Genomic DNA, 69,513 nt, shown 5'->3' with positions numbered 1-69,513 from the left:
TGTGATGCGGTTTGGTTACGAAAGGGTGTCTGCGGCCGATTGGGTTTGATAAGGGACTCTGGCTTATGTGTGAAATTTGGTCTTTGATGTTGGAGGTTTTGAGGAATTGGTTGTGAAATTGTTGTATTGTTTGCAGGCTTATGCGTTGTGAATGGGCTTTGTGTATTTGTGCCTACTGTTATTCTAATTGCAGGTTTCGTGTTTGATGAATATTGGTGTTGTGAATTTGTGAAGGTGTTGAATTTTGCAGGTTTAATTTTGGCTGTGGAATTTTTGGCTGTGCGTTGAATTTTTTGGCTTTTAATTGGTGAATCTCGGCCCCCTTCCTGTGTTGTGATGCTGGTTTTTTTTATAGTGCTAGGATTTGATTTTAGGGTTTGTTAAAAGAGGTAGAAAAATCTGCACTGGATTGGGATGAGACTGGAAAACGCGCATGAGTTGATGAACACGTTCTGGCATTGTAACAGCTTGCATTTGGACGTGAACTTGTACTTTTCTTTTTGGATATTATTTGGACAAAAAATAAAAATAAAAAATATATACAATAAAAGATAAAGACTAATAACTAAATAATAATGATAGTAAAAAGGATAAAGACTAATAACTAAATAAAATATAATGATTAAAATAAAAAAATATACAATAAATATGTTTTTTTAACAAAAGAAACAAAATTAAAGTTAATAAAAAGATGGAAATTAAAATTAAAATAAAAAAGATAAAAAATAGAGAGAAGAGGGCCCGACTTGGAACAAAAATGAGGTATTTTAAAATATCTCTCTGCCGAATATTTATTGAAAATTAGAGATCGATCAGGATCGAACGGCGTATGAATGTAGGGTCTAACGACACGTGTCAGTGGTATCTTAGGTCAAAAATTGGGGTATGACGACTCCGATATCAATAACGGTACCACATGCATATAGAGTCGTGTCTTGAGCATTGCATGCATATGAGTCTATTTGGGAGTCGTGTATTTGATTATGTGAATCTATGTGAAGGTGTGTACATGGCTATGAGTGTCCATGTGATGATTGGTGTTTTGATGATGATGATGAAGTGTGAATGATATATATATATATATATATATATATATATATATATATATATATATATTCGACTTGGTGATATAGTGACGATGTGATTACTTGTTATATCTTGTGTTGATGATTTGAGAATTAATATGTTTGTTGATTGAATAAGAATGCATGTAATTATAACATTTTAAGAAATGAATATGTATTTCCATATGTGATGTTTTAATTCTTAAATGCTATGCTTGAGTTCGTATAATCTTTATGTTGAATGTATATCTTACCCTCAAGTGGTTGTTTGGTCGCCTACATCCTCGTGGTGTAGACGTGCATATTGAGGATGCTTGATCGGCATGAGTTTCCGTGGACGACTTTATGCCTATCCTCCTTTTTCATGCTTTTGCTTTTGGAGTCCTAATCGAAGTGTGGTGATTAGGTGCGAGGATTTATTTTAATTTGTCTTGAATTAATGTTTTGAGGAACCATTGAGTTCTCATAGATGATGTATTTTGAGATGTTGAGATGATGACTTTATGTTGTTTTATGTTATGATTCCGCTGCGGCTATTTTATGATTATGATGATTTATGACTTTTTTGGATTAATGATGAAGTAACATCTTAATTCTTTGTGATTATCTGTTCATTTATTCATTAAATATTGTATTGGGGTTTTAGAGTGTTACATTTCTTTCGGTCGGACGTAAACTTTCGCTGATTTGTCTTTGATAACCGACAATTTTGTAGGTTATCACGTTGCACTTATCCCCATAATCTATAGGAAATTGAGTGATTTCATGGTCTAAAACATCTACTCAATGAAGGGGTTTATGAGTTTAAAAAGTTTTTAATGTTATTTAATCATTTTGAACTAGTAATGTTTATTTTGGATGTTTGATAGAACAAGGTGAGGATTTCCACTGGAGATCTAGGAAGTTACAACATGGAGTATGAAGATGCATCGTTGAAGATATAGAAAGATGTATCGCACTAGATTGCAAACCAGGGTTGTACAATAGTATGAACTCATGAGACCCTTCTTACCATTGCTTAATGAGTAAGTTTTATGAGTTGGCGCCAATGATTTGTAGAATAGGAAATAAATGATATACTTGGTACTGAATGGATAAAATAAGGATAACTCATAATGGAAATGGCCAAAGAGTATAACTTATAGTGGTTGGCCTTGTATTATAAAAGGACAACCACTTGTTAGAGTCAAATGTCTTGAATTTTACATTATAAATTAATCGGCCAAGTTCCAGCTAGGGTTAGTAGCTGCTAGAGTTCTCACTCCATCTAATATTATCCATATATGAGCATGGGTGCTAGTTCTTAGTGATTTAGAGTTACAATTACTTGGGTGATACTTCAAGCTTACCTGTTTCTTTGCTGGAGTGTAATTTGTTCATAACCCTATTTTATCTATCAATTTAGTTTTTTCGTGTTTTCATTTATGTTCCATTTCATCTTCATCTTCGTGGTTAATCTCATCATGAGCTAAACCCTTATTGTGGTTTAGACATGACGAGGTTATGATATTCTTCGCTTAAAATCTATAAAGCTATAATTTAGTGCTTCTTTCAAACAAATTATTTTAACTCAAAATCTGTGATAGTAAAACTTGATCACTTTTATTTTTAAAGATATAGTTCCTTGGGACCGAAAGGGTGTGAAAATGGAAAATGTTTGTTTGATACGAGTTACATCTCTAAGCAGCTGAAGGTGATCAGAACAAGACTGATTGCTTGAACTTAAACCAGATCTTGGAAGAGCCTAGAGATGCCCCAAGATCTGTCTAGGAGTCTTGTCACATGCCACAACTCAGCCTATCCTAAGATGGAGAGCTACTGATGACCAACCTAGTAATGTTTCATGTTAAGTACTGTGATTGTACCTGGAAAGGTGTGTCTTCACATGCTTAACATGATGGCTAAGTCAGAAGGCCCTAAAGGCCACCAGGTTGTGACAAATCCCTAGAAAGCTATAACTATATATATTATAGTGAAGCTCTATCATAACTAATTTATTGTTTAAACCACATTTTTACTTTTGAGCACTTCTAACTCTTTTTAATTGTTTTCCTAAATACTTTTCTTTATTTCATTTCAAACAAGTTATTTACTGGAAAGCTACAGGAAGCTATAGCGCCACACTCCTTGTGTGATCGATATCTTTTTATATTATATCTTAGATAGTTTATACTTGCACTTAGTCATTCCACCCATAAATACTTACAGTGTTTTGGGAGACACCAGTCTTCCATATGTTGCAAGAGTGCCACTTAGTGTAATGATGGCAATTCGATTTTGAATCGTTTGAGGAATCAATTTAGGGGAAACTTCGAATAGTTGGATAGTGATGGTTGGTTTCTTTATAATTTCTACCATTAAATCATTCCCCTTGGGTTTCCTTCTCTCTCTCTCTCTCTCTCTCTCTCTCTCTCTCTCTCTCTCTCCCCTTTCTTTTCTATTTAAAGGGGGTTCCCCCATTCATTCTTCTCTTTTACACACAATTTGTTTTTTGTAGTTACTTTTTCAATTTTTTTTTGTTCCCATACTACATTCCTTGCACCAATGCTCCATGTTCCTTAGATCTTCAACTGTTTCTAAGAGGTATGGTCATCCCTAGTGTGTATACTAGTCTCGTGTTTGGTTGCCTTGCGTTATAATTGTTGTAAATATTATGCGTGATTTGAGGTTATTTTAGTTAGGGGATTTTATGAGTTTCATGAAGTGGTGTGGACTTTTAGGGGAGAGTTATAGTTGGCATTTTCAAACTGTTGTAGGAGTAGAGTACGGTTTCTCCCAAGGGTCCTTATAGATGGTAATGGTCTTGTTGATATTGATTGGGCCCAACGTGCCATGGGTGGGTTACGTTTGTTATTTTCTTTTGGCCACATGCACCTGTCTAGCTTGTTCTCTAATCCTAGGCAAGGTAGGCTCCAAATGGTTAGGGAATTTGTCTACCTAGAGGGTGGGTCCCTGGTGCTAGTGGTTCCCGAAAGAGATATCCTTACATAAGTGACCAGTACCTAAAAGTTGACAAGAAATCCTATATGGCTTTTAGTCAACTTTTATACCCCTTTTAGAGTAAATTAATCAATTTATGTGTATTTTAGTTGAGTTTTGTAAAGAAATCGTTCAAAAGTTAGAAAAAAACATAAGAAGAGAAAAGACTTGAAACCATGGAAATCCACCCAAACCAGAGAACTCTATAGTTGTGCTATGCTTTTTATAAGTTTATCACCGATGATACTTAGGGAATAATCGTTTTAGATGTTTTGGGGAGAAGAAATTAAGCAAGTAATGAAGAAACTAAGGAATCAACTATTGCCAATCTCGCATTGCCCGCATCACGAGTACAGAGTGACAGGCCAAATGAGCCAATTCTATTATACTCACATCACGAGCAACAGTCTCGCATCGCGAGTCAACTTTTTCTAAAATTTAGGGAAACACGTGCCTATAATATTGGACCACTAGGTTAGTGGAAAAACATATTTTGACGAGAATACAAAGGCAGAAACACGATTTTGGATGGATTGGAGTTATTGGAGCCATTCAGTATCCAATGAATCATCAATCAGTGATCATTTTCTCATATTTTCTTATTCATTTCTATTTGTATATGTTTAGAAACTAACAGTAACTAATCTTCTATAGGTTAGGTCATAAAAGAGTAACTTCCTTCCAAGCACCGACAGCCACCTTCTAATCAGGTACGATCAGTGGCGCCGTCTGTGGGAATAACAAACTCTCCCTGCTTTTTACATACGACTATCGTACGAATGTATAACGGGAATACATGATTTACATTAAGCCTATATTCACATTAAATGACATAATAACATGGATTTTATGAGATACGACTATCGTATGACATGACATATATGCCTTTGTATCTCCGAGACATTTGAGTAGAACTCCCTCTGAAGTCTTTTTGAACAATTCGTTCCCCACAATTACGTAACTCAAAGCTCTATACTTTATTTGAGCCAAGTTGTACCATCAGGATTCTCTAAATAATTAACTATGGGCTTTCGCCAATCATCATCAGTTAAATTGTTAATAACCAAAATTTCGACAAAATTCATACCTTGTAAATGTCTGTGAGATGTCTCTATGCCCCCAAATTTTGGTATTAACAATTTCTTAAGATGATATTCTTTCGAACTACACTTATTCCTGATCTCGACTGGCTCCTGCTCTTGATCTTTCGAAACTTTGTACCCAGAAGCCATCTGAGCAAGGTCATTCGCTTCGTGATTCTCCATGCGGGGAATGTGTCGAATCTCGACATGAGTGAAACGTTTGAGTAATACGTTTGCTGTAGTGTAATACATGAGCAAACTTTCTTTAGCACATTTATACTCCTTTGTTAATTGTTTCAGCACTAACTCTGAATCTCCTTTTATTTCGACGTATTTTTCCCCCAGCTCGAGTACAATCTCTAAACCAGTGATTAAGGCCTCATATTCAGCCCCGTTATTCGAACAAAACTGATTAAGTCAAAATTTGTACTTAGTTGTATTATTTTTAGGCCAAACAATTACAATTCCGATCCTGGTGCCCTTTTATGGCTGGATCCATCGAATACAACTTCCAAGATTGGTTTTCGATGCTCCCTGGCAAAGGATCTTCCACTGAGTGATCAGCAATGAAGTCAGCAATAATTTGGCCTTTAACGGATTTCAAAGACTGATATGTCAAGGAATATTCCGAGAGTGCTAAGGCCCACTTACCAACTCTGCTATGCAAAATAGGTTTTGATAACATATGTTTAATTATATCGAAATGAGAGTAAACATAAACATCAAAAGGCTTTATATAATGCTTAAGTTTAGTACATGAGAAATATAAACAAAGACACAACTTTTCACTAGGATGATATCTTGTTTCAGCATCGTTTAACACCCTACTAAGATAATAAATGGCTCTTTCTACGCCATTTTCATCCTCTTGTGCTAACATACTCCCTATAGTACAGTCAGACACTGCTATATACAACTTCATTCTTCTATCTTTTAGAAGAGGTGAAAGTATAGGAGGATTCGTCAAATATGATTTGATTTCATCGAAAGCCTTCTGGTGTTCTGGTTCCCAATTGAACCTGTCTTCCTTCTTCAGACGAAGCAATGGCGCAAACGCTTATGTTTTGCCACTTAGGTTTGATATGAACCATATGAGAAAGTTGATTTTGCCTAACAAAGACTGCAACTCTTTCTTGGTTGAAGGAGCTTTGGTCTCCATTATTGCCTTGGTTTTGTTTTGATTAATTTCGATTCCCTTTTTGTGGACAACAAAACCTAAAAAATCACCTGCACAAACACCAAATGCACATTTTAATGGATTCATTTTTAATCCATATTGCCTCATCCTTTCGATTGACCGGCGTAAGTGATCTAAGTGTTTATCTTCTGAAGATGATTTTACTACAATATCATCGATGTAAACCTGCATAAAATCTTCTATGAAGTCATGAAACATTGAACTCATTGCTCTTTGGTTTGTAGCACCAACATTTTTTAAACCAAAAGGCATCAAAAGCTATTCATAAAAACCTAATGCCCCTGGGTATCGAAATGCGGTTTTGGAGATATCCTCCTCAACAATAAAAATTTGGTTGTAGCCTGAATAACCATTAAGCATACTTAGATATTCAAACCCCGCTGCTGAGTCTACTAGCATTTTTGCCACTGGCATAAGATACTCATCCTTATGAGTAGCGAGATTTAAATCTCTAAAGTTAATACAAACTCTTATAGTTCCATTTTTTTAACGGGAACTACATTTGCTAACCAATCTACATACCTGGCAGTTCTGATGAAACCACATTTCAAGAGTCTTTCGATCTCTTCTTTAATCTTTGGCAAGATTTGTGGCGCAAATCTTCTAGGAATCTGCTTCACTGGCTTCTTGTCTGGTCGAATTGGTAACTTCAATTCCACCACCTTTCGGCTTAAACCGGACATTTCATTGTAATCCCAAGCGTAACAATCTTTGTATTCCTTCAAAAGCTCCACAATTTGATCTTTGAACTCTTTGGGAATTTTGGCGCTAACATAAGTTGGTCTCTTGATGGCGCAATCTCCTAAATCAACTTCTTCGAGAGGATCTTGTGCCCTCATTTTAGTAGTAGAGCACATAAGATCTTCTTCAAAACCCAAAGGTCCATCATCATATATACAATCCAACTTTTGGTCCTTGATGAGGTCATCAGTAGTATCTTCTACCATAGTTTCGATCACCTCTTTCTGCAAAACTTCGGCCTCTTTGGCCGTGTCAAATTTATTCTCAGCCACATAGGCCGTAATTTTATCCCAAAAAATGGGCTTAGTCATGGATCACTTTTCGATATCCCACCCAGTTGGTGAGATTGCATAGTCAACAGATCCTGGAGTGAGGTCGTCAGTCACCTTCTTGTATGCTGAAGCTCTTGTCCTGAGCACATTTTCCTTCCTTAAGGGAGTTTCTTTATGATTCATAACTATGAAATCATGATCAACAAGTTCTCTTTCCCAAACAAAGCCAGATCCTGGTTGTAGTTTCATGAAATACATTTCGTCCTCTGCAATTGTATACTTGGGGCCAAGTGAAATAACTGGAGGGATAGTTACAAGCTGTTTGTCGATGGGACTACCTAATAGCACATTGAAGTCTGCCCTAGATGGGACTACCATGAACATGGTTGTTCTGCTTACACTTCCCACTATCAAATCCACCTCGACATCACCAAGGGAGTTGCTAGTCGTTCATTCATAGTTAGTGAGGACTACATTATGTGGCTTCAAATCGGAGTCGACGAGTCCAATTTTCCCTAAAAGGGACTGGGGTAGCAAATTGACAGTAGCACCACCATCCACCATCACTTTGTTAACTCCCACGGCATTTATCTTGGCTTGGATAAACAGGGGTTTGAGATGATGTGTCATCTAAACATCAGGTCTTTCGAATACTGCATGTTGATCCTCGACACAACCATTGTTCATAACATAGTAGCACAATGGCTTATGAGCAGCCATTTCCTCAGTGAAATCGCTTTCCACTTCATTAACCTCTGACGGAACATCATATTTGACAGGGAGCACTGATACAACATAGCATACTATGTCGAGACTAGGGTTAGATTCAGAAAAATTTGAAGTCATTTCTTCATCTTCCTTTGGAAGATCTTTCTTCAGAGTTTGCAAAGGGGGAATATCCTTTCAGTGGCTGGCCTTTTGACCATTTCAAAAAAAATTTCTTGTTTTTCTTTTCCTTTGTCAACATTAGTGATGTCTTTCAAGGCACTTGCCTTTTTTGGCGTTGATATCTACGCCATTGTGTTTTTGTCATAGGGTGCTTCCCTTTGTAATTATTGTTGTAGGCATAACAGTTAGAATTCGATGCCTCTTTCTGTTGGGATGTTGTGGCCACTCTTTTTAGCCATTTCGTTAGTGGGGTGGAATAGCCCGATTTCTTGCCTCCAGAAAAGACCCAGGTGTCTGTGGGAGTCTTTGAAGAGGGGCTGAAAATCCTCCTATGGTTCTTGCCTGGATTTTGCTCTAAGGATTTCATCTTATGTGGAACACCTCGGTTGTTGAAACCGAATTTTGGACGGTTGTCAACCCATCCTCCTTTGCGCTTAGTTTGTGGTCGAAATCCTTCGATAGATTTTGCGGCTTCTTTGTCGAAAACTGCATTGCACCTTGGGCAAAGCATGTCATTGGTGTTGGAGATCTTGCATCTATTGAGAAAATCATTCAAGTCTTCTTCAGCCTTATGGTATGCCACCTTCATCTTTTCAGCAAATTGGTCTTCAGTAACCATAACATTTTCAGATTGATGCTCCTCAGTAACCATCTCAACATCAGTTTACAGATTTTCTTTCGGCGTCGGTGCTAAGAGAGGAGGTTCGTTTTCGAATTCCTCTGAGATGTCTACTATGTTTATGGCAATTACATCGGTGTACATAGAGTCAGCTTTCTTTAAGGGGTCTGCATCTACTTGCATTGGCTGTTTGGTCTTGTCTCCAAATTTCAGCCTTCCCTCATCGAGAGCTTTCTGCACAGAATCCCTAAAATGAGTACAACGAGATAAGTTATGACCTAAAAACCCATGGAATTTACAAAATCCTCTCTTTTTCCTTTGTTCTAAGGGAGGCAGTTTCATATTCTTTGGCACTAAAATTATGCCATCAGTGACCAAGAGGTCGAAAATTTCCTCACATTTAGAAACATAAAAGGTGTATGTTTTAGGAGGGTATTTGTCATTTTTAGGTTCCTCAGGGTTCTTTTCGTTCGATGGCCTTAATAATTAACATGCATAAGGCGGCCCATCTTTTAATTATGCTAGATTAATCTCACTATCTTCGACACTATCTGAGCCCTAATCGAATTCTGGGTCAATGTCTCCTGTGTCTACATAGGCAATTTTCTCCCGTTTAGGGAACTTGTTTGTCCGAGCTTTCTCAGCCTTCAAAAGCTCCACAATTCGATCTTTGAACTCTTTGGGAATTTTGGAGCTAACATAAGTTGGTCTCTTGACGGCGCCATCTCCCAAATCTACTTCTTCGAGAGGATCTTATGCCCTCATTTTAGTAGTAGAGCCCATAAGATCTTCTTCAAAACCCAAAGGTCCATCACCATATATACAATCCAACTTTTGGTCCTTGACGAGGTCATCAATAGTATCTTCCACCATAGTTTCGATCACCTCTTTCTGCAAAACTTCGGCCTCTTTGGCCGTGTTAAATTTATTCTCGGCCACATAGGCCGTAATTTTATCCCAAAAATTGGGCTTAGTCGTGGATCACTTTTCAATATCGCACCCAGTTGGTAAGATTGCATACTCAACAGATCCTGGAGTCAGGTCGTCATTCACCTTCTTGTATGCTGAAGCTCTTGTCCTGAGCACATTTTCCTCCCTTAAGGGAGTTTCTTTATGATTCACAACTATGAAATCATGATCAACAAGTTCTCTTTCCCAAACAAAGCCAGATCCTGGTTGTAGTTTCATGGAATACATTTCGTCCTCTGCAATTGTATACTTGGGGCCAAGAGAAATAACTGGAGGGATAGTTACAAGCTGTTTGTCGAAATTTTTCTTGGTAATCTTATTCACCTCAGCCAGGAAGTAACTTTGATCAGCTTCGATGTTCTCCACCAAACCATCTTCTCTCCATATAGCAATTCTTTGATGCAAAGTAGAAGGTACTGCCCCCACGCCATGGATCCATTCCCTACCTAATAGCATATTGAAGTTCGCCCTAGATGGGACTACCATGAACATGGTTGTTTTGCTTACACTTCCCACTATCAAATCCACCTCGACAGCACCAAGGGAGTTGCTAGTCATTCATTCATAGTTAGTGAGGACTACATTATGTGGCTTCAAATCGTAGTCGACGAGTCCAATTTTCCCTAAAAAGGACTGGGGTAGCAAATTGACAGTAACACCACCATCCACCAGCACTTTGTTAACTCCCACGCCATTTATCTTGGCTTGGATAAACAGGGGTTTGAGATGATGTGTCATCGAAACATCAGGTCTTTCGAATACTGCATGTTGATCCTTGACACAACCATTGTTCATAACATAGTAGCAGAATGGCTTGTGAGCAGCCATTTCCTCAGTGAAATCGCTCTCCACTTCATTAACCTCTGACGAGACGTCATATTCGACAGGGAGCACTGATACAACATTGCATACTATGTCGAGACTAGTGTCAGATTCGGAAAAATTTGAAGTCATTTCTGCTTCTTCTTTTGGAAGATCTTTCTTCAGAGTTTGCAAAGGGGGAAATATCCTTTCAGTGGCTGGCCTTTTGACCATTTTGAAAACAATCTCCTGTTTTACTTTTCCTTTGTCAACATTAGTGATGTCTTTCAAGGCACTTGCCTTTTTCTGGCTTTGATATCTACGCTATTGTGTTTTTGCCATAAGGTTCTTCCCCGTGTAATTGTTGTTGTGGGCATAACAGTTAGAATTCGATGCCTCCTTCTGTTGGGATGTTGTGGCCACTCTTTTTACCCATTTCGTTGCTGGGGTGGAATAGCCCAATTTCTTGGCCCCAGAAAAGACCCAGGTGTATGTGGGAGTCTTTGAAGAGGGGTTGAAAGTCCTCCTATGGTTCTTGCCTGGATTTTTCTCTGAGGATTTCATATTGTATGGAACACCTCGTTTGTTGAAACCGAATTTTGGACGGTTGTCAATCCATCCTCCTTTGCGCTTAGTTTGTGGTCGAAATCCTTTGACAGATTTTGCGGCTTCTTTGTCGAAAACTGCACTGCACCTTGGGCAAAGCATAACATTGGTGTTGGAGATCTTGCATCTATTGAGAAAATCAATCAAGTCTTCTTCAGCCTTAGGGTATGCCACCTTCATCTTTTCAGAAAATTGGTCTTCAGTAACCATTGCATTTTCAGATTGATGGTCCTCAGTAACCATCTCAACATCAGTTTGCAGATTTTCTTTCGGCGTCTCCCAACGTAAAAATTTCATAACAATTATCAGAGTTTTTCATCACAAAACGGAATGTCACATTTCTTAAAAATCATAAATGAATAAATAATAATTTATCCTTCAAAAATTCAATCAACAAAGTACTTAATATCTTGCAGCGGAATTATTCAACATCCAAAAATAGTCTTTGGCACATAAGGTCTCATCATAAAAGTCTCATAAATAGTCTAAAACATCGTAATCAGTTCAATCCAACAACTTCATTAAAAATCTCATAAAACAATACGTAAGGAATAGAAAACAATGTCAAAACTCCCATCCCGTTACGTATCAGAGCACCTAAAGACACATTTGTGAGAAGTCCACTCACGACCACGCCTAATCTTGATTACCTGCAAGTTACCCATACGAAGAGCAACATTTTCAAGCAGAAGGGGTGAGATTTCTCAAACAATAATATTAAGTATATAAATCATCATTTACATTTAACAACACAAACTTCATATAATTCAACAATTATATTCAAATACATAGTTAACATCAACTCATCTTAGCAATATATCATGATATAACAGTCACAATCATCGTCACATAACATCATACAAATATTTCATCATTAGATTACTTCGTTAAAACATCACAACTTAACAACTTGACTCGACAATGCATCTAGACTCGACTATGCAACTCTTAACGTCTTAAACCGTCTTGAATCATCATGATAATGCAAATGCATGTGGTACCAATCTAGGGCATAAGCCCTCGTCGCTTATGAGCATAAATATACTCCTAGGGCATAAGCCCTCGTCGCTATTGAGCAAAAGCTCCTAGGGCATGAGCCCTCGTCTCTGGTTGAGCAAAAGCTCCAGGGCATGAGCCCTCATCTTTAAATGAGTATGCATGGACTCAACATCTTACGTCTTAGAACTTCATGAACATCTTATAACTCCTTGACTTAGACCGACACTTACATCTTAAATAAGACTCAGCAGTATCTGCAGCATATAAATAATTCATCTCATATCAGCATCATAGTACAACAGCATCAAATGATAATCAACAACATCTTAAACATCACATCATCATAAGCATCATAATTAACACATATAGTGCATAAATAACAAGATCACATCTTTATATAACCCATCTTTAAATCACACATCTTCAAATAGCACATCTTTATATAACCCATATTTAAATCACACATCTTCAAATATCACATCTTTATATGACACATCTTTAAATAACACATCCTTAAATAACACATCTGTATTCATCATCAAATAATTCCTCATTACCCAAAAATTGGATAGTAAATAATAATAAATCTTTATCACTATTATTATAAAATTAAGAGAAATCACACATTAATAATTGATATAACAAATCATATGATGCATATTAACTACCGAAGCAAAATCAAAATATCCTTTTTAAATTTCATTGATTTCTAGCACGTGTAATTATCGGTGTCAATCAATTTAAGGTATTATTAGAGAGGGATACAACAACATATTTAGTTATATGGCTAGTCCTAATATACACCTTATACTGTCAAAAGAAAACAAACTTTGACTAGCAACTTTGTTTGCTACATGCCAGAATTGCTAACAACTCTAAATTGTGATTGAAACGAAGGCCTGGCAGTACACTCCCACTCTATCTATCATTATTAAATATTTAGATGACATATTCTGTTATTCTAAAACCAAAATAGCTACGTATTCTCGTTAGTGAGAGGTCTCTATGAGGCTAATAAATTTTAAACTCAAGCTATTGGAAACGATACTAATAACACGGCTACAAGGATTCACAATTGAAAGATTTTCAGCAAAACATTATATTTGACAGAACAATTAAGCTATCACGTAATTTAATTCTTAATACGATACACCAAAATCAGAAATTTGAAAGATTTGCGGTTATTTACTTTTACTCATATATATTCAAAACACGGCATAATCACAACAACAAATTAGAGCACACATTTAATATGAACCTATTAAAAGATCATGAAAAACAATGGAAAACAAAACCCTTCACTATCCACATGTTCATACAACCCTTACGGTGAATAGATACTCCCCCTTACAAACTCATCCTAAAGCATGTTAGATGCAATCTAATGATTCACAGACCTAATATTAGTGAAAGATAGTCTCACCCTTACCTTATAACAGATGAAATCGGCAGCCTCCAGAGTTCTCTCTTCTTCTCTTGTCTTTTCTCCCTTTTTCTCCTTGTTCTCTTCTTTTCCAAAAAGCGGTTTAACGTAAAACTCTTTCTAACCTAAGCTTTCGTATTTATAATACTAATCACTCTTCCTAAATCTATTTAGGTCCAATAACTTATTCTTCTTTCTATTCTAACCTCCAATTCTACTTACACTAATAATTCTCATATTCTAATAAATAATAGAATAATGTCACATAATAAAATACTAACACCTCATATATATATATAAATAAATCACATAAATAGATTCTAACTTAATAAAAATAATTAAATAAAAGTGGGTGTTACACTAAGAGAGGAGGTTCGTTGTCGAATTCTTCTGAGATGTCTACCATGTTTATGGCAATTACATTGGTGTACATAGAGTCAGCTTTCTTCAAGGGGTCTGCATCTACTTGCATTGGTTGTTTGGTCTTGTCTCCAAATTTCAGCTTTCCCTCATCGAGAGCTTTCTGTACAGAATCCCTGAAACGAGTACAACGAGATAAGTTATGACCTAAAAACCCATGGAATTTACAAAATCCTCTCTTTTTTCTTTGTTCTAAGGGAGGAAGATTCATATTCTTTGGCACTAAAATTATGCTGTAACGCCCACTTTTTAATATCTATTAATTAATTGATTTATTGCATTTTAGTAGAATATTATATGATTTATTATATATATATATATATATATATATATATATATTTGATGGAATATATATTAATAAATGATATTATAAGTATTAATATCATTATTATGTGGGGGAGGAGTATTATTATTAGAAATAAATAATTATTAGCGAGAGAGTAGAGAAAGGGTTAAAAGTCAGTTAGAGAGAAAGAAAATTAGAACGCGTACAATTGGGAAAAGAGGAGAAGTCAGAGAGAACCCTAAGAACGAAGAACGCGGCTGTTGGATTTCAGAAAAATAATCTAAGGTAAGGGTGAGACTAACTCTCATTATTAACAGGTTTGATTCATAGAAAGTGGTCAATTGTTGTAGGTTTAAGGATTTGGGAATTAGGTATAGAATCATTAAAAATGGAAGATTCTAAGTGAACTTTGTGTAAATTGATGTAGAAAGATATTAATTAGTCGTAGCAAACGTTTAGATGTTGATTCTTGATGATTTAGAGGCTTGGGTAACGAAATTGGATGACTGAGATGTGAGAACAGAGGCATGCGACACAGTTCTGTCATCGCTCGCCTCGCGAGTAATCAAGCTCGCCTCACGAGCAAATGCTTCCCGCTCGCCACTGCGAGTAACCGATCTCGCCTTGCAAGTAACCTTTTAGCTCGCCGCTGCGAGCAATGTTGTGCGCCTCGCCAGTTCCCCTGATGAGCTCGCCATTGCGAGTAGTGTAGCTCGCCTCGCGAGCTAGTGCAGTACAGACCTGCTGTTTCGCAAATTCTTGCAATTTTGACTTGTTTCTATGATGGGGTAGGTTCTGTTGTATAAATGAAAGATGTTGTTGATTTAATTGTTGTTCCAGTAAGTGTTGTTTTGATATGATGAATTATTGTGAACATTTGTTAATGAATTTGACATTAAAGATGAAGTTGTTGCATTAGAGTTGTGTCGTTGCATAGTCAGAGATGGGGGCTTAATGCCTGACAAGTCCTTTATGACCTTAGAGATGGGGGCTTAATGCCCTGGTGGTACCACATGCATATTGAAGATGTCTAAGATGTTGTCGTTTAAGATGAGAAGTTGTTGTTGCATTGTAGAGTTATCATAACATAATATAAATGATGATTGCTGAGATGTTGTTGCTGTTTTGATGATGTTGTTGCTGTTCTGAAATTAAAAGATGATGTAATTGATGTTATATAAAAAATGAATATATATGTTGTTGATGTTTATTATGTTGATTGGTTACTTTAACCTCATTAAATGATGTTAAGAGATGATACTAATGCTAAATATATGTTGTTGATTATTCTTTATGAATTATTTACTTGTTATTAATGAATGTGAAATCTCACCCCTTCTACTTGAAAATGTTGCTCTTTGTATGAGTAACTTGCAGGTAACGGAGAATAGTGCAGTTGTGAATGATCTCCGTCGTGTCGTCTAGGATGCTCTGATACGTAACGGGATGGGGATTGTCTGATGCATTGTTTTCCTTGTTACGTATTTCTTTTTAATAATGTTGAAGTATTTTATGAAGACTATTTAAGATGTTAAATTGTGGCCTTTTAGTGCCAAGGATTTTATGAGATGATGTAAACTAAATTCCGCTGCATTTGATTATTGAATTTTATAAAGACAGATTGCTTTAATAAGTAGTATTTTCTATTACTATGATTGTTGGAATTGATGTATTGATGAATGTGATGCTCCGTTTATGATGATAAACTCTGATAATTTTTATGAAATTTTTAAGTTGGGAAAACGGGGTGTTACATATGCCATCAGTGACCAAGAGGTCGAAAATTTCCTCACATTTAGAAACATCAAAGGTGTATGTTTTAGGAGGGCATTTGTCATTTTTAGGTTCCTCAGGGTTCTTTCCGTTCGATGGCCTTAATAATTTACACGCATAAGGCGGCCCATCTTTTAATTCTGCTAGATTAATCTCACTATCTTCGACACTATCTGAGCCCTAATCGAATTATGGGTCACTGTCTCTTGTGTCTACATAGGCAACTTTCTCCCGTTTAGGGAACTTGTTTGTCCGAGCTTTCTCAGCCTTAAGTCTTTCGACTTGCCGGACCTTGTCTGCTAATTGTGCCATATCTCTAAGATATTGAGTATCCAGTTTCTTTCGAACGGAATAATCAAGGCCACCAGCGGCCATTTTGACTAATTCATGTTCTGGCACCGAAGTGAAACATCTAGCCTTAAGAAGACGGAATCTGTTCAGATAATCGTCAATTGACTCGTGCGTCTTTCGTCGAACGCTGGCTAGTTCCTTTAAACTAAATTTAGATTGACCCATGTAGAATTGTTCATGGAAAGCTTTTTCCAATTAGTTCCAACTAAAGATAGAATGTGGAAGCAATGTTGTAAACCAAGTGAAGGCATTTTTTGTCAAAGAACTTGGAAAATATTTCAATTTCAAATTTTCATTATTTGCCATCTCACCGGCCTCCATAAGATACTGAGCAATGTGTTCAACTGTCGATTCATTAGTTTCCCCAGCGAATTTCGTAAATTTGGGGACTTTCCAATTCCTCGGCAAATCAGTTTTTAATACGTATTCAGATAAAGCCGACATAAAATTGGGCCTATGTAATCCCATATTGAAACCATTTTGGGCTAACAAAGCCTCGACAACATTAACTATGTTATTATGGCCCTCGTAGTTGTTTCGACGGGCTTGCATGACCACTTGGTTCGCATCTTGGTGCCTATTTACCACTATTGGTATACTTTCTGGCTCTTCTGGAGCCTGTTGTTGTACCCTTGGTGGTTGTGTTTGATTTTTAGGCACTTGGTTATTTTGGCTAACTGCAGGGTTCTCTACTGACCCAACATTTTGATTTCGAGTCACCGGTGTATTTCGTGCTGCAGAAGCGCCAAAGAAATCGGCTATTCGCTCCATCTGGGCGGACATCGCTTGGTAACTGTTATTCATATCTCGAATTAACGGATTAATTACTGCACCCATCTGTTGTGTCACCAGATTAACCATTTCATGATTAGCCTCGTCTATCTGTTGCCTTAAAGCGACTAGGGAGGCATTAGTTAGTGACTGTTGGGGCGTTGCGAAAGGAACGGTCACCCCAGGTGTAAACAATTGGGGTATTGATACGTTTAAACTTTCCGAAAATGCAAATGGGTTAGTGTGTAGGCCTTGTATCAAGGAGGTTGGCATGCCATATTGCATATTTTGACAGCCTGTGCCAAGATTAAAAATCATTGGCTCGATGTATTTGAAATGGCCTGCAAAGTCTGTACGGCCAATGTAACCGCTGGAACGGCCTGAGTAGTTTGGGTGGACATAGTTGATCCCACTCGAGCGGCCTTAGTAGTTTGTGCGGCCATCGTCGATCCCACCGATTTTATCACGGTCTCTATGACACTAGTTTGGATCGATTGTGTACAACTTGATGATACGGGTGGGTTGGTTGCTGTCCCTAACGAACTGGCGGCATTCGACGCCGCTGTGCTCGAAACGGGAGGAGGACGCGTCATCTCAGGAAGTTGCTTTTTATTCCTTAATCGCATGCACAACGCAAACCAACAATGTTAATTGAACAAATTTCACGAGGAAACTTTAACAAAAAGCACAAAAGGGTCCCACTGGGCGTGCCAATTTGTTTACACTGATTTTTGGTAAACAACTGCTGGTTTGAAAATAGTTACTTGCGAGATCAACTAGTAAATCTTAAGGACATATTGTGTTTTGTTGTTTCCAAGAAAGTTATTATTGTTCTTTGAAGAAGTAAATAAACAAAAGTAAATGAAGCAATCGAATTCAACCCAGTTGAACTCAATCGAACCTTGTTAAGTAAAGTAAAATGAATTACTCAAAAGAAACAAGTAAAAAATGTAAAAACATTTAAGAAAATGAATTTAAATTGCATTGATTGAATGTAAATTGGTACACAAATTCATACATTGCAACTTGTGACTCGTTTCTCGCTTCCATACGGATAATTTGAGTGTAAGTTTTTTGTATGATTGAATTGTGACCCCTTTTCCTCGGGAAAAACTACTATTTATACAAATAGAAATAACTACCTATATTCAAATTCAAACCTATAGTTGCAGTAAACTAACATGCCTTATCCGTTCGATTTGAATTTCGAACGTGCCTTGGAAATATCCATTGTTTGACCTTTTCCGGAATAAAAACTGCCCTTCAATAGCTTTTTGTCCGTCGAACTGAAACACCTGCTTCTAGCAAGTTTAAATTCGATAAAAATAGGAGAACAATCTTTACTTCTCTCGATCACAAAGTCAACTTACTTTGACTGCATTTATTGATAGCCTTTTAAAAATATAGGCTAACAGGTACACCCCCCATTCGGTCCAACGCTCACCGGAAGTACAAACTACCACCGTGAACCACCACATTCAACCAAGCACCGGCAACCACCTTTTGATCAGGTACGATCACTTATTAAGAAACCTAAAACATAATAATTTGAAGTATAATTTTTTATGTTTTCTTTGAAATAAATTTTATAGGAAGATGTAAAAACAATTTTCATTGACTATTATTTATGGAGAAAATGAAAAGAGAGAAAATTGAATGTAATTTACATTTAATTTTATTGAAAAAAACAAAATTAAATAGGTTAAAAATTTGTCTTTTTTACCTGCATTTTACGACAAAAAAGCAAGTTTTTTTTTCGTTTTTGCATTTTGACAAAAAAGCAAAATTAAATAGTTTCTTTTTTACTTAGAAATTATTACATCATTTTACAAGTTTTTTCACTTTTATTTACAACTCAACCAAATTCGAATCTCACCTTACGTAACCGCGTTTCACAAACTTTTATCTTCGCCGGAGAAACACTCAGAACCCACCACCACCGTCTCCATCGTTACCATGGAAGTAGGAGGAGGCGGAGGAACGCTCTCAGAAGTACACCAAAGCGCGAAGAAGCTGCTACTTCGTTGTCGCGACGGCCTCGAGCGTCTCGAGCGCCTCGAACATTCCACCTCCACCTCCGCCGCCGTTGCCGGTGTCGATTCGGAGCTTTCCTTCTCCGTGAAGAGAGATATCAACCAGATTCAATCCCTCTGCGTTGAGATGGATCGTCTTTGGCGTTCCGTTGCAGCCAAACCTCAACGTGATCTTTGGAAAAGGTGAACAAATTGAAATTGCGTTGATTCTGATTTTGTTGAATTTGTTGCTGTGAATCATGTTTTATAGTTTGTTTCTGTGATTGATTCCATTGAGTTTCTGAATTGTGCTTGTTGAATGTGAAAGAATGTTGATAGGTTTCGATTTTGAAATGAACTTAGGATTGAATCTCGAATTCGTATAGAAGGTATGCGTAGTTCTGTTATAACGTCGAATTGAGTCCATTCACACTGTTTGGAAGATGAAATGAAAAATGTAGGGGATAGTTGGTTGGTTTATTGGTGATTTGCAATTTAGCGGAGAATTCGAACGGTTTTAGTGTGTTATACGAGAAATTAGGTGCATCTTAAACTTGATTAATTTTATTGAGGAAATATAGTGGTAAATGTCTGTCTTGTCCATAACCATTTAGTCCAGGGTTCGACGATCCTGGTAAATGTCTATCTTGTCCATAACCATTTAGTCCAGGGTTCGACGATCCTGGTTAGGAGATATCAACCCCTTAAATGGATCTCAATTACATGGAGGGATCGGTGTCTGCAGTTGCGCACGGAGGATACCTTTGGTTTTAAAAACAATGCGTGTCTTGTCATGTGAGGGGGGGGGGGGGGGGGGGGGGGGGGGTTTGTTTTGGGTTCTCTTTTTGCAATGTTTCTTTGTTGCTTGGGTTCTCTTTTATTGATTCTTATTTTTTGGTTTTTTTCATCGATAGTTGAGATTCCATATTATTCTCTTAAATTAAAGACTCATTTTAAAGGAATAAAATCTGAAAAAATTTAACACACTGATTGATAGTGTTAACAAAGAAGGGTGGTACATATGCACTGAGAGGAACATATTTAGAGCTGTATATGAATCTTAAATAGCATGAGCAAGGACAAGTACCATTGGTGAATGGGAATCCATTAGTTTGTCAATTGATTCAGTTATGTGGTAGCAAGAGAGATTTGTCGGTTGTCAATGTTAAGATAAGTATGAACCGAGTAAAATGTGTGCATGGTTTTGGTTTCTCAGTATCTGTCACTGCTTCTTCATTCTGTTCCAACCTTGTTCATAAATTCAATAGCAAGACTCTACGTAGTTTTGGTTTTCTTCTTGTCGCAAACCAACTATCTCCTTTCCTTTAAATAAATAATAATATATGATGAAACAATAACATGTAATAATTTCATGGCTTTATGAACTTGTTTACTTCTATTGAACAAAACATCTATTTGGCTTATCTAATTATTATAAATTTATTTGTTCATGTTTCACTTATATTATATATATGCTCTCTGATTTGTTATATTTGTACTTAAAGACGGGGAGTTATGTTTTCTTGAGCAGAAAGGTGGAACAAATAGCTGAAGAGGCTGAATCACTGAAAGAAAGTCTGGATAAATATAACTCGAGGAGTCAGAAACGGAGTAGAGAAGCTAAGGAGAGAGCAGAATTGCTGGGACGAATGGTATGTCATTGCTATCTGCTCTATTTGATGGCTTGCTGTGTATTTTCCCTCTCAACTTGCTAACAACCTTGTTTGCAATTCTAGAATGGGGATTCATCTCACATTTTGCGAATTTTCGATGACGACGCACAAGCAATGCATTCAGTTCGTAATTCTTCAAAGGAGCTGGAAAATGCTAATGCACTTGGGGAGGCTATTCTTTCTTCAATCCATGGTCAAAGGGAACGCTTGAAGGTATTTTTTCTGTTGCTTTCTTTTGTTGACTCATAATATACTCAATAGCCAGATGTTACAACAAACTCTGAGGCTAAAATTTAGGATTTATCTCTAAGAAGAACAAAACAGTTTTAAATACACTTTTTGCTATTGGTCTATTTATTTTATGGAAAGTCAACTTATCTAGTCGTGTCGTAATAGAATACCTTTTACAGAGAATGAACAAATATTAATGAACAAACCGCAATTATCCGCAACCTGCATTATGCCCATCAGTGTACTCTTGTTAAATATCAATTCGGTAGCATAGCAGAATTTCAACAAAACTGGTTTTAACAGTTCAAAATTTAAATGTTTGAAATATTTGGGCCTGTTTACTTTGTGAAAACATTTTTTGTTTTCATTTTCTAGAATGCGTATTCATTTTAGCTTGTTAATAAGAAAATGAGATAATATGCTAGCTAGGAATGATGCATTTCCAAAAATAATGAAAATAGTTATTTTGACATTTTCACTGTTTCTAGAAATGCAAGAGAGTTGTTACTTCAAGAGTCTCATTTCTCTTTGTTAACATACAAAATTAACACAATTTAAGAAACGAAAACATTTTAATGTTTTCACAAAGTAAACGTACCTTTTAATTTTTGTTTCCCTGTTTCTCCTGCACACTTTTAAATCCATCCATTGTTCCAATTGTTGACCTATTAAACATTTAAATCTATTGTCTCTTTTCCAAGAGTTGAAGAAACCCTGGCTACTTGTATTAAGGGATAATTAATATAATCCTAATCAGGTCATTGCACCGAACAATCCATTTTAGGAAACATTGTAGTGTATTCCAAGGAATTACATCATTTCCTTCATTTGTTGTGCATTTACATTTGCATAATTGTATCAAGCTATGTTTGATGCTTTTAGTTGTAGTTTTTATTCTTTGATTGAAAACAGCGTAATTTACTTAAAATGAAAGAGACGATTGCTGTGAAGAGGAACAAAGCAATTTTAGGAACCTGTTTCAAAGTTGATTATCGGTTACTCTCACGGTGTGATTCACCAATATTTTTCATACTGTTTTGAAGCGTGTTTAGACCAGTGGTAATAGTTAAGCATTGTTCATCCATTCATACTGTTTTTGAAAACATTTTTTTCGGGTTATCTTTGTGCAGAGTGCACACCGAAAGGCTTTGGACGTTCTCAATACAGTGGGCATATCAAACAGAGTTCTGAGACTAATTGAGAGACGAAATCGAGTTGATCAATGGATCAAATATGCAGGAATGCTATTGACTGTTGTTTTCTTGCTTACCTTTGTTATGTGGAGACGTTGACCAGTCAGGTGTTGGAACAAATAAATCATCCAATTAAAATTTGCCAAATGTGTCTTGAAAAATTCTTGAAGCTATTTTTCTTGAGAAGTAGCATTTTCCTTGTTAGAATTATTATTATGGAAGGATAATGCTGTTTATAGCGAATCTTTTATTCGCGAAAGCTTCCCGAGTTGAAAACACAACTTATTTTATTTTGGTAACCGACGTGTATGGCAAGTGGGGCACTATTTTTTTTGTTACCAAAGCAAACATGTATTCGTGAATCATTGGTTGGATTTTTCTCGGCGTGATATAGCATTGTCCATTATGGAATGACGGAATACTTACTATGGGCGATTTCAAATTAATATTTAGAAAAATGCCATTCAGAGTAACTATTCAGAGCTCTGTTGCACTTGATTAATCCTCCTTTGTTCTTCAAAATGAGTCGTAATTTTCAAATTGTTCCAAAGGTGTATAAATTGAATTAATTAAATTCAATTTTTTTCGTTCTGACTTGGAATAACCATTAACTCGAAGCCGATCTACAAGATATAAGTGATGGGTGATTTTTTTTTTTTTTTGGTTCATTTCATATATAGAAGTTCATTTATTTATTTTTTGATAAAAACACTCGGATATTAACGAAAATGGGGTCAAGGCACAAGAGAACCCAAATCAACAAAATACAGAAAAATCTAGGAAATGTGGGGATTTCTTTTTTGATGAAGTTAAAGGAGTCCACCCGAATTGGCGTCAAAGAGAATTGAACCTAAGACATTAAGGAAGAGCACAGATTTCTTAAATCCACGCCTTTTCAGAGTTAAAGATTGCATGCTTTGCTAGTTTATAATTCATACAATATCCACTACTGGCTTGTTTTGAACCACGTTAGAGATATCCCAGACTCACATTTACTTAGAAATTTTAATTTCTAGCATCAGAGTTTGTTTGGATGGGGGAATGTTTTGAGGGAATGTAATGTTACAAGAGAATTCAAATATTTTGAGGTGAATTCCATTGTTTTTGGATAATAATTTCAAGAATTTTCAAAATGATGGGAATTTATGAAGCATTTTGTTCAAGTTAAATTTAGAGAATTTCAAATGACACCTAAAAGGTAAGAATTTCAAAATTCTTCATTGTTATAATCCTTCAAATTTTGCAGTTTGGTCCTCAATTTTTTCAAAATTTTCAATTTGACCCCAGTAAATTTCCAAAAAATTATAAATTGACCCCTCAACTTTTTCAAAAAATATAATTTGACCCATCAAAATTTTTGATATTTACAAATTGACCCCTAATTTCAATTTTCATATTTGGTCCAAAAAAAATAAAAATTTATAAAAGTTCCCCAAAAATGATGACATTGAAATGAAATGAATTTAATTGAATCATTTAAATTGTCTAGAATTTTAAATTCTTTAAAATTTTCCAATTATCTAATTCAAACACACTCTTAGGAAATTTATGTCAATTGTACACTAAGACGTGAGAAACCAAGATGTAACGTGCATCCAAAGGTTTACGTAATGCGAAGAAAGAAAGACATCTAAAATCAATTTCTATTTTCTGACAATCTTGAATAACCTGTAAGATGTTTCTTACGACACGTTCTTCTACAAACCAAAGACAATATCAAGCTCAAGAATACAGTCAACACAACAAATTTGTGCTGCAAAACAAAGACCCGAAATTGTACGACATCCCCTCATCTGCTTATATTTTCTGGTACAATCTTGGAGCACGTTATAACCGCAACATCGTACAAACCCACAAAGGATATTTCATACAAACTCTTGTCTCATTCTGAAGCTCCAACATCCCTTTACAACAAATGCTTTCTTGGGATTACTAAATCATAAGTATTCAGAGTAATGGTTACATGATCAAGAGGAAAAATGCAGAACAATTGTGAAGATCAAGCAAAGTCTAAGGTCGTCCGACTACTAATGGCTATATAGTTTAGGGTTTATAGCTGAATGCAAAAGGATTTAGTGTCCAACTCAACCATATTAAAAGGAGGAAACCATATGCGGGTATCAATTTCAATATGAAAAAATGCTTTCATGATATGGTTATACGGAACATCCATGAGAAGAGCAAACGAAAAACGCAATTTCAAACAATCATTTAATATGTAGAAAAAACCATGAACTTCAGATATAGAAATTCAATGAAAATCCTTAGTTGATACTCATTAGATTTTGATGTAAATAAGAACAGTTGTAGCTGATACTCAATCTGATACAAACACAATGTTTTGATCCTCCCATTTGAGGCAAACAAACATTTCTTTAAAGGTTGTTTGGAGGGACAATACTCATACTAGAAAGGTCGTTGAAGAATACTCATTTCAGAGAGGCAAGTGTGTCAGACCAAAATTAGTTAATAGAACAAATCCCTTAAAGTTTGATGACAACAAAGCAATGTACGAAACATGTTTCATAACAATTATGATTCTCTAAATATGTGTTTAAGTATGCTGAATGTAACACCCCGTTTTTCCAACGTAAAAATTTCATAATTAAGAATCAGAGTAATTCAACTTTAAACGGAATGCTACACTTCTTAAAAATTCATAAACTGAATAAATAACAATTTATTCTTCAAAATCATTTAACATAAGTAATTCAAAACTTCGCAGCGGAATTAGTTCATTCAACATAAAAAGTCTTTGCCACACAGGCCTCATCAGAAAATCTCATAAGTCTTAGTTCAATATTTATTCATAAAAGTTCATAAACAATACGTAAGGAATAGAAGTAAAGTCAAGTCTCATCCCGTTACGTATCAGAGCACCTAGACACACATGTGAGGAGTCCACTCACGACGCCTCTAATCTTGATTACCTGCAAGTTACCCATACGAAGAGCAACATTTCCAAGCAGAGGGGTGAGATTTCTCAAACAATAATATAAAGCATATAAATCATGTAAAGTACATTCAACAACTTAAACATCCTATAATTCATTAATCATATCTAGCAACTTAAACTTCCTTAACTAGTATCATTATTCTTCCTACATTAGTCATATACTTCATATTATATCATCATATAAATATCATCACATATCTACAAATATTAGTCATAAACATTATCATATATCCTTTTAATCATAGCATCTTAATCATAGACATAAACATCATCATATAACATCAAGTACTAATCATAACCATCTCATAACATTATATATCAACCATAAACATAATCACAAACAATCCATCTTAAATATAATCACGAGGAATCATCATACATCATCATTAGTAAACGTATAACATCTTATCATATTCACATATCAGCATATCATAAATCACATAGCATCTTATCATAACAACTTCATATTCAACCATCATAAACAAATCATAATCAACATCATCATCAATCCTAAACAACATCATCGTCAAACATGAACAACATCATCGTCAAACATCATCATCAAAATCAAACATCATCATCAGACATGAACAACATCATCGTCAAACATCATCATCATAATCAAACATCATCATCAAACCTAAACAACATTCTTAATCAAACTCATCATTCACTTCATATTCAATCTTAAACAACTTCATAGTCGACTCGACACTTGACTTGACAATGCGACTCAACTTGACGATGCAACTCTTAACAACTTAACTCATCGTAAACTTCTTGATATGCAAATGCATGTGGTACCATTCAGGGCATCAAGCCCCCAGCATATATGAGCGTAAATAGGCTCTTCAACAAGTGATCATAAAGCTGCCGGGCCTCAAGCCCCCAACGTAGTTTGAGCATTAAGCTGCCGGGGCCTCAAGCCCCCAACGTAGTTTGAGCATTAAGCTGCCGGGCCTCAAGCCCCCATCTTTAATGAGTATGCAATGAACTCAATCTTCCTACAACTTGACAACTTAAACAACATCATGAACATCTATGACATCCTAACATCTTGACATCTTGACAACATAACATCTTAACAACTTGATGACTTCATAACGACTCGACGACTTAACAACTCTTATCATCTTAACGTCTTAACATCTTAACATCTTGACAACATATGGATCACATAAATAATTCATGTCATATCATAATATAACAATATCAAATGATAATAAACAACATCTTAAAACATCATATTCATCAATCATAAACAACTTCATATAACATCGTATTTAAACATCGACAATAATTCACTAAGTATCTTTGTAAAAACATAATAAATTATCCACAACATATTTTCATGTCAAACCAAAGCTACTGGAAAGATATCACAAATATCAACAACTTTCATGTTTACAACAAAGATCAATTCAAAACAGAAACATATGAACAAAACGCAAAAACATGAAACAGAGAATGCTGTCACCTACAATTTTGCTAAGACCTCCCTGTAGTATTTTCATCATAACTCACAGACCAAACATCATTTTCACGTCAAACCAAAGCCACTAGAAAGCTAACAAAATTATCTAAAACTTTCATGTTTACGCCTAAGACCAATTCTGTACCGATCAATACCAGTTTTCATTTTAAATTCGGAAAAGTTGTGCTGAAAGTCCATAAAAATTTACTGTGACCTACGTGCAGTAATTTGACCATAACTCAAGTTCGATATATTGTTTTGACGTGAGACCAACGACATTAGAAAGCTAACATCCATACCTACAACTTTCGTGTTTACACCTAAGACCAATTCCGCACCGATCAATACCAGTTTTAATATCAAAATTCGGGCAGAATGCAAATTTTCTTCAAGTTTCACCTAATCTCATGGTGCTAACCTCAAAACTACTTCCAATAATCATCCTATGGATTATCTAAGGTCTGTACACAATTTCTACATCAATACAACAAGTTTTCATCATCTAATCATCAAATCTCTCTCAAAACCCTAATTCTCAAATTCTCACAAACTCTCCCCAACTTGTTAGATGTAATCTAATGATTTAACAACTTAATATTAATGCAAGATAGTCTCACCCTCACCTTAGATTAATTCCTAAATCAGCGGCAGCGTTCTTCTTTCCTAAGGTTTTCTCCTCTTCTCTTGACTTTTCTCTCCTCTTCTCTTCTTTCTTGTTCTCCTCTTTTCCAAAAAGCGGTTTCCGGTAAACTCTTTCTAACCTAAGCTTCTCTATTTATAACACTAAAATATTCTTCCCAAATCTATTTAGGCCCAACAACTTATTCTTCTTTCTATTCTAACCCCCAAATCCACTCACACTAATAATCCTCATATTCTAATAAATAATATTTCTCTACTAAATATATAATAATATACCAAATAACAAATATATTTCCAAATAAAATAACAAATATATTTCTTCACCAAATAACATATATATTTCTACACAAAATAACAAATATATTTCTACACCAAATAAAATATATATTATGCTAGTAAATACCAACATATAACATAACAAAATATCACTCAACATAATATATTAACTAAATTATAAAAAGACATCTAATCTCAATAAATCATATATCCCTCATATAAATCATATAAATACATAAATATATTCTAAAACTAAGTAAAATAATTAAATAAAAAGGAGGGCGTTACATTGAAAATTGTAAGTATAGGTGAAGTACTGCTTCTGCACCAAGTCAAAGCTCTACACTACCGGTCAAAGCTACGGACTTGTATTGCATGCTACATTAAATATTTGGAAGCTCTGGACATTGATGAGTTAAGTGTCATAGATAAAGGCAAAGCTCTGCACCAATATTAAGGTCAATTGTGGAAGTCAAGATTGATGTACAATCCTCTGTAGTGAGATCCTTTGTACCAAGTATCTGACTCGAGTAATTCATCATTGATGTATGCCACAACTAGATCTCAAAGAAGGAAAGTTTATTATGACTTATGCTAGGGAATAAAACTCCTTTAAGATAATCATTGATGAAATTTAATAACTGAAGCGATGACCTCTAAGTCTCCAAGATGTCTCAGCATTCATCTAGGCATTGAAAGACAAGGATTTCTTCATCAACAATCATATACTTCATCTTTATTTAAAGGACCAAGTTTGACTGAAGAAGATTACGACACTCAAGCATACTCACGTTTATATAAAAGTCTAACTTGTTCATATATACTACTGTAATTACATACATACTTGTTTATATTATATACTTCGTCTGAAAAAGAAAAATAAACATATGTAAGAGATACACTAAGTGTACTGAGCTTCATATCTGTTTACCACTCCAAAAGTTTATGTAAACACTATCTTTTTGTAAACAACTTGTTGTTGTATATCTCTAGAATTAGATTAGGAAGTCCCCTAGGTTGAGGAAAGGAAATATAGGACAAGGTTGTCTAAGTACTGCTGTTGTAATTAGGATTTGATTATAGTGGAAAAATCCTCCGGAAGTGTAAGAGGACTATAAGTTATCCCGGATTGTAGGGTGAACCAAGATAAATTTTTTGTGTTGTCTCTATCCCTTATCTATTTACTTTTTGTTGTTATTTGTATTTTCGAAAGAGTTGCAAAAACATCGAACACAATTCAAACCCATTTTTGTGTGTTTTTCTCACCTTCAAGGTGAACGATACTCAATATGGAGAGGTAGTTGAAGAATACTCATCCTTGAGAATGGCAAGTAAAGTTGAACCAAACACACGTAATATTACAAGACTAGTAGTATGAAAAAAAATTGAAAAAATTGGGGGGGACCACGGCCACCCCTGGCCCCCTTGTGCATCCGCCACTAACACACTCCAGGAAACTCTATCAAATAACAAAAGATAAATTTTTAACTTAAATATTTAGGTTATCATTAGAATAATTAAGGGCTAGAAATCTAAGTCTATCGGTTCTAAAACACCCTCTTTATTGTAGCTGGATTTAGTGTAGTACATATGATTTAGCTTGAAGTTTCCTTAGTCTTGTTGCTTGGTTGTAGTGGCATATTTTGAGATTTGAGATTGGAAACTCTTGGTTGTTTTTCTTGTTATATAAGATCAAAATTGTCTATTTATTTTTAATGAATTTTATTGCTTAATTTTGGCCATCGAGATAGCTTATGATTTTAATATTTGAAAAGAGATTTACTCTAAGACAATTTTTTGGCTTGTAAATCTTCATATTTGTCACATGGCAATTCAAGACTAGGTAACATAATTGCAGTGAGCAAACAAAGAAAACGAGGTCCTCGTGAGCTTAGCTCAGTTGTAAGAACAATGCCTAATATACAAGGTATGAGGTACGAACTCCGGACACCATAAAAATAACAAAGAAAATGAGTTTAATTTGTACTCATATTTAAAAGAAGTTAACACTTGTCCAGATAAATTAGGTGCATATAGTCTTTGGATCTAATGTTTTTTATTATGGATGGGATATTCCTAACTTTATCCATAATGATTTCTTTTATGATAGGTCTGACTTACAAATTTTAGAAACTGTTAAGTTTTTTGTAAGGGTTTTAGATTTATGTCACCCCTTGTCTTTTTAATTTATTTTTATGAATATACACCCTTCGGTCACAAATATAAGCAAAAATTCACTTTTTAGGTTCATTCAATAAATGATGTATGTGGACTATTAAATAGACAACATACATCATTTATTGAATGAATCTAAAAAGTAAATTTTTGCTTATATTTGTGACCGGAGGGTGTATTTATTAGATCGTTGCAGATAATTAATGATTTTCTACGGTAACAAAACAGTTTGGGATGTCAATTAATCACGATGATGTCTTTAAACTTCCAGTTTATTTTCTTTAAATATAAATAATTAAAAAAAATTATTTTGTTAGTAATCAATGCCACTTTTTTTTTTTTGGTCTTAGATGAAGTGGTAATCCACTGAAAATAAACTCACAGACAAATAATTAAAAAAAATTATTTTGTTAGTAATCAATGCCACTTTTTTTTTTGGGTCTTAGATGAAGTGGTAATCCACTGAAAATAAACTCACAATTATTTTGTTAGTAATCAATGCCACTTTTTTTTTTTGGTCTTAGATGAAGTGGTAATCCACTGAAAATAAACTCACAGACAACTGTGAGATCTCGGGTTCGAACCTGGGTCACGACGTCCGGCCTTGCAATTTCGGCATTCGCCAGTTGAGCTAGGACTTCTAGACTAATCAATGCCACTTTATGTTGAATATCAATATACTTATTTTGGGGATGAATCAAATCAACAACTTGCGAAAGCATTAATGAGAAGTTTTTTTTTTTTTTTTGTTGGTCTGAGTTTGAACTTGAACTTTACATATATTATGCATTATTCATACCAACTGAGTTAAACTCAAAAGGACAATGAGAAGTTTCTTTTGAAACAATGTAGAAGAAATCACGCGACGAAAAAAATTGATACTCGCTCCTTAATATCAAATGAATTTACATAAAAAAATCCCCTTTCTCAAGGATGTTATTGCGCCGATTGTGCATTTTTTGTAGTAAAAATCCCCTTTCTATCATCAAAGGTTGAAAAGTTAATTAAAAAAATAACGAATTCTAAGTATTACCAAGGTTTTTAAGTTACCTCCCTTTCTCAAGGATGTTATTGCGCCGATTGTGCATTTTTTGTAGTAAAAATCCCCTTTCTATCATCAAAGGTTGAAAAGTTAATTAAAAAAATAACGAATTCTAAGTATTACCAAGGTTTTTAAGTTACCTCTTTAGTTAGTATGTTAAAGGGACAAATACAACACATTGATCTACTCAAGAGACTTTTACCGATGATTCCAATTTTAGGAAATGCTTTAACAAATCCCTTAATACTAAGATATTTAATAAATCTTAACATAGCTTGAGCTTCATACACTATAAAGTGAAGAATCATATTCGATTTGTTATATGTCTAAGAGAAAAAACATGGCCAAAACTACGAAGCTTATTTATGTTATGATTTTATTTCTTTCCTTATTTCTTGTTGCAAAGAATGTTGATGGTAAGACATTTTTTCATTATTTTCAAGTTTCCTTCTTTGCTTTGGATTTGGTACACAATCTTTATCTCGTATTGATAATATTATTTTATTTTTTTTATTTACAGCACAAATTAGATGTAGGTATGCCTTTGAGTGTCGAAGAATTGCTATATGCAATATTCCTAATAAGTGGAAGTGCAATAATCATCAATGTGAGTGTGTATAAATGATGCCACTCATTGTATGATTACCAAACCCAAGAGAGCCAAGGAAGAATGAGTTATTGCACTATCAATAAATCCATTCAATACATCTTATGCTTGAATATTCCATGAGTTGCTTTTCTCGTTATTGTGTTGACACTAGATAATTTTATTTTATTTATTTTCGTTTTGTATTTTCATAGACTTTGAAATTATGAATTTGTACTACTCTAAGATGTTTGTAATGCAATGGAATAAGACACTAAATAATATTTTAATTAGATTATCTTCTTGTCTATTGATTTTTGAGGTATAGTCATGAACTCTAATTTATGTATATCATATCATATTTTCTTTCCAACCCCCAACATCTATTTTGAGTTATTATTAAATATCTCTTAATATTTCCTAAAAAAAAAAATCTCGTAATAGATCAATATGTTATAATGGTGTCAAAACATTTCTCTCAAGCACCATAACCTATCCCAAATTATTTATGGGATTCAAGTTTATAGTTAAAAAATTATTCTAAGTTGAAGCCTATAATTATTTTGTTTTTGGATATAAGTATAATGAAGACTTTAAAAGATTTGCGTCAAATTTAAAGTTTCAAACATTTGAGGGACTAATTTACAAAAAAAAAAATTCAGGCACCAATTAGCAAATTTTGAAAATTTATTAAGACAAATTAACAAAATAGGGACTAGTGTGTAGAATTTTTTAAACACATGGATCAATTTGCATAATTTGAAAGAATCATGAAGACTTGGAGATCAGAGAATTATAAGTACTTATTAAAGGTGCTAGAAAACACAAGAACTTTTGATTGAAACACACTTTTGATCATAGAGTTATTATTTTGTCCATTTTAAACTTTTTAACAAAATGAATCAAACTTTTGATTGAAACACACTTTATATGTAAAATTAGTTCCTAAAAAAAAATGTAAAATTAGTTTGAAAGTATTTAAAGTAAACAATGAGTAGGAAATGAAAAATATAAAAAAGAATGCAAAAATATTTTTATATCGTTCACAACAATATGTTGCTACCTCTAGTTTCCTCTTTATAAACATATTTTTCTTTCTCTACTCAAAGAAATTAATCCACTATTTTCAATAAAAGACAAATAAAAGAATGAAAGACAAATAAAAGTCCTCGTGAACTTAATTCAGTTGGTAAGGACAATGCATAATATATGCAAGGTTCAAAGTCCGCACACCAAAAAAAAATGAAAGAAAAATAATATTTACTCTGCCTATCCATACTGCTACGATATCACAATTTTATTTCTATATCAATCCAAGCACACAAAGCATACTTGATTTATTTACAATAAGATCTAATAACTCTCAAGAGAGAGATTTAACAATCATGCTTCACTTGTTCAATACTTTTTTTTCTTCTTTTGAATACGTTCTTTTTAAACACCAAAACATGTCTATATATGTTGATCACCAAAATGTCTTCATAATAAAATTTGGAATTCATATAAGTTGTGTCTTAAGGGTCTTTCGATCACCATACAAGTTACACGGTCTCTTGGAAATCGTGGTTAGGTCTAACACAACCTCACAAAACCGATTTGGAATTCATATAAGTTGTGTCTTAAGGGTCTTTCGATCATCATACAAGTTACACAATCTCTTAGAAATTGTGGTTAGGCCTAACACAACCTCACAAAATATGTCTTCATAATAAAATTTGGAATTCATATAAGTTGTGTCTTAAGTGTCCTTCGATCATCATACAAGTTACACAGTCTCTTAGAAATCGTGGTTAGGCCTAACACAACCTCACAAAACCGGCTTTTAAGGTGATGATTGCCCCCGCTTATAAACACATTTCGGACTCTTAACACACCCCTTCACGACCAGCGTTATTGGGCTTGGTTCGTGGACATAAATGGTGGGTGACCTGATTGCGAAAACCTGATAGCAAGTGGCCTAATGGATCTTGAAGAGACTCTGATACCATCTTAGAAATCGTGGTTAGGTCTAACACAACCTCACAAAACCGACTTTTGAAGTGAGGATTATCCCCACTTATAAACACATTGTCATGTCATCTCCTATCTGATGTGGGACTTTTATCACAGTCTACTGTTATATTCAATGCTATTATGCCATATAATTGTATATGTGATTTTGATTCACTATTTAAATTTCCAACAATATTAAGGTAAAAGAATTGAAAAATTTCTTATGAAATGTTGGGTTTGTAATGTTTTCTACATTTTCATACTTACAATTTGGAACCCTATGCTCCTTTCGTAACCCCACGCATGTCCCTCTTAATCTCTATGGCTAGATTCTCATTATCATTATCAGATCATGCTTGTCTATCTTATATGTGACACCATCACCATTCTTATATTAGGTTCGTTTTGGAAAGGCACCAGAAATGTATCAGTCCCTTCTCATACATTTTATGCTAATGACTTGATGGTATTCTGCAATGGAAAATTGAATAATTTGACTAATCTAAAAGAATTGTTCATTAGATATGTTATGGCTTCAGGTCAGATTGTGAACACCTCAAAGTCTACTTTCTACTCAGGAGCAATCACTCACAATAGACAACTTCAAATTGCAAATTTGTTAAATTTCAATCAAGGCTCCTTACCTTTTCGTTATTTGGGAGTGCCTATTTTTAAAGGGAAGACTAAAGTCATTCATTTACAACCTGTTACTGACAAGATAAAATCAAAGTTGTCGGCATGGAAAGTTGCTTTATTATCTATGGCAGGTAGAATTCAACTTGTTAGATCAGTCATACAAAGTATGTTAATTTATAGCATATCCATATACTCTTGGCCTGCTTCTTTAATAAAAAATTTAGAAAAGTGAATCAGAAATTTTGTGTGGAGTGATGATGTGAAAAAAATAAAGTTGGTTATAGTTGTTTGGAAAAAGGTTTGCAGACCCCTTTCTCAAGGTGGTCTCAGTTTGAGGTCAATTAAAACTTTAAATGCTTCAACTAACCTTAATTTATTATGGAGCATCCTGCATTCAAATGAAGATTGGGCCAATCTCCTTAAGGCTAGGGTTTTTAGTAATAAAACTCCAATTAAGCACCATATTCATTCATCTATCTGGAGCAGTATCAAAAATGAATTTGCAAATATTGAAGACAACTCCTTCTGACTTCTTGGTAAGGGTGATAAGATTGACTTCTAGAATGGTTGTTGGTGTGGAGCACCTCTCTCTCAGGCGCTCAATATTCCCCCAGCCATCAGCATGCATCTTACTTCTAAGGTAAGTGATTACATTTTTGAAGGTGTTTGGAGAATTCCTGAAATTTTGAATCAAATGTTTCCTTCCTTGAGACAACTTGTGCAGCAAGCAACTATTCTATTTGAACCTGAAGAAGATCAATTGTTATGGAAGCATTCTGATACTGGTAACTTAGATCATAAGGTATCTTACTCTTTTAAACTTCAAAATCATCCTGAGCTGCATTGGCCGAAGTTGATATGGAACAAAGATATTCCTTCTTCCAAATCTCTGATGGTTTGGAGATTAATGCAAAATAAAATCCCAACTGATGAAAACCTTATGGCAAGAGGCTGTCATGGTCCCTCAATCTGTAATCTTTGTCATAACAGTCCTGAGACTTCAATGCATCTATTCTTTTCTTGCTCATATGCAGTCAAACTTTGGTCTTGGCTCGCAACTTCTTTGGATACATTGCTGCACTTCACCTCTTTGGATGATATTTGGAGTATTTGTGAGAAGAGATGGTCTCCTCAGTGCAAAGTTGTCATTGTTGCTGCTATTTTTTATCTGCTCAATACCATTTGGTTTAGTAGGAATGAAGCTAGATTCAATGATAAACACATTAATTGGAAGATAGCAATTTTAAGAATCAAGGCTAGCACATCATTATCGGGTTCTCATACTAGCAAGGCTTCAAATAACTCCATTAAGGATTTTTCTATATTGAAATTTTTTAAATCTAAGATCAATCATCCAAAGGCTCCTTCATTCTTTGAAGTGGTTTGACATCATCCTTTGCAATCTTGGATAAAATGCAATACAGATGGAGCTTCTAATGGCAACCCTGGCCCTTCCTCTTGTGGGGGTATTTTTAGAGATTTTGAAGCTTCTTGCATTTGTTGTTTTGCAGAACCACTAGGGACTTCAATTTCCTACTTAGTTGAGAGCCATAGAAATTGTTTCAGAAAACAATTGGAGAAATCTTTGGTTGGAGACAGATTCTTCTCTTGTTGTAAATGCTTTTATGTTTTCTTCTTCTATCGCTTGGCAAGTTAGTAATAGATGGACTAATGTTAGAGTCCTCCTTAGGAACATGAATTGTATAGTTTCTCATATATATATGGAGGGAAATCAAGTTGCAGATTCTCTTGCAAACTTTGGTTTAACTTTGGATTCCTTTGTTATTTGGAATCAAGTTCCTTTGTTTGCCAGTGAATCCTGTGGTCGAAACAAATCTGGCTTACCTAATTTTAGATTTTCCACTCCTTGATGAAGTTTTGGTTTAGTCCCCTTCCTCCTTTTTGTACTTTATCTATTTTTATTTATTTTGAGGGTTGTTTGTTCACTGCAACACCCTAGTTATATAAAAAAAAATATATTAGGTTTGTTTTCTTATCTATGTTTTTTACGACACCGTTTTAGTTCTTATCACTAATAATGCTTTCAAGCATTGTCAATTTTGTCTTAATTCTAAATACGATAAATTACAAAGAAAAAAAAATTATTTCCAATTACTAAATTTGACAAATATAATAGTTGACTTCTAAATACAATATAAGTAATTACAAGTGTTGTTACATTTTGACCGCACACTCTCTATTACTAAATCACCACATATGATTTATTCCTATAAGAGACTCATCTGAGAACATTGAAGATGAAACCCCTCTTTCTATGAAAAGAAAAGCATTATTTTCTCGTAAACCAAACACAACCACCCTTCCCAAAATGAACCAGAAATCATCATCCCTTCTTCTACTATATCTAAAATCCAAACACTCTCCATTAAACCATATAAGAGTCTAGTAAATGATATTTAAACCTTATCTAACTTTCAAACGATCATTCAAAGTTGAACATTTAGCTTCATTTCATATAAAGATGATGTTTCATTAAAAATTATTGACAAATTTATTCATTCTCTTATCTCGAACTATGAGTAAGATGAAATTGTCTCTAGACAAACTAACCTTTGTGAAATCCTAAACTCCGATTTGAAATATATGACAAATACACTGGTTTAAAGTTAAAAATACACAACAATTTCAGATAGAGTATTAAAGCTTCTTTATAAATAAAGGTGTAGGATGACAAATTTACACTTACACGAAAAACTTACATAAAAATCGTCAATTGAAATCTCTTAAAATCAAAGTAACCAAGGTTTTTTAAAACATACTTGACATCAAAATGTTCACAAAAGTTGTAGCCGATTAACTTCTGTCTTAAAAAAAATCAAAAATTACAAAGTAATACTATTGACCAATAATTTTACAAAACAAAAAACAGTTCAAGGCTCAATACACCATAGTAGTGGCGGCATTAGCATAAGCAATGGTGCTGCATAATCATACAAGTGTGTTTTGGAAAGACTAGTGGGAAAAATGGTCTAAATATTGATTTCAAAGGAACTGGCGACACGAAGCACGAAGGCCGGTATCCCTAAGATGTCATAAAAAATCTGATAACTTGGCAAATGTCTCGTTATTCTACTACTCAATGTATATAGCCATATTACAAAGCTTGCACAACAAGTAACATGTTAACCTACTCCTTACAAACACTCCCCTAATCTGAATTTCACTAGAAACTGCAAATTCACACACTCCAAGTCTTGCTCTCAATTTGCAGAAACTATCCAACTTCAAGGGCTTAGTAAATATGTCTGCAGTTTGATCTTCAGTGTTGCAATGCACCAGTTCAACTACTCTATCCTTTTTGAGATCTCTCAAGAAGTGATATCTGACATCAATGTGCTTACATCTTCCATGCATGATTGGATTTTTAGAGAGCTTGATGGTTGAGCTATTGTCACAATATATCTTAGTGCACTCTTCATGTGTCTGACCAAGATGTTGAAGAATCTTTCTCAGCCATATAGCTTGACAAACACAAGAGGAAGCTGCTACAAACTCAGCTTCAGTGGTTGACAAGGTTACAACAGGTTGTTTCTTAGATGACCAAGACAAAGCTCCAGTTCCCAGCTTGAACACATAACCTGAGGTACTCTTTCTATCATCTAAATCTTCAGCATAATCTGAATCAGACCATCCTTCAAGTCTACAATTCATTTTCCCTTTCTTATACAATATTCCAAGATTGATAGTACCTTTAAGATACCTGAGAATGCGTTTTACTGAAGCTTGATGCATCTCAGTTGGTCTCTCTATGAATCTAGCTATCAGGCAAACTAAATAAGCTAAATCAGGTCTTGTTGCAAGAAGGTACATTAAACTTCCTATTATTTGCTTAAAATTGGTTGCATAAACACTTTTTCCACCTTCATCCTTTGTGAGCTTGTTACCAGGAACTATTGGATTGCACACAATTTCCAGTGTAGATCAAATCATCCACATATAAACTGACAATTAATATCTTCCCTTCAACATATTTCACAAATAGTGTATGCTCATGAGGACATTTTTCAAAAATTTCTTGACAGAAATAGGCTTCAATCTTACTATACCATGCTTTTGGAGCTTGTTTCAAGCCATATAAAGCTTTACTTAGCTTGTATACCTTGTCATTTCCTTCCTTTTGATAGCCTACAGGCTGCTCTATATTCACATTCTCAACTAACTCTCCATGCAGAAAAGCACTTTTCACATCTAGCTGATATACATTCAACTCTTGCATGCAGCAACTGATAAGATTGTTCTTATGGTGTCCCACCTAGCAACTGGTGCAAAGACTTCATTATAGTTTATTCCATATTGCTGAAAGCAGCCTTTAGCCACCAACCTTGCCTCGTACTTTTCTACTTTCCCTTTTTCATTCAGTTTGGTCTTATAAATCCATTTCACACCTATTTTCTTATCTCTTAAAGGAAAACTGGTGAGTTCTCATGTATTGTTCTTCTCAATGGATTCAATTTCTTGATCCATTTCTTTTCTCCATTCTTCATGCTTAATAGCTTCTTCATAAGTGACAGGATCATTGTTGGTACTGAAAACAGCTAGATTATGTTGTTCTACTCGCTCTTCCATCTCTTGACTAGTTACATAATCATGCAAATATCTAGGCTTCTTCCTTATTCTTCTATTTGTTGGTTCATATTTGTTTTCAGGTTCAAATCCCTCTTCATCAGTGCTATCATTGTTTGATGATTCACTGTTGGTATTGCTCTTCATTCACATTTTCTTCACTAGGATTTTCATTATTATCCTCATCATTGCTTTGCTCACCATTTTCATTGTTATCTTCCATCTATATCATTCATGTTTTGGTTTTCTCATCTCAGTTCCAACCTTTTGATTCTTCAAACACAACATCTCTACTAACAATAATTTTCTTTGCAATTGGATCATAGAACTTATGGGCTTTGGATTCTTCACTGACACCAAGATTAACACACTTTATGTTCCTACTATCTAGCTTCTTTATATGCAAATCAGGAACATGAACAAAGGCTAAGCAACAAAAATCTCTAAAATGCTTCATTGTGGGCTTCATATCACTTTATGCTTCTTCTGGAGTGATGTTTTTGACTGATAGAGTTGGACTTCTGTTCAATACATAGGTTGCCCATTTGACTGCTTCAGGCCAAAACATTTTAGGTACACTTCTCCCATTGAGGAATCTCACTATTATTCATCAATGTTCTATTCTTTATCTCTGACGCACCATTTTGTTGAGGTGTGTAAGCAGTTGTTAACTGTCTATTGATGCCTTGCTTGTTGCAGAATTCATTAAATTCAGTAGAAGTAAATTCTCATCCCCTCTGAGTTCTTAAACACTGAATCTTACATCCAAACTCCCCTTCAACAACTGCCTTCAATTTCTTAAACATATCAAAAACACTGGCTTTATCATGCAGAAAATAAACCCAAGTTTTTCTACTAAAATCATATGTGAGTGTGATAAAGTACCTATTTCCACCATTGGATTATGGATTGATCAGCTCAAGCTTCATTGTAGCTCTCCACTTAGATTTCTTAGGGATTGATACTCTATGTTGCTTTCTGTAACAGCCCGATTTTTCGTTAGATTTATTTATCTAATTATTTATTTATGTGTGTTATATGTGCTCTTATGTGATTATTTACCTCTGTGTGTAATTTGGTTGGAATTGTAGAATTCGGTGTTAGAAGGGTATTTTAGTCATTTTGGACTTAGGGGTATTTTGGTTATTTACCTCCAATTATTATTTATTAATTATGATTAATGTAATGCTAACCTCCAATGGTTTTGACCGCCTACCTGTCTGTATGGATGGGTAGACGCCGTGCAGGAGTAGTCCGCTTGGGTGAGTGCTTGGATAGCGGGAGCTAGCCTCCGTTATCATTTTGGCGTCGTAGTCTAGGGCTCTGATTAGGTTGTGTCAGTGTCCTTAGTTATGTTGGATTATTTTAGTTGAGGTGTACTCATTGTTGTGATTTGGAGAATTTTATGTTAATGTTTTGTTGACCATGGCATATGTATATGTTGGAGTTATTTAATATGTATCCGCTGCAACTGTTGAGATATTTTATTATACACACACACACACACACACACACACACACACATGTATGTTGGATTTTGGATTTTGTGTTAGACATAGCGTCTATTTCTTGAATATTTGTTATATTCGCGTGTTTTATCGCTTTAATAGAAATACGGCGTTATAAGTTGGTATCAGAGTCGTGGTCAGTCCTTGTCTGGCTTAGCATCTGTTGAATTTTCCTGTTAGTATGCGAATGGTAATGAGTTACCTTCGGTACTTGTTTTGTTGTGTTGTTGTTCTTATCTGTGGTTGTTTTTTCCGTTGTATGCGACATGTACGGAAGTAATGTCGGTACTAGTTTCGGTGTTCCGTTCTGTTAGGAGGGTCTGAGCTAAGTGGGGAGACGCATCATACTTCAGGTATCTTTTGGATAGAGAAGCTCAGTTTTCTGTGGTTGTGGTTTCTTCAAAGTTTGAGGAGCTTTTGAGGTTTTGTCCGTACATCAATGCAGAGGATGCGATGATTTCTAAGTGTGTGAAGTTCGAGAGCTGTTTGAGGCCCGATATCTATCAGTACATGTGTATTCAGGAGATCCGAGACTTTGACACCTTGGTGTATAAGTGTCGCATGTTTAATGACACCTGGAGGGCTAAAGCTAATCATTACAAGGCTCAGCATGATAAGAAAGGAAAGAGTCATGGATTTGGGAAACCGTACAACAAGGACAAGGGAAAGAAGAAAGAATCTGGTGGAGGCTCTAAGTCGAATGTTGCTGAGGTCAGGTGCTTCAAGTGTGGCACATTGGGTCATTTTGCTAATGATTGCAAGAAGGGTGATAGTTGCTACAAGTGTGGAGAAGCAGGTCACAAGACGTTTGAGTGCAAGAAGGAGATTAGTTGCTACAATTGTGATGAGAAGGGGCATGCCAGTACTAAGTGTACCAAGCCGAAGAAGGCGGCGGGCAAGGTGTTTGCATTGAATGCGGAAGAGGTGGAGCATCCGGATAATCTCATCCGAGGTATATGTTTTATCAATAGTACTCCTTTGATTGCAATTATTGATACTGGTGCTACTCATTCTTTTATCGCGGCTGGTTGTGTTGAGCGTTTCGGTTTGGTTGTAACTCTGTTGTCTCGAGGGATGGTTATCGACACCCCAGCTAGTGGTTCAGTGACTACTTCCTTAGTGTGTGCTAAGTGTCCTGTTAGTTTTGGTAATGTTGATTTTGAGTTGGATCTTGTGTGTCTTCCGTTGAAGCATATAGACGTGATTTTTGGTATGGATTGGATGTTGACTTTTGGTGTTAACATTAATTGTTTAACCAAGAGTATAACGTTTTCTAAGCCGGTAGCTGAGGAAGGTGGGAAGTTCTTGACCGCGGAGCAAGTGAAGAAGTCTTTGGACGGTGAAGCTAGTGTATTCATGATGTTTTCTTCGTTAAAGGAGAATAGTGAGAAAGGAGTTGGTGATTTGCCGGTAGTACAAGAGTTTCCAGAAGTTTTTCCGGACGACATTACCGAGTTACCACCGGAGAGAGAAGTTGAGTTTGCAATTGATTTTGGTACCAGGAATGAGTCCTATTTCCATTGCATCGTATCGGATGTCTGCATCAAAGTTGGGTGAATTGAAGAAGCAGTTGGAAGAGTTGCTCGAGAAGCAGTTTATCAGGCCGAGTGTTTCTCCGTGGGGTGCTCCTGTGTTGTTGGTTAAGAAGAAGGATGGAAGCATGAGGTTGTGTGTGGATTATCGGCAGTTGAACAAGGTGGATTAAGAATCGGTATCCGCTTCCGAGGATTGATGGTTTGATGGATCAGTTGGTTGGTCCGGAAGTGTTCATCAAGATTGATTTGAGGTTAGGATATCATTAGATTAGAGTAAAGGCAGAAGATATATCCAAGACTGCGTTTGGAACATGGTATGGACACTATGAGTATTCTGTGATGCCATTTTGAGTATCTAACGCACCAGATGTCTTCATGGAATATATGAATAGGATATTTCATCCTTTTCTGGACCGTATTGTGGTGGTGTTTATATATGATATTTTGGTGTATTCGAAATCTGAAGAAGAGCACGCCGAGCATTTGAGGATTGTGTTGGGAGTCTTGAAGGAGAAGAAGATGTTTGCTAAGTTGTCGAAGTGTGAGTTTTGGTTGCGGGAAGTGAGTTTCCTTGGTCATGTGATTTCTAAAGGTGGTATTGTCGTGGATCCGTCGAAGGTAGATGCAGTGTTGCAGTGGGAATCACCTAAGTCTGTTCTTGAAGTGAGAAGCTTCCTTGGATTCGCAGGTTACTATCGGAGGTTCATTGAGGGATTCTCTAAGTTGGCGTTGCCATTGACGCAGTTGACTCGGAAAGGAAAAGCTTATGTTTGGGATGCTAAGTGCGAGAAGAGTTTCCAAGAGTTGAAGAGGAGGTTGACTTCAGCTCCAGTGTTGATTTTGCTGAATCCGAAGGAATCGTTTGTTGTGTATTGTGATGCTTCTAAGATGGGTCTTGGTGGTGTGCTTATGCAGAATCGTCAGGTTGTGGCTTTTGCTTCGAGGCAGTTGAAGGTGCATGAGAAGAATTATCCGACTCATGATCTGGAATTGGCAGCCGGTGTATATGTGTTGAAGATTTGGAGGCATTATTTGTATGGTTCTAAGTTTGAGGTGTTCAGTGATCACAAGAGTTTGAAGTACTTGTTTGACCAGAAGAAGTTGAATATGAGGCAAAGAAGATGGTTGGAGTATCTTAAGGATTTCGATTTTCAGTTAAGTTATCATCCTGGAAAGGCGAATGTTGTTGTTGATGCTTTGAGTAGGAAGTCGTTGCATATGTCTGCTTTGATGGTTAAAGAGTTGGAGTTGATTGAACAATTTTGAGATTTGAGTTTGGTTAGTGAATTGACACCAGAGGGTGTGAGGTTAGGAATGTTGAAGCTGACAAGTAATATTTTCGAAGAGATCAAGAACGGATAGAAGGAAGATTTGGAACTTGTGGATCGTGTGGTGTTGGTTAACCAAGGTAAAGTTGGAGACTTCAGGTTGGATGAGAACGGTGTTTTGATGTTTCGTGATCGTGTCTGTGTATGCTTGTTTGGTTTGTCAGAAGTCTAAGATTGAACATCAGAAACCGTCGGGTTTGATGCAACCGTTGATTGTGCCAGAATGGAAGTGGGATAGTATCTCTATGGATTTTGTTGGAGCTTTGCGGAAGACTGTTAAGGGTTTTTATTCGATTTGGGTGATTGTGGATCGGTTGACGAAGTCAGCACATTTTGTTCCTATCAAGACCGGTATGTCTGTAGCGAGGTTGGCTGAGATCTACATTGAGCAGATTGTTAGATTGCATGGTATTCCTTCTAGTATTGTGTCGGATCGGGATCCGAGGTTTACTTCTAAGTTTTGGGAGAGTTTGTAAGTTGCTTTGGGAACTAAATTGAGGTTGAGTTCCGCTTATCATCCCTAGACTGATGGCCAGACGGAGAGGACTATTCAGAGTTTGGAAGATTTGTTAAGAGCTTGTGTGTTGGAGCAACGTGTCAGTTAGGTTGAATGTTTACTGTTGATTGAGTTTACTTACAACAACAGTTTTCATTCTAGTATCAGAATGGCGCCGTTTGAGGCTTTGTATGGTCGGAGGTGTAGGACTCAGTTATGTTGGTATGAGTCAGGTGAAAGTGCTTTGTTAGGACTGGAAGTTGTGCAAGAGACTACGGAAAAGGTTAAGATGATTCAAGAGAAGATGAAAATGTCTCAGAGTAGGCAGAAGAGTTATCATGATAAGAGGAGGAAGGACATTGAGTTTCAGGTTGGTGATCATGTGTTTTTGAGAGTGAATCCTGTAACTGGTGTTGGTCGTGCTTTGAAGTGTCGGAAGTTGACTCCTCGTTTTGTTGGACCGTTTGAGATTGTTGAGAAGGTTGGGGTTGTAGCGTACCGGATTACGTTACCGCCATCTTTGTCAAATCTTTATGATGTGTTTCATGTGTCTCAGTTGCGGAAGTAGGTGTATGATGCGTCTCATGTGATTCAAGTGGATGATTTGGAAGTAAGGGATAATTTGACCGTTGAGACTTGGCCAGTTAGGATTGAGGATCGGGAAGTGAAGCGTTTGCGTGGCAAGGAGATCGTTTTGGTTAAAGTAATTTGGGTTGGACCGACTGGTGAGAGTGCCACTTGGGAATCCGAGAGTAGGATGAAGGTTTCGTATCCGGAGTTGTTTCCTGCAGGTAATTTTCAAGGGCGAAAATTCTTTTTAGTGGAGGAGAGTTGTAACAGTCTGATTTTTCGTTAGATTTATTTATTTAATTATTTATTTATGTGTGTTATATGTGCTCTTATGTGATTATTTACATCTGTGTGTAATTTGGTTGGGAATTGTAGAATTCGGTGTTAGAAGGATATTTTAGTCATTTTGGACTTAGGGGTATTTTGGTCATTTTGAGAGTAGGGGTAATTTAGCAATTTTGATGAGGATTATTTTTAGTGCTTAGTGAGAATTGTTATTTTACTAAGTGCTAGGGAGTTGTAGTAATTTATTTTATTACCGATAGGTGACCGTTAGTATTACTTTACCGTTAAGTAAGTAGTAACATTTTGAATTAGAGTAGTAATGGGTTAGGCCCATTAAGGCATTGTGAGTTGAGCCCAATTAGGTGGAACCTATATAAACTCTAGTGTTAGAGAAAAATAAGGTTTACCATCATTTTTCATTATTAAGAGAAGAGGTAGAGAGAGAAAGGGCAAGAGAAGATAAGGATTGAAGAGGAAGATCTAGAGAGAGCTAGAGGAGGCTAGAGATTCAAGCTTTGGGAGCTAAAAAGTGAAGCCCTGGTTGATTTTGTGAAGAATTACGGTAAGGGGGTTAGGCTTTAATCATAATTAATTGTAGTTGTTCTTCCTTAATTCCTTAATTAAGTGGTTAATTTGATTTTAGATGTAGAATTTCGTGCTTAATTGTGATGATATGATTAGGTACATGAATTGAATGATAATTGTGTTGTTGTTGTTGAATTTGTATGTCAAAATGGGTATATGTGAACATAATGTGATTTTATGTGAAATTAATGATGAATGATGTTGTGATTGTTAGATTGAGGATAAATTCATGACTAGATGTTGTTGTTGTTGTTGTTGTTAGATGTGTTGTTGATGAATTGATACATTGGGTATCATGAATTGGTGATGAAAATTGTTGTTGTTGTTGAACGTTGAGAAAGTGTTGGTGAAATGGTGAATTTGTTAAATTGATGCTTTAATCTCAAAACTTGTGTATGTTTAAATGTTTTGGAGTGTATATGACCTATAAACATCTTTGGGATTAAGTTTTGGGGTTTGGAAAGATCAAAATGGGGATTTTTGGGTGAAAAGGGTTGGAACCCGTAACTGGTTTTTGAACTTCTGGTGTAGGACGCTTAAGCGTGCTGAGGACGCTTAAGCGAGCTACCCAGTGTGCAGAAAGCGTGCTCCATGCGAGCAACTTCCAGAAGCTACTGGAACTTGGACACTTAAGCGTGCAGAGGACGCTTAAGCGTGCAGCTCCCAGTTCAGCCATTTTTATTTCTTCGCTTAGTGCACTTGGGGACCAATCCAAGCTTTCTAAAATGTTTCTTTTGACTTGTTTAACCTCTGTTTATACACTTAATCCTACTGGAACTTCATTTGAATCGAATTGGACTTGATTTTGTGAATTTCACTTAACTTTTGAAAAACGGTCCAAACCGTCAATTTTCCGGAAACTCCTTTTTCTCATGGAATTGAAGTAGGGTTAAGGTTGTATGCTATCTATATGTTTTCTAAAAATGGTTGTGATTGGTTTCATCAAGTCTTAACATGTTTTGCTTTGAAAATGGGATTCTTTTGTAAAAGTGATAAAGTGAGACGAACTTTGTGAATTTCATGATTTCGTCGTGTTTAGCCGGTGAAACGCCAAGGTATACTCTACTGCACTTATATGTAGACTAAAGGTATACTTAGTTGAGGCATTGGATCTTGTTTACTTGGTTTTGGTTCAATAATTTCAATTATTTTGAAAATGAGATACCGATAGACGAACTTTATTGAAAACGGTTCCTTTGAACCAATTACCTTGTAAATCCTTTGTGAATGACTTTATATGATTAATTGAGGATATATAAATGGTAGATGGAGGTTGAATATGATGTTTATCATGAATGTTGCGTTATTCCGCTTTGCTTGGTTTATGAGAAGTATGTGGAATTGTTGTGAGATATTGTGAAGTTGATGATGATTTACGTGATGATGACTCATATGTGAATTGTGATTTGTTGAATGTGTGGACATGAATACTTGATAATGCAATTGTTGTTGAGATAGTCAATGTAATTGGATGTGTACTTTTACATTGTCGTTGATAGTTGTTATGAAGTTGTGCATTATCGGGTCGTTGTTGTATGTCCATGCATCATATCATATGAGTCATATGTTGAAATGTAAAAGGAGGTGTACTTTTACATAGTTGTTGTAAGAGGAGGTGTACTCTTACATAGATGTGCGGTTGGCATCTAATGTTGTTGTACGGTACCACATGCATATATGTGTCGAGTATAGGCGCATTGCATATTGAAATGAAATCTTGATGTAATACGTGAATGTTGTTTGTTGGTGATAAGTGGATGCTTGCTTGTAATAGTTGGATTGGTTGAATGAATGAATGTATATTTGGAAGTTAATTGTTTATGCAACTATTTGAGAATTAATTTGACTTCTTTATATCCAATTATTATTTATTAATTATGATTAATGTAATGCTAATCTCCAGTGGTTTTGACCGCCTACCTGTCTGTATGGATGGGTAGACGCCGTGCAAGAGTAGTCCGCTTGGGTGAGTGCTTGGATAGCGGGAGCTAGCCTCCGTTATCATTTTGACGTCGTAGTCTAGGGCTCTGATTAGGTTGTGTCAGTTGATAGAGCCAAGCCGCAAGTGCACGGTCTATCGAAGTAATTGTAGTAAAAGAGAGTATCGTTCCGATAGGGAGTTATGAATTCAATTAACTTTAGATAACGATTAGATGAAGGTTTTGAGAATAAAGTTTGGATTTTTAATTATAAGGAAATAACAATAATAAAGAAAAAGTGCCTTGGAATTATTGGTTCATCCTAATGACAAATCCTTCACTAGCCAAAACCATAACTTCTAGTCTCATGTTTTACACCTTAATTTCTAAAGACCGGTTTCCCTTTAGCCCCTCACCTTTTCGGTAAAAGTCCGGTGAGAGTTTACCCCTAGTGACCAAGCCTATTTCGCTGACTTGATTACTAGAAGAAGCTTATAAGGATTGAAACTACACATGTCTCAATAATTGCAAAGACTATTTCGCTGCCTTTGCAATTATTGTCTAGATTCACTTGTTCCAATATCAAAGCTCCGCTTTCGCTTTATGAATTGATATTTGGTATGATGGATTAACAATTATCAAACCCTCCACTTTCGCTTCTACAGTTTGATAATGGTTAATCCATGTTAAAACGGTGAATCTAAATTAGAAATTACGGCTACATGAAATTAGGGTTAAAGCTTGGTTCGATTAGGATTATGTCATTAGACTTATCCAACAATCCCAAGACAAGAGAAGTCTACTCACTAACGTTCATCGTAGACATGGGGGAGAAGAGAGAAGGCATAAAATAATAAAGAAATAAAAGATGAACTTTATTTAGAAAACAATTGTCACTATTGATTCCAAGAATAAAGATGAATATTTGTGATGGAGAGCTACTCTATTTATAGCTTTACAATCGACTTAAAATCTAAGCTATTACAGGGGCTTTTCGGTAAAACCAAAACATAGTAACTTGGGCTTGAAGAAAAGCAGCAAAAGTAGTCCTGCGAGGTGGCACGGCCGTGCCACATGTTGGCACGGGCCGTGCCAAGCTTCTGACTTGGGGGATTTATATTTTGTTCCCAAATCTTTCGTATTTTTGTTATGTATCAGCTCCAGACTCCTTTCTTTTGCTCCAAGACAACTTCCATCGTATATTCGTTCCTGAAATATAAAATATTCAATTGTAGTAAACAAGCTCAAAAAGGAAACAATATTTAAATAAAATAAAACTAACTCTAATTAAAACGAAACTAAATAATGCATAAAAATAGACTAAATATTGACTCATCAAACTCCCTCACACTTGAATCTCTGATTGTCTTCAAGCAAAAGGCAATAGACATGGCAGCAACAAGAAAGATTAAACATGACAACATAATTGAAAAAGTCATGCCTCTCCTAAGGTTTTGTTTCAATTGCACTAATCACGACTTCAAGTATTCTTTGTGAACCTATTCAACCCAACAACAAGTCTTAAGTGAGTGTGTGTGTGTGTGCAGTCCAACCCTTTTCTTGCTCCTGTATAAGACAAATATTATAAGGAACATATTCTATCCCTAATACTAAAGTAACCGAGAAAAGTCCTTTCTTCATTTCATATAAGAGTGATGGGAATTTAGTTAAAATTAGATAAGATTAACAATTTAAGCACAAGGGGCTGCAGATGCTTAGGGGCTATCTATCCTCATAGGAAGTCTTTTTGGATGTAATTGTCCTTTCCCCCTAGATTCAAAATCACCCTAAGCAGTGCTGCAAAATTTTTATTTCATCTCCGCGTAGGAAGTCTTTTTGGATGTAATTGTCCTTTCCCCCTAGCATTGATGAATTTATTTTCCTCATTTGAGGGATTTGGACTTAAGTTCAAATTAGGGAGTCACTACCACAATTAGGAAGTTAGGGATTGTCCTTTCCTCCACATGTCGGTGCCATTCTCCCGCCCCATTTAACTTTAACAATTTAAGAATAGAACAATAAAGCATAATTGATTATTTCCCACACAAACTTATATTACTTTTACTCTAAAGACTTTTAAGGGTCTAAGTTAACACTAAAGATAGAACGTGCTCCTTAAAATACTTACTCATACACTTGCTCAAAGATTGCAACTGGGTGCTTTTCTCATTGGAGAATTTTTCACAATAAAACATGATGTGGGTATGGCAAGAACACTTAAAAACACAAGAAATTACTTTTATGCACAAGAAACAACCTTTTTTAAGAGAAGACAACAAAAAATTTTATGCCATGATTTCCATTAAAACCAAGCTACTTAATCATCCCTTTCGCTATAAAAACAAAACAAAAGAATAAAGTTCAAGGGAGTTTGGAACACTACGACTCTAGACACTTTATTAGGCTCCCCCACACTTAGGAGAAGCATTGTCCTCAATGATTCAAAACAAAAGAAAAAGGTCCACAAGGTGGACTTTGGAGGTGAAGGTGTTGCATCATGTTTCGGAGCATTTGATTGTTTTCTTCATTTATTCTATTACTCCTTTGAACATTGTTCCTTAGCTCGGCATTTTCAACACCTTGTCTAAATTGCTCGGTGCTTATTCTTTGAACTTTGGTTTGCATCCATGCCCGCCGTTTATCATTATAGCTTCCACCGGCTTCTTGTTCACGGTGCAAATTTGCATGTACCTCCTCTTTATCACCACCATCATCACCATCATCTTGTACCTGTGGGTTAGTACCAACATAAAGCAAATTTTCCACCACCTCCGGATTAGTTATGTCTGGGTTAGGTAGAATAATCAAATAATTAGCTCTAATAATTCTCCATTCATATTGGTAATTGTGAGTAGGGTCATGGGTTCTAAGGAAGGAAAAAGTAGTGAGAGTATATAAGTCTAGTAATAGTTCCCCTCTATCCTCTTGACCCCTTGATTCATACTCACCCCAAACTTCCTAGCAATAAAAGTGATGATTCCACCTACCATTATATCACCCTTATGATCCGGTTTCTTTTTAGCAATTGAAACAAGATAATCAAACAAATAATAGCAAATGTAAGCAGTGTGGTTATAAATCATAGCCCACAATATGAACAACTCATCAGTCCTCATCATTCCCTACCTCTTTTCTTCTCTATACGGTGCAAGTCATAACCCTTTCAAGGTACCTAAGCACAGGGTTGTGTTATTCAACAGCCTAATCACATGTTCCTCTATTCCTAATCTATCCATATCATTAACATCAGGGTACCTGCAAGGAGAGATAGTTCTAGAGATTAGAGATTTATACCTATTCCTTTGCTCGGGATCCTTGAATTTGATCCCATGATTGAGGGCTGTTCATTGCTTCTTGCACTACTTTCGTAGTCTTCAATTTCCTCTTGGATGCCATGGTCCTAGTTGACATGGTTTTGGTTTTGGGTTAAGGTTAGGTTTTTGTGTGGGAAATGTTGGTTTAGTGATTTGGTTGGGGTTTAATGAAGGTTTTTGAGTTTAATGATGAAGATTGGTGAAGAAATTGGGTTACGGTTTAATGGTGTATGAATTTGGTGTTTGGTTGGATGAAGGTTGGTTAAGTTTGGAATGATGAATTGGGATGATTTGGTTAAGAATTTGTTGGATTTGGTGGAGTTATGGAGGTTGGGGGTTAATGGAGTTTTTAGAGATAAGTGAGTGAATGGGGAAGGAGAAGAAATTTTTTGAGGGTATATAGTGCAGAAGCTTGGCACGGGCAGTGCCAACATTCTGCCATTTTTTTGGTTTTGGGTGGTTTTGGGTTGGCACGGCCATGCCAACCTTAGCACGGGCCGTGCCAACTTTCTGGCATCCTAGGCTCAAAATTTTTTCATTTTCTTGAATCATGCTCGGACATTTACCTACAAAACAACTTAAAACAACGAAAAACAAACAAAATAAAAGCAGTTAAATGCGTGGGTTGCCTCCCTCGAAGCGCTTGTTTAGAGTCATTAGCTTGACGGTAAGAAAGTGGTTTGTCTATTTTATACCCAATCTTTCAGAAAGGGACAACGACATCAAACTAACATTCTCTCCCAAATCACACATGGCTTTTGCTATAGTTTCAGATCCTATGACACAAGGTATGGAAAAGCTCTCTGAATCCTTAAGTTTAGGTGGCAATTTGTTTGGAAGTATTTCAATAAAATTTCTAAACTGCTCATCTAACTTGGATTTAGCAAACTCTTGTGTTAAAGGAATTTTAGGCTCATGAGATGGTGAAACAAATGACTTATCATTCTCTCCTATGGCTTTCTCACCTTGAGGCTTATCACAATTGGGTCCTCTAAGAATAATATCACTTATATGGTCTCTTGGGTTGGTTTCAATATGGCTTAGAAGGACTTTGGAGGTAGGAGAGGAAGCAGCCGCTTGTTGGCCTACTTGAGAGATTTGAGTCTCTAGCAATTTTTGGTGAGTAGAAATGGAGTCTTCTTTTGAAGTAAGTTTGGCAAGAGAGTCACTCAAAAATTCAGTTTGATTTTGAAGCTTTTGGAGCTGCTCGGATTGATTTATAATAAAATTTTCTAAAAAAATTTCCAATCTGGATTTTTGAGGGACTCTTTGGTTGTTTGCATAATTGGGTGGTGCTGTTTGTTGTCCAAATTTTTTTTGAGGGGTTTGAAAAGAATTTTGGTTGTTTCTAAATCCTTGATTATATTGAGCATAGTTTACTTGCTCATGACCTCTAACAACTCTACCTAGTTCGCAATCAATGCCAATTTGGCCAAATATTCCACAAAATTCACAAGGTGGTGAAACAGTAGTAGGTGCGACAATACTTACATTTAATTTATCAAACTTTTGAAAAAGTATGTCCACCTTAGCAGATAGATGATCAAGGGGAGAAATTTCATACATAAATGCCTCTTGTTTAGAGGGAGAAGAAGCAGTGATGGCTCTCTCGCTTGTCCATTGATATTGGTTTTGTGTCATGTCCTCGATCAAAGCATATGCTCCTGTGTATGTTTTATTCATCAAAGCTCCACCTGCAGCTGTATCAACATAAACTTTTGTGGTATACAAAAGACCATTATAAAAATTGTGAATAATAAGCCAATTCTCTAAACCATGATGGGGACAAAGTCTAAGCATTTCTTTGAAACGCTCCCACACATCGTAAAGAGATTCTCCATCTTTTTGAGTGAATTGTGTGATTTGATTCCTTAATTGGACGGTTTTAAAATAGGGAAGGAATCGGGCAAGAAAAGCTTGCCACATTTGTTGCCATGAAGTGATAGAACCAAGTTTCAATAAATGAAACCAAGTACTAGCTCTTCCCCCTAAGGAGAAAGGAAAGTAGTGCAGCCTTACGACCTCTTGGTTTGCATTTACAGTTCCACTGAGTCTTAAAAAATGTTGAAATATGAAAATTCGGATCCTCAGTGGGTGATCCGAAAAATTGATTTTGCTGCACTAAGTGAACAAGTGCAGGTTCTATTTCAAAATTGTCCTCAACCGTTGGGTACACAATAGCATCATATAACTCATTTGAAAATGAGATTGCATACTCTTGGAGAGAGCGTTCCTTAGCCATATCGCTATTATCTTCCCAAGTTAAAGGAAAAAGAAGAAATAGAAAAAGAAATAAATAAAATAAAATAAAGAAAAAGATTATTATTATTATATTTTTTTTTAGGAAGGAAATATAAAAAGAAAAACAATAAAATAAAATAACGAAAAAGATTTTTTTTTCAGGTCTAATCGTTAAAAAAAATTAACCAAATTGCAATAACTCCCCTGCAACAGCGCCAAAAACTTGATAGAGCCAAACCGCAAGTGCACGGTCTATCGAAGTAATAGTAGTAAAAGAGAGTATCGTTCCGACAGGGAGTTATGAATTCAATTAACTTTAGATAACGATTAGATGAAGGTTTTGAGAATAAAGTTTGGATTTTTAATTGTAAGGAAATAACAATAATAAAGAAAAAGTGCCTTGGGATTATTGGTTCATCCTAATGACAAATCCTTCACTAGCCAAAACCTTAACTTCTAGTCTCATGTTTTACACCTTAATTTCTAAAGCCCGGTTTCCCTTTAGCCCCTCACCTTTCCGGTAAAAGTCCGGTGAGAGTTTACCCCTAGTAACCAAGCCTATTTCGCTGACTTGATTACTAGAAGAAGCTTATAAGGATTGAAACTACACATGTCTCAATAATTGCAAAGACTATTTCGCTGCCTTTGCAATTATTGTCTAGATTCACTTGTTCCAATATCAAAGCTCCGCTTTCGCTTTATGAATTGATATTTGGGATGATGGATTAATAATTATCAAACTCTCCACTTTCGTTTCTACAGTTTGATAATGGTTAATCCATGTTAAAACGGTGAATCTAATTTAGAAATTACGGCTACATGAAATTAGGGTTAAAGCTTGGTTCGATTAGGATTATGTCATTAGACTTATTCAACAATCCCAAGACAAGAGAAGTCTACTCACTAACGTTCATCGTAGACATGGGGGAGAAGAGAGAAGGCATAAAATAATAAAGAAATAAAAGATGAACTTTATTTAGAAAACAATTGTCACTATTGATTCCAAGAATAAAGATGAATATTTGTGATGGAGAGCTACTCTATTTATAGCTTTATAATCGACTTAAAATCTAAGCTATTACAGGGGCTTTTCGGTAAAACCAAAACATAGCAACTTGGGCTTGAAGAAAAGCAGCAAAAGTAGTCCTGGGAGGTGGCACGGCCGTGCCACATGTTGGCACGGGCCGTGCCAAGCTTCTGACTTGGGGGACTTATATTTTGTTCCCGAATCTTTCGTATTTTTGTTCTGTATCAGCTCCAGACTCCATTCTTTTGCTCCAAGACAACTTCCATCGTATATTCGTGTAAGTTCAGATTGTAACCTAAGAGGGGGGGGGGGGGGGGGTGAATTAGGTTTCTAGGAATATTGGTCAATTTTTAAGAGTTTCGCGTTGTTGATTATTTTCCAGTAAATGATGATGAAGGTATGAATGTGGAAAAATAAAAGAGTAAGTGTTATACCCTAATTTTGGACCTAAAAATACTTGTCCAATTCTTCTTTTCTTGCATTATAAGTCATCTGATCTGTCTCTGATCAATTACATCTTTCTCTGCATTTTATTTCAATGTTATTTGCAAAATTCACATAAGAGGGTATTTTAGTCATTTCCTGCATTCAACTCATTTTAATCCTTGAAAATTGTTTGAGTCTTTTAAATTGGTTTGTATAAGTCTTTGTTTCAATCTCATGTCGAAATTCATTTCAAAAATATCAGTTGAGTCATCTTTTAGTCAGTTTAGCCCCTAGGGGCATTTTAGTCATTTCCTATGTCAAAAGTTCTTTCAGTCTTTTAAAATTTTGTTTGAGTCTTTTCAAATAGTTTGAATGAGTCTCTGTTTCATTCTATGTCAAAATCCATTTCAAAATTGCATTTGAAGTCGTTTTGAGTCAGTTTTGCCCCTAGGGGCATTTTAGTCTTTTCATGTGTTAAAACCCTGTTTAAATTTTAAAATTTGTCTCTGAGTCTTTTAATTTGTTTGAATAAGCTCTTGCTTTAATCCCTTGTTAAAAAATCATTTTAAATTTCATCTGAGTCATTTTTAGTCGTTTTAAGCCCCTAGGGGCATTTTGGTCATTTCACATAATATTTCTGTTTCATTTTAATCTGCTTTGTTGTTTTAATCGTCTCGCTTTACGTTAATTTTCATTTTACTTTTTCAATTCAATTTTTAGTTTTAATTTTCATTTTAGTCCTCGTACTTTTGTTATTTGCATTTTAATCCCTTTTTAAGTCAAAGTCAAGGTTTGTTACAAGTCAAGTGCCACATGTCCCACTCCCATTGGTCCAAGCATTTCCACATCACCTATAAATAGGTCAAAGTTGGTCAAGGTTCATTCAACTAATCATTTTTTTTACACTAATTATTTTCACAAAATCCATAAAAATTTCACAAAGTTTTTTTTTTCTCTCATTTTCTTTCCACTTTCTCTCTCCACCATAACAAACTTTCCTCCACCACTCAACCACCCTAACTAACTCCATAACCACCCTAACCAACTATTTTCCACCACTTCAACCTCCATAACCACCACCTTCAACCTCTAACCACCACTCTCCTCCACTCCAACAACCTTCAACCTCCATCAATTCACCAATATTCATCATCAACCTCACACTATTCCTAAAAATTCATCATTGCAAGCTTCGAATCTTGTCAAGAGTGTTGCAACAAAAATCGTAATCAAGCCGAATCTGGACCGGAAGCACGCACGTGTAGCAATGAAGAAGCACAAACGCGAATTGAAGCTGAACCGAATCCTTGAAGCAAACGAAACTGAGTTCAAGGTCGACGAAGACGGAATCAACATCGAACCTACGCCAAAACAGAACAGTGAACGAAGGAGAGCACGAATTCCCGTCCAGCAACGAAGGCGGCAAGCAAGCAGGTCGAACCAATTCGTCGTTACCGCGCTTCCTACTCTCTCCGATTTGAACAAAGGTACCTGGATTTCTTCTCTTTCTCTGCTGCGTATGTTTGTTGCTCATCCACGGTTTGCAATGTTTGTTTTGAAAATAGAAGCTTAGATCTAGGATATGTTAGATCTGTTTGCGAAGTTTGGTTTGTGAATTCGTGCTCTATACCGAAAAAGATGTTCAAATACGTATTTGATTTTTAAAAAAAAATGGTGAAGTTTTGAAATTCCGACGCGGTGGTGCCACCGCCGGCCACCACGTCGGAAGAAGGCTGGGGGCGTTTCCTATTAGGGGAGAAAGAAGGAAGCTTGTTGTTGTGTTTAGAATGAAGAAAGTAGAAGAAATAAAGAGTGGAATGGGTGTTGATTGTCTGGAACGAGAATGAAGAAAGGAGAAGAAATAAGGTGCCTCTGTACGTTTCTTCTTTCTTGAAACAAGCTTTATCCCTTTTAATCCTATGTGCGCCATTCCACCCTCTTCCCATGCTCCCTCGGCCCATGTCTCTTTTCTTTAAAATCACTACAGTTTTGCTGTTTGAACCACTGAAAACTGCTTTTTACACCCCTGTTCGCTCAAAAAACTCTTTAAAAATTCCACAAAAAATCCTAGTAGTTTCTACGCTTTTTATGATAATTTTTGACGTATCATACATGCCAAATCTTGATCACAACATGTGAAAAATATTTTGATTCTTGATTAATGCTTTGTGTCAATTTTTGTTCCAATCTTGATAAAATTTCCAAAACCTTTTTTTGTCAAGTTGTTGTGATCAACTATTGGCATTGGATATTTGTTTTTACATGTGGAAAATTGCCTCAAAAATATATGTGTTCATGTTTTGTTAATTTGTGCATTCTTTGTTATATTTTGCGAAAATTGTGATGTGGTTTTATTCTTAAACTTTGATGCATAAATGAGGCCTTGAGTATGAGATGTTTGGAGTGAATTTGACTCTTAGATATGATGTATACCTACTGTTTTTGAGTTAGTCTATGTGAATTTTGGGGTTTGTTAAATAATGTGAAGCATACTTGTGAATTGAAGCGGACAAAGAAAAAACTTGCAATCTTTATATTCTTTGGTATAGTTAATGACCTTAATTCTCATGTTTTATCCTCTTGAACTAAGCCACTCAAAATTTCTCTAATACCATGAGGATTTAGGCCTTTAACCTTACCTTAGAATGGCATCAAAAGTCAAGTTTCTTTTACCACTTTTAGTTAATGTTGCTTGTTACTTCATTTTCAAGTTACATTTACTTTACTATGCTTTTAGTATATTGGTCCTATTCCACTTATGCTACTAACCTTTTCTTGTTTCATGTCTCATTTCCATAGCATTTCATATCATATTTTCGTCTTTTATTTCTTGCACTTTTATTTCTTGCAATTTAATTTTTGCCAAGAACTAGGATGTAATACCTAGGGATTCTTGTACTTTACTTTCATGCAATTTTAATTTCTTACAAGACCATAGAATGTATCTAGGCCAATGATGTAATAAGGACAATGAACTCTAATGATGTACACCGACACAAGCACCGACACACGCACACACTTCACTTTAGATAAATAGCTAGAATATGCATGTTTAGATGTATGTTTAGGATTGTATGCTTTAGATGAATGCCTAGGACTTACACTTAGAAAAAACCAATTTTCCAAACAAATGTGAACAACTTCACTCAAATCTTTTCCAAATAAACCTTGGGATCCAACATCCCATTGAATTTTCCTTTTGTTTTCTTAATCAAAAATTCAATGAACTCTAATCCTACTTTGACCATATTTTGCAATTCACTAATTCAACCTCACAATTTTCCAATCTCATGCCCTTGAGGCCTCTTTCTATTCTTCAAACTCCATTTTCAAACTTAAAATCAACCAACAAAAACAAAAAACATTTTTGAGAGAGAACTACGGTGGATTTGATCCCTTAAACGGGTACGTAGGCAAGGAACAAAATTCCTTCAATTCAACTAAAATAAAAATCCAAAAACATTCTTCTCCCTCCAATTCTTCACTTAGAACATTCTTAGGTTAAATAACATCTTTCAAAATAGCATTTAAAAAATAAAGCGCGCACGTAGAAATTAAAGACGGTTCCTATAGGTTACTATAGTCGTTATGGGTGCCTAACACCTTCCCGTAGCGAAAACAACTCCCGGACCTCGATTCTCAAGGGTTTTGCTTACTTTTTCCCTTCCCAAGAAAAAATAAGATATCACCGGTTTAAAAGGTTCAAACGTAATCAATGTTTGACACCCGAAAACCAAGATAAAACAGCTGGCGACTTCACTGGGGAGATTCGAGAGTTACGCCTAGTCTTTATTTTCACGCTTGCGCTTGTATTTTTACTTGCTTCCTTTACTTGCTTTCCTATGTGAATAAATGTTTAAATTCTTGCAAACGTGTGGGGTGAGAATATCAAAAGTCCTGCACCCGGGCTGAGTGAACTTAGGATTTAGGAGGGATATAGTCGACAATTCATTCCGGGGGTTGCCTCGTGTTTTGGATTATGCGATCAATCCCACATAGCTGAGGCATTTTGGGGGTGATGTTGTCGGCGCGAGTTGCCGCGTTTAGGCACTTTACTTCTAATTGTTCTATGACGCTATGAACCGTAGATAACCAAACCCATCCATGGCCATTTTCTAGGACGTAGTGCGGAGGCTAAACCGAGTGTCGTCTCGAGTTTTAGTCGTCACGCGATACTACACTCAAGTTAGACCTTCCACATATAATCATGGAGCGAGAGTTGTCTCGTGACACCATGAGATACGTCGGAGAGGTTGCAACTTGGGAACCTTTTTAGAACCCGGTTACTATTATCCTAAAGCCCTAGTTTCACCGGACGCCGTGTCCACCCATGACTCCTCGACTTTGAACTTCAACCCACCATGTTTTCTCCGAACTTGAACATAATCATGCATACATGCATACATGCATAAACTTTTTTCCCATGCATTTATCGGAGGACTTAGACAAGTCATCTTTTGAACATCACGGATGTGAACACCAAGTGATACCATCTCAACTAAACTTCTAGTTTTGCTCAAGATCTTCAAATAAAACCGTGTTTTTCCGTGATGTTCACAACCACTTTGACAAGTCTTCCGACAAAAAAAGAGTCTTTTTGCATTTGCATATCATGCATCATATGCATCATTCATCGGTCACAAATGGCTTCCCGTGCTCATTGTCCCCTGGTTTTGTCCGCCGCAGTCTGAAAAGTGGCTCGTGCTCGCCAAGTTTACCAACCAGACAGAGTTCATCAGACAAGATTGTACAAGAGAAGAAACATGGCTAACCTTGAGGAAGAGAGTGCCAGCCCCTCGGGCCAGCCCATTAAAGAGTCTAATCTGGACGAGGTTTCGAGGCTCATCAAGAAGAGTGACTACAAGATTGTTGACCAGCTGCTGCAGACCCCATCAAAGATATCCATCTTGTCTCTGCTCATGAGCTCGAAAGCTCACAGGAAGGTGTTGATGAAGATACTGGAGCAGGCCTATGTTGATCATGAAGTCTCTGTGGAGCAATTCAATGGAATAGTGGGTAATATCTCTGCTTGCAACAGCTTGGGATTCGGTGACGATGAACTCCCTGAAGCGGGAAAACACCATAACTTGGGTCTACATATCTCGGTGCACTGCAAGTCTGATATGATATCCAACGTATTGGTGGACACTGGATCGTCTCTGAATGTAATGCCTGAATCCACACTAAGGCAATTGAGCCATCATGGAATTTCTCTGAGGGGTAGCAGTTATCTGGTTAAGGCTTTTGATGGATCCCGCAAAGATGTTCTCGGGGAAGTGGACTTGCCAATCACCATTGGTCCTGAGACATTTCAGATTACTTTCCAAGTCATGGACATCAATGCTTCCTACAGTTGTCTCCTCGGAAGACCGTGGATTCATGACGCTGGAGCAGTCACTTCTACTTTGCATCAGAAGCTCAAGTTCATGAGGAATGGTAAGATTGTCACTGTGCATGGTGAAGAGGCATTGCTGGTTAGCCAAGTATCATCTTTCTCTTGTGTTGAAGCAGGGTCCGCTGAAGGGACGTCGTTTCAAGGCTTGACTGTTGAGGGCGCAGAACCCCGGAAGGCTGGTACTGCTATGGCTTCATTGAAAGACGCCCAGAAGGCTGTTCAAGAAGGGCAAGCTGCTGGCTGGGGCAAGGTAATTCAGATTCTGGAAAACAAGCGTAAAGAGGGCCTTGGATTCTCCCCGACATCTGCTGTTTCAAAGGGAACCTTCTACAGTGCTGGGTTCATCAATGCTATTGCTGAAGATGCTGCTGAAAGAAGCCATGTGCCTACATTTGTTATACCAGGAGGCACTGTGAGAAATTGGGAAGCCATTGATGTTCCTTTAGTCATGCATGCTTCCATGTAATGTGTCTTGTTGCTCATGTTTTTTTGTTTTCAAAATAACAATCCTTTCGCTCTGCCCAAGGCGAAAGTGATATCATTGTAAGGGCATGTTTGTTTCGGCATTGCCGTTATCAATAAAAGTTGTCGTTTTTCTCACGACTCTTTGTTTTTTTTACTTTTTAGTGCCTTTTTCTTGGAAATAATGGTAATGCCAGAAAAAACCAAAACATTTGTTATTTTTCTTATTAATTTCAAAAATCTGCATAGAAAACATTTTTCTAAAATCATCCCAATCATATTATGCAGATTGAACCATAATAAACCCGTTGAACACAGTGACCCTATGGTTCATCCAAATTTTGAATTCCCTGTATATGAAGCTGAAGATGAGGACGATGATGAAGAGATACCATATGAGATCACTCGACTGCTTGAGCAAGAAAGAAGAGCCATTCAGCCTCACCAGGAAGAGATTGAGCTTATCAACCTGGGTACTGAAGAAAACAAGCGAGAGATCAAGATTGGTGCTGCACTTGAGCCAGAAGTGAAAAGGAAGATCACTCAGCTTCTCCATGATTATCCAGATGTCTTTGCATGGTCCTATGAAGATATGCCGGGTCTAGATCCCAAGATTGTGGAACATCGGATACCGACAAGACCTGAATGTCCTCCTGTCAAACAGAAATTGAGAAGGTCTCGTCCAGACATGGCTCTTAAGATCAAGGCTGAGGTACAGAAGCAAATTGATGCGGGTTTCCTCATGACAGCTGAATACCCTGAGTGGATTGCCAACATCGTACCAGTACCAAAGAAAGATGGGAAAGTTCGAATGTGCGTGGATTACAGAGATTTGAATAAAGCTAGTCCAAAAGATAACTTCCCATTGCCTCATATCGATGTGCTTGTTGACAGTACTGCTCAATCTAAAGTGTTCTCTTTCATGGATGGTTTCTCTGGTTATAATCAGATACGAATGTCTCCTGAAGATAGAGAAAAGACGTCCTTCATCACTCCGTGGGGAACGTTCTGTTATAAAGTAATGCCGTTTGGCTTGATAAATGCTGGTGCTACCTATCAAAGAGGTATGACAACTCTGTTTCATGATATGATTCACAAAGAGATTGAGGTATATGTTGATGACATGATTGTGAAGTCAAGTGATGAAGAGCAGCATGTTGTGTATTTGAAAAAGATGTTTGAAAGACTAAGAAAGTACAAGCTGCGGTTGAACCCTAACAAGTGTACATTCGGTGTACGATCGGGAAAGTTGTTAGGCTTCATTGTCAGTCAAAGAGGCATTGAAGTTGATCCTGACAAAGTCCGAGCCATCAGAGAAATGCCGGCCCCTCAAACTGAAAGGCAAGTCAGAGGTTTCCTCGGACGTCTGAATTACATTTCAAGATTCATATCTCATATGACTACTACTTGTGGTCCAATTTTCAAATTGCTCAGGAAAAATCAGCCTGTTGTATGGAATGATGAATGTCAGAAAGCTTTTGATAGCATTAAAGAATACCTGTTGGAACCACATATCCTTGTCCCGCCAGTGGAAGGAAGGCCTTTGATTATGTATCTGTCAGTGTTAGATGATTCAGTGGGCTGTGTTCTCGGTCAACAAGATGAGACTGGTAAGAAAGAGCATGCTATCTACTATCTGAGCAAGAAATTCACCGACTGTGAGACTCGGTATACAATGCTTGAAAAGACTTGTTGTGCTTTAGCTTGGGCTGCCAAACGCCTGCGTCATTACATGGTGAATCATAAAACTTGGTTGATATCCCGAATGGATCCAATCAAGTACATCTTTGAAAAGCCTGCTGTTACTGGAAAGATTGCGCGTTGGCAAATGTTGTTGTCTGAATATGATATTGTGTACAAAGCTCAGAAAGCAATCAAAGGAAGTGTCCTTGCCGAGCATCTTGCTTGTCAACCTCTTGATGATTACCAGCCAATTAAATTTGATTTCCCTGATGAGGAAGTTATGTATCTGAAGGCAAAAGACTGTGAAGAGCCACTGATCAATGAAGGGACAGATCCCAATAGCAAATGGGGATTGGTGTTTGATGGTGCTGTTAATGTTTACGGTAAAGGAATTGGAGCCATCATTGTGACTCCGCAGGGGCACCACATTCCTTTCACTGCTCGAATAACCTTTGAATGCACGAATAACATAGCTGAATATGAAGCATGCATCTTGGGCATTGAAGAAGCCCTTGACCTGAGAATCAAACACCTTGACATCTATGGAGATTCTGCACTTGTTATTAATCAGATAAAGGGTGAATGGGAGACTCATCATGAGAAGCTGATCCCTTACCGTGACTATGCAAGACGTCTGTTGACATACTTTACAAAGGTTGAGCTGCACCACATCCCTCGGGATGAAAACCAGATGGCTGACGCTCTTGCTACTCTGTCTTCCATGTTTCGGGTGAACCATTGGAATGATGTGCCCGTAATCAAAGTACAACGTCTTGATAGACCCGCTCACGTGTTTACTATTGAAAATATGCCAGATCAGGCTGATCAAGATGTGAATGATAAAAAGCCTTGGTATTACAACATCAAGCAATTCTTGCAGAATCGTGAATATCCACCTGGTGCTTCTAACAGAGATAAAAAGACTTTGAGAAGATGGGCTAGCAAATTCCTTCTGGACGGAGAAATCCTATATAAGAGGAACTATGACATGGTCTTGTTGAGATGTGTTGACAAACAAGAAGCTGAGAAATTGATGCATGACGTACATGATGGTACTTTTGGGACCCATCCTTCGGGTCACACCATGTCAAGAAAATTGCTAAGAGCCGGCTATTACTGGATAACCATGGAGCGTGATTGCCACAAACATGCTAAAAGATGCCACAAATGTCAAATTTATGCCGACAAGATTCATGTGCCTCCACATGCTCTCAATGTTATCTCTTCCCCATGGCCTTTCTCTATGTGGGGCATTGACATGATCGGAAGAATTGAACCAAAGGCTTCCAACGGACATCGTTTCATTCTGGTGGCGATTGACTATTTCACCAAGTGGGTTGAAGCTGCCTCCTATGCCAATGTGACCAAGCAAGTGGTTGTCAAGTTCATCAAGAATAACATCATCTGTCGATACGGTGTTCCCAACAAGATCATCACTGACAATGGTTCCAATCTGAACAATAGTATGATGCAAGCTTTATGTGAAGAATTCAAAATTGAACATCACAACTCTTCTCCTTATAGACCTCAGATGAATGGTGCAGTTGAGGCCGCTAACAAGAACATCAAGAAGATTGTTCAGAAGATGGTCACTACTTACAAAGACTGGCACGAGATGCTACCTTTTTCCTTGCATGGTTACCGTACTACAGTGCGCAGCTCAACCGGGGCAACTCCCTTCTCTCTGGTGTATGGTATGGAAGCAGTTCTCCCTCTGGAAGTGGAGATTCCATCTCTTCGAGTGATCATGGAAGCAAAGTTAACTGAGGCTGAATGGTGTCAAAGTCGTTATGATCAATTGAATCTGATTGAAGAGAAACGTATGGATGCTATAGCTCATGGACAGTTGTATCAAGTACGAATGAAGAATGCTTTTGACAAGAAGGTCCGACCTCGAGAATTCAAGGAAGGAGAACTTGTATTGAAAAGAAGAATAAGTCAGCAACCCGACCCAAGGGGCAAGTGGACACCTAACTATGAAGGTCCTTATGTCGTCAAGAAGGCTTTCTCTGGTGGTGCTTTGATTCTTACACACATGGATGGTGTTGAACTCCCAAATCCTGTTAATGCCGATATAGTCAAGAAATACTTTGTCTAAAAAGAAAAGAACAGCGTGGTAGGTCGAAAACCCGAAAGGGCGGCCTAGGCAAAAATGCGCTTCCCGGTGGATCGAAAACCCGAAAGGGCGATCCAGGCAAAAGTTAGGGACAAAAAAAAATGAATATGAAAAAGCTCGCTGAGATTGTACGCAACTCAGGCAAGAATGAGCGCCTCGATGAGCCGAAAACCCGAAAGGGCGGTTCATGCAAAAATGAGGTTGATAAAAGACAAGTAACTATATCTGGCAAATCACCATCACCCCTTGGGGCATCTGCAACTGTCAATGATCTTCTTCATCAGAGGCTTCTGTACTTGCGAATTCAAAATTTCTATGAAATGTAGCGGTCATCGTGTTCAATGTATCACCAACCAATAAAATTACCATTTTCCAAGCTTTGTAAATCCGTGGAGTTATGCCTTTGGCTGACTTTCACTCTTCTACATCAATTTGAGCCTTTCTATTGTTTGAAACTCTATTTTTCTTTCTATTTTCAATGCTATATACAAATATTTGCTTTCTATTTTGATAATGTCAATGTCTGAAACAAACATCTTTTGAAAACTAAAATCTTTTTTTCTGTCTATTTTGAAAGCAAACCTGAGCAACAGGGTACATTTCAATGAAACATGCATGAATGAATGAATGTCAATGTCTATTCCAATACATGTTACAAGCAGGTTACTCCCCAGGATGATCTGTGGTCAATGGCAAGAATGAAAAAACAGAATGAAAATGAAAAAATGAAAAATGAAAAATGAAAAGCTCGCTAAGTTGAAAACCCGAAAGGGCGGCTTAGGCAAAAATGAGCACCCCGCTGATTGACAACCTGTGAAGGCAAATCAGGCAAAAATGGGGCAATGAAAAGAATCTATTACCCGGTGAATCGAAAACCCGAAAGGGCGGTTCAGGCAAAAATGGGGTTGAAAATGAAAGAATGAAAGAATGAAAAGAATATTGAAAAGCATTGACCACAGATGCGAACATCCAATGATTACCCAGCGCTGACACGCCTAGCAACGGCGACCTGTATCCAAGAACCTTCCAAGGGTCCTCCTTTACAAGTTTTATTGCCCTCAGCCATGGTTTTAATACGTCTCGCAACGACGGTCTCCCCAAAGAGGTTTTTTCCCCTATGAATATGTCGCAGCACGAGCCACTACGTGCCCAATCTTCCAATGTCTTGTCTGCCTTTGTGAAATTTTCTTGTCAAGTTACAAACCAATCATGCATTTCAAGCATTCATACATGCATAATCATGCATTTTATGTGCTCATACATCCAATAATCTTGCTATACCATACATACATGTTGCATATCCAACTGTCAGCTGTCAAAATTCAATGTCAATATCCGATGTCAATGTCAAATGTCAATGCCAATGTCAATGTTAATGTCAAATGCCAATGTCAATGTCAATGTTAATGTCAAATGCCAATGTCAATGTCAATGTTAATGTCAAATGCCAATGTCAATGTCAATGTTAATGTCGAATGTCAATGTTAATGTCAAATGCCAATGTCAATGTCAATGTTAATGTCAAATGCCAATGTCAATGTCAATGTTAATGTCAAATGCCAATGTCAATGTCAATGTTAATGTCGAATGTCAATGTTAATGTCAAATGCCAATGTCAATGTCAATGTTAATGTCAAATGCCAATGCCAATGTTAATGTCGAATGTCAATGTTAATGTCAAATGCCAATGTCAATGTCAATGTCAATGCTGATGTCAATTTCAACTGTCAATTCAGTTCAAATCAATGTCAATTTACTTTTGGGCCAACAAAAATGGTCATGTCTATTTTCAAATCAAGTCAATGACAATTTACCCTCAATCGGTATCTTGTTAAACCAGACTTTCAATTTGTATCTTGTTACTGGTCAAGTGGCAAGTTCGATCCAAAGAACAGCTTGTACCTGCATATATGTCTATGTTTTCGGTCAAGTGGCAAGTTCGATCCAAAGAACAGCTTGTACCCGTTTCTTGTTTGTATTTCCTCGGTCAAGTGGCAAGTTCGATCCAAAGAACAGCTTGTACCCGTGTCTTGTTTGTATTTCCTCGGTCAAGTGGCAAGTTCGATCCAAAGAACAGCTTGTACCCGTTTCTTGTTTGTATTTCCGGTCAAGTGGCAAGTTCGATCCAAAGAACAGCTTGTACCCGTTTCTTGTTTGTATTTCCTCGGTCAAGTGGCAAGTTCGATCCAAAGAACAGCTTGTACCCGTCTCTTGTTTGTATTTCCTCGGTCAAGTGGCAAGTTCGATCCAAAGAACAGCTTGTACCCGTCTCTTGTTTGTATCTCTCGGTCAAGTGGCAGGTTCGATCCAAAGAACAGCTTGTACCTGTCTATTTGTTGCCCGTTCTTTCTACCTTGATGTCTATAAATCCCTTGGTGGTGTGACACAGCCCGTAGATTCCGGTTCGATTGTCTTGCATTCATAAATGAAATGTTGCATGGCATTCATGTCTTTGAAAATCTGAAAACGTATTTTTATGTCCAAAAGCAGTGCAAATGTTAATATTTAAGTATCTTCGTCCCGTCAATTCTAAGACTTCGTCTCTTGACTCCCCGGACAAAGAAACTTAAATAGGGGCAGCTGTTATACCCTAATTTTGGACCTAAAAATACTTGTCCAATTCTTCTTTTCTTGCATTATAAGTCATCTGATCTGTCTCTGATCAATTACATCTTTCTCTGCATTTTATTTCAATGTTATTTGCAAAATTCACATAAGAGGGTATTTTAGTCATTTCCTGCATTCAACTCATTTTAATCCTTGAAAATTGTTTGAGTCTTTTAAATTGGTTTGTATAAGTCTGTGTTTCAATCTCATGTCGAAATTCATTTCAAAAATATCAGTTGAGTCATCTTTTAGTCAGTTTAGCCCCTAGGGGCATTTTAGTCATTTCCTATGTCAAAAGTTCTTTCAGTCTTTTAAAATTTTGTTTGAGTCTTTTCAAATAGTTTGAATGAGTCTCTGTTTCATTCTATGTCAAAATCCATTTCAAAATTGCATTTGAAGTCGTTTTGAGTCAGTTTTGCCCCTAGGGGCATTTTAGTCTTTTCATGTGTTAAAACCCTGTTTAAATTTTAAAATTTGTCTCTGAGTCTTTTAATTTGTTTGAATAAGCTCTTGCTTTAATCCCTTGTTAAAAAATCATTTTAAATTTCATCTGAGTCATTTTTAGTCGTTTTAAGCCCCTAGGGGCATTTTGGTCATTTCACATAATATTTCTGTTTCATTTTAATCTGCTTTGTTGTTTTAATCGTCTCGCTTTACGTTAATTTTCATTTTACTTTTTCAATTCAATTTTTAGTTTTAATTTTCATTTTAGTCCTCGTACTTTTGTTATTTGCATTTTAATCCCTTTTTAAGTCAAAGTCAAGGTTTGTTACAAGTCAAGTGCCACATGTCCCACTCCCATTGGTCCAAGCATTTCCACATCACCTATAAATAGGTCAAAGTTGGTCAAGGTTCATTCAACTAATCATTTTTTTTACACTAATTATTTTCACAAAATCCATAAAAATTTCACAAAGTTTTTTTTTTTCTCTCATTTTCTTTCCACTTTCTCTCTCCACCATAACAAACTTTCCTCCACCACTCAACCACCCTAACTAACTCCATAACCACCCTAACCAACTATTTTCCACCACTTCAACCTCCATAACCACCACCTTCAACCTCTAACCACCACTCTCCTCCACTCCAACAACCTTCAACCTCCATCAATTCACCAATATTCATCATCAACCTCACACTATTCCTAAAAATTCATCATTGCAAGCTTCGAATCTTGTCAAGAGTGTTGCAACAAAAATCGTAATCAAGCCGAATCTGGACCGGAAGCACGCACGTGTAGCAATGAAGAAGCACAAACGCGAATTGAAGCTGAACCGAATCCTTGAAGCAAACGAAACTGAGTTCAAGGTCGACGAAGACGGAATCAACATCGAACCTACGCCAAAACAGAACAGTGAACGAAGGAGAGCACGAATTCCCGTCCAGCAACGAAGGCGGCAAGCAAGCAGGTCGAACCAATTCGTCGTTACCGCGCTTCCTACTCTCTCCGATTTGAACAAAGGTACCTGGATTTCTTCTCTTTCTCTGCTGCGTATGTTTGTTGCTCATCCACGGTTTGCAATGTTTGTTTTGAAAATAGAAGCTTAGATCTAGGATATGTTAGATCTGTTTGCGAAGTTTGGTTTGTGAATTCGTGCTCTATACCGAAAAAGATGTTCAAATACGTATTTGATTTTTAAAAAAAAATGGTGAAGTTTTGAAATTCCGACGCGGTGGTGCCACCGCCGGCCACCACGTCGGAAGAAGGCTGGGGGCGTTTCCTATTAGGGGAGAAAGAAGGAAGCTTGTTGTTGTGTTTAGAATGAAGAAAGTAGAAGAAATAAAGAGTGGAATGGGTGTTGATTGTCTGGAACGAGAATGAAGAAAGGAGAAGAAATAAGGTGCCTCTGTACGTTTCTTCTTTCTTGAAACAAGCTTTATCCCTTTTAATCCTATGTGCGCCATTCCACCCTCTTCCCATGCTCCCTCGGCCCATGTCTCTTTTCTTTAAAATCACTACAGTTTTGCTGTTTGAACCACTGAAAACTGCTTTTTACACCCCTGTTCGCTCAAAAAACTCTTTAAAAATTCCACAAAAAATCCTAGTAGTTTCTACGCTTTTTATGATAATTTTTGACGTATCATACATGCCAAATCTTGATCACAACATGTGAAAAATATTTTGATTCTTGATTAATGCTTTGTGTCAATTTTTGTTCCAATCTTGATAAAATTTCCAAAACCTTTTTTTGTCAAGTTGTTGTGATCAACTATTGGCATTGGATATTTGTTTTTACATGTGGAAAATTGCCTCAAAAATATATGTGTTCATGTTTTGTTAATTTGTGCATTCTTTGTTATATTTTGCGAAAATTGTGATGTGGTTTTATTCTTAAACTTTGATGCATAAATGAGGCCTTGAGTATGAGATGTTTGGAGTGAATTTGACTCTTAGATATGATGTATACCTACTGTTTTTGAGTTAGTCTATGTGAATTTTGGGGTTTGTTAAATAATGTGAAGCATACTTGTGAATTGAAGCGGACAAAGAAAAAACTTGCAATCTTTATATTCTTTGGTATAGTTAATGACCTTAATTCTCATGTTTTATCCTCTTGAACTAAGCCACTCAAAATTTCTCTAATACCATGAGGATTTAGGCCTTTAACCTTACCTTAGAATGGCATCAAAAGTCAAGTTTCTTTTACCACTTTTAGTTAATGTTGCTTGTTACTTCATTTTCAAGTTACATTTACTTTACTATGCTTTTAGTATATTGGTCCTATTCCACTTATGCTACTAACCTTTTCTTGTTTCATGTCTCATTTCCATAGCATTTCATATCATATTTTCGTCTTTTATTTCTTGCACTTTTATTTCTTGCAATTTAATTTTTGCCAAGAACTAGGATGTAATACCTAGGGATTCTTGTACTTTACTTTCATGCAATTTTAATTTCTTACAAGACCATAGAATGTATCTAGGCCAATGATGTAATAAGGACAATGAACTCTAATGATGTACACCGACACAAGCACCGACACACGCACACACTTCACTTTAGATAAATAGCTAGAATATGCATGTTTAGATGTATGTTTAGGATTGTATGCTTTAGATGAATGCCTAGGACTTACACTTAGAAAAAACCAATTTTCCAAACAAATGTGAACAACTTCACTCAAATCTTTTCCAAATAAACCTTGGGATCCAACATCCCATTGAATTTTCCTTTTGTTTTCTTAATCAAAAATTCAATGAACTCTAATCCTACTTTGACCATATTTTGCAATTCACTAATTCAACCTCACAATTTTCCAATCTCATGCCCTTGAGGCCTCTTTCTATTCTTCAAACTCCAT

The 69,513-nt window shown here is 36.3% G+C and overlaps 2 protein-coding genes, 1 long non-coding RNA gene, 1 other non-coding gene and 1 pseudogene across 4 annotated transcripts; 4 read left to right on the top strand and 1 right to left on the bottom strand.

Moving 5' to 3' along the window:
- Positions 1–8,888: 8,888 nt before the first annotated feature.
- Positions 8,889–17,560, bottom strand: LOC146937676 (uncharacterized; annotated as a pseudogene).
- Positions 17,561–19,077: 1,517 nt separating this feature from the next.
- On the top strand, positions 19,078–22,650 carry LOC146937675 (membrin-11-like). The gene is made up of 4 exons (XM_085751873.1): positions 19,078–19,458; positions 20,786–20,906; positions 20,991–21,140; positions 22,289–22,650. Exons 1-4 carry the CDS (start codon positions 19,199–19,201, stop codon positions 22,448–22,450), a joined length of 693 nt encoding a protein of 230 aa, XP_085607999.1. The 5' UTR covers positions 19,078–19,198; the 3' UTR covers positions 22,451–22,650.
- An 8,441-nt stretch (positions 22,651–31,091) lies between these two features.
- LOC146937674 (uncharacterized) lies at positions 31,092–31,800 on the top strand. Its single transcript, XR_015031009.1, has 2 exons — positions 31,092–31,332; positions 31,437–31,800. It is a non-coding gene; the product is annotated as an uncharacterized LOC146937674 (long non-coding RNA).
- A 2,952-nt stretch (positions 31,801–34,752) lies between these two features.
- LOC146937673 (uncharacterized) lies at positions 34,753–35,517 on the top strand. Its single transcript, XM_085749495.1, has one exon. The coding sequence runs from the start codon at positions 34,753–34,755 to the stop codon at positions 35,515–35,517; it is 765 nt and encodes a 254-aa protein (XP_085605621.1).
- A 16,508-nt stretch (positions 35,518–52,025) lies between these two features.
- On the top strand, positions 52,026–52,132 carry LOC146937672 (small nucleolar RNA R71). Its single transcript, XR_015033705.1, has one exon. It is a non-coding gene; the product is annotated as a small nucleolar RNA R71 (small nucleolar RNA).
- The last annotated feature ends 17,381 nt before the right edge of the window (positions 52,133–69,513 follow it).

Source organism: Medicago sativa, chromosome 3, assembly GCF_051527215.1.
Source record: "Medicago sativa cultivar Bolivia chromosome 3, Bolivia_mono, whole genome shotgun sequence".
NCBI lineage: Eukaryota > Viridiplantae > Streptophyta > Magnoliopsida > Fabales > Fabaceae > Medicago > Medicago sativa.
Note: the sequence above shows the minus strand (reverse complement) of the source record. Positions and strands in the feature narration are given on the sequence as shown.

Bases quoted from the DNA above. Each gene is read 5' to 3' on its own strand.
- LOC146937675 (XM_085751873.1), top strand. From the start codon at position 19,199: ATGGAAGTAGGAGGAGGCGGAGGAACGCTCTCAGAAGTACACCAAAGC. The intron at 19,459-20,785 runs GTGAACAAATTG...TTTCTTGAGCAG, and splicing joins CAACGTGATCTTTGGAAAAG to AAAGGTGGAACAAATAGCTG. The intron at 20,907-20,990 runs GTATGTCATTGC...TTGCAATTCTAG, and splicing joins CAGAATTGCTGGGACGAATG to AATGGGGATTCATCTCACAT.
- LOC146937673 (XM_085749495.1), top strand. From the start codon at position 34,753: ATGCATCTTACTTCTAAGGTAAGTGATTACATTTTTGAAGGTGTTTGG.